Source organism: Dermacentor variabilis, chromosome 3 (assembly GCF_050947875.1).
Source record: "Dermacentor variabilis isolate Ectoservices chromosome 3, ASM5094787v1, whole genome shotgun sequence".
In the NCBI taxonomy this organism is placed as follows: Eukaryota; Metazoa; Arthropoda; class Arachnida; order Ixodida; family Ixodidae; genus Dermacentor; species Dermacentor variabilis.
In genome coordinates this window covers 41,871,326-41,943,414 of record NC_134570.1, presented here as the reverse complement: position 1 = coordinate 41,943,414, position 72,089 = coordinate 41,871,326, and the positions used below count along the sequence as shown (strand labels likewise).

Sequence of the window (72,089 nt, the reverse complement as noted above, 5' to 3'; positions counted from 1 at the left end):
AGCTGTGAAACAATTTAAGAACGCTGCGTGGTAGGTCTGCTCAGGGAGTAGCAAGTTTTATAACTTAACAAACATTACACGAATTTTTCTTCAGCTAAAATAGAATAGCAATTCCATACGCAGCAGCTAACAGAAATTTTCTTCCTGAGCGACCTCCTTTCTATAGCATTTTCCAAGTGGCCAGAATATGCAATGTTTCCTCATGCGAAAAGAATAAATCTGTTAAAAAAGCGATTCTAATCTGTAATCACTCTCTGTAACCATTGTATTCAGTCTCATAAAACACAACGTGATTTAAACCCGCTGCCAGTGAGACTAGGCAAAAACGCGACATTTAAAAAATAATCAAGAGTTCTGCATAAAGCAAATACCAACAGTTCCCCATTCCGGAAGCCACGCTTAAAATAAATCAAAGAACATATACTGCTTGACAGCTGGTGCGACAATTTACGGAGCCGAAAACAAACAACAAAATCAGTGCTTGCAAACCTTAACAGCTTCACCCCACAACAAGGCAAAGAGCGGCAAGCGGCAGAAGGGGCAAATGGATTTCAGAACCCCTGCGAAACGCCTTTGAGCCGTGTGCTGGCGCCCATACAGAAGTAAAACATAAGTCACGTCGTGATCAAATTCATCGCTCATCTGTGTAGACGTCATCGAGTGCAACAAACACCGAGGTGTCAGAAAGAAACCGCGGGAACAAATATCGCACCGAACGGCGCGAACCATTGCTGCTCAAGCCTCACGTGCTCACGTGCTCAAGCACGTGAGGCCTCAGGGAAATTAGTGCAACCGTGTCGCCGTCAGGTTTTGTAAGCACTCGAGCACACCACCATAAGATAATTGTCCTTCCACATGCTTCGAATCTTCAGCCACCTCACAGATACGTTAGGTGCTGCTTGTTTCACTCCAGAAACGTATATAGAGGGGCACGAGCAGCGACGCAGAAATTCACGGGGGATGGCTTCATCCTTACCTATCGCACTTAGCGCGACCGCAACCTGCAGTGAATCCGTCGACGCGTTTCACGCGTATAATGCGCTGGCGATTGAGGAGGACGAGGATAGTAAATGGCAAGTTAAACCATGGCGTATGTGGGAAAGCGGAGCGAGAGAGACAGAGAGGGTGTGTTAAGGTACCGAAGGTAAAAGCTAGTGTGCTTTGATGCGCTTGCATGGGAAAATGCTAACGACGTACCGCAATTCAGGAACAACGTTATAGGCGCGCTCCTCAGTTACAACGGTGGCCGCATCCGCCATATCTGGGTCATCAGGACGCCGTCTTGACCAGGCAACGAGCAACAATTTTGTCCAACTCGTCCAAACGCTGGGGCGCAATATCCAGAGGGTGGAAACGGCCGGCCGAACGCAACGTCACCGTCCGCTCCAGGGACGTCCGTACCGTCCCCAAGATAGAATCCATCAGGCTCCTGGGCACGACCATCTAGTCCCGCGGAACCAACACGCAAACGGTACAGAAGCTCACAACCAAGAAGGAGAATGTCATACGACTCGTACGAAATGTGGCTAACTGTCACCATGGCCTCAAAGAAGACAACCTGCTACGTCTCGAACACGCGTTTGTTCTCTGCCACATTTCCTACGTCGCTGCCTTGCACAATTGGCTACGCGCTGAGCGCAATAAACTCAATTCCCGCATTCGAAATGTAGTGAAACTGGCCCTCGGCCTTCCGGTTATCAATTCCACACAAAAACCCGTTGACCTCAGCGTTCGCAACGCGTTAGAGGAGATCGCCGAGGTTCAGGAGCGACCACAGGTGACCCTGTTCACGATCACCAAGGCGGGTCACCACACTCTGTGTGAGCTCGGCTTCTTGTCTTCGACTTCCAGAGATCTACCGAAGTTGACGCCTGCTCCCCGCGAGATCCGAGACTGCATCACGATCGCTCCTATTCCGCGAGGCGTACGTCCTGACCACAAGAGAGGCAGGCTCTTCGCCCGGGCGACCGCCCTTCTCCAGCGCATGGACATGAAAGCGGACGATCTCACCTTCGTGGACGCCGCCGCCTACCGCAAAAAGCGAGCCTTCGCCGCGGTCGCGGTCTATCTACGCAGCGTACCCTCAACTCCGCTACGGCACTCACCCGAGACCCCGAGGTGGCGGAGCAAGTAGCCAGAGCCCTGGCCGTGTTCGACGGCAAACGGGAAGTGATCTACAGCGACTCCAGACCGGCCATCAAAGCCTTCCAACGTGGCGTCGTCTCCGACAAGGGGTTACGCATCCTCTGTAGCGCGGATCTGAGCACCCTCAAGCACTACAGTTTCATCTGGTTCTCCGCCAGTCTCGTTCAGGTGCCGGGCGCCCCACCCAACCTCAACGAAATCGCCCACGACGCAGCGTACGCGCTTACCGACCGTGCTGTCCTCGGGCAACCCTATCTCGTCGAGTTAGAGCTATCGTGTCGAGCTATCCCGACACGTACCCCATCGACACGTGCCTTTCATGCGGAGACAAGGCGACACTCGCACGCATGCTCTGGGAGTGTAGAAACGCTCTTCCCGGATCCAGCTTGGAGAAGTGGGCCCGGAGAAGCCCCTCAGAAGTTCACTACTCGGCGACCAGCAAGAGGGCCATCCAGCAGGCCCGAACAGTTTTGCGAAAGCTTAATGCTAATAGCGCAAATCCAGCACAATGTTCATGCATATGTAACACACTAATTGTAGCAAGTGTTTCGATGTAGAGGCGGCGTCCATATATGTGTGCCACATAATTACTAATTATCATGATAAGATGCGACAAACGTGTCGTTCTTTCGCACTGAACATCACTTTTATTGACGAATACACGGTTTATTGACCTCGAGCGTCGTTTGCAATGTCAGTAGCCACGTTTACATGAATGCGGCAGCAGAGTATAGCATTTCCTAGAGCATCACAGTTATACTGTGCGATGCCGTTTACATGTTGCAAATCCCGCCTTGTGCAAAACAAGCCCTAACCTGTTTGCGCCTGAGTGCGTCTAGCTATGGCGAGTGGAGAAGAGCACACGCCGGAAGCTGTCTCAATTTTCCACGCTCCCTCGACGCGATACGCCAGCGTTTACATGCACCGCGTGAGTCGACTTGTACCCGCACCGATTTACTCTCTCTTGGCGCATTAATTCCTTTCGTGTTTCCTAGCGCAAATACCGCCACACGCATGGACGCGATGCTGCAGAATTGTGACGCGATGCACCACTTCTCGCACTCATGCAAACGCCGCTATTGTGTTCGTATTGGGCGACGCGACTTTAAGAGGAAGCTTTAGCTCGGGCCCAACTCCGACGCGGCCTATTCAAATACATGTAAAACGCAAAAACGTTTTTATGAGATAACCCCTGGACCGATTTTGATGAAATTTGTTGCATTTGAAAGAGAAAGTTAAATTCTAGTGACTGTTGGAAGCGGAATTTCGATTTAGGGCTTGCATTTTCTTAAAACGATTTTCAAATATTTGACCGTTTGAAAAAAATAGAAGCACGAAGTTTACAAATTCATAGCTCTGCATCAAGAACCGATATCGCGGTTCTGTAAACGGCATCCATTAGATAATTCAAAGCGGACAAATTCAATATGTCATTTTACATCTTACGTGGATTTGTTACGTTGGTTACAACGGTTTTGCAAAAGTTGTATTTCTCTATTATTAAATTTTTTTATATTCATGTGTAACATATCAATTTTGTCCGCTTTAGATGTACTATTAGATGCAATTCACAGAATTGTATTATCATTTTTTGTGGTTAAGTTACAGAGTTGTAAACTTGATAGTTTCGTTTTTTGAAAATTTTCGATTTTTGCCAATTTTTAACAAAAAATTGACAATCTAACTCAAAAATTCGAAACCAACAGTCACTAGATTTTAAGTTTCTCTTTTAAATGCAACAAACCTCGTCAAATTTGGTGCAGGGGTTGCCGACAAAAACGAATTCTCCTTTTACATGTATTTAGATAGGAGCACTTGAGCTAAAGCTTCCTCTTAAACTACAGTGCAATTTGATTCCATTGCACGGCGGGCATCGTGTAGTGTCGAATTCCTAAATTTCTTGCTGCTGGCTGCTACACTTCTTGGTTCTTCTTGTCCTTGTCTAATCGGGTAAATACCAAGTGGCACAAGTTATATATTCGAGCACCATACTTATAGACTGACATCCAGCGTTGTATAATTCCACGACAGCAGGCAGTACCCGAAAAGTGAGACGGAAGACACAAAGAAATGTTCGCTTAAAGGAAAAAAAAAGAATGTACGAATGTAAGAATGTAGAAAGAAGAATCGAGAATGCGTGGAAGACAAAGCACATCAAACTAGTCTTCAGTCCTGGAAACAATATTGCGAAGCAACTTCCATTCGTAAATAGGTGCACCAGCTTTTTCTTTCTAAGCATGCCCGAATAGCTGTACATTAACAAAATTTTTCGAACAAACGTAATTCTGGGGAAAATGCACCAGGAGCTTTCCATGAGTATACCTCCTTTGATTCAATTTGCTCGTGCTCAGGCGAGGAACTCCGGAAGCATTCTTTCGAGTCAGGCCAAATTGGGGTGCTTGCTCCGAAAGCACGGACTGAAATGCAGCGTCGTTTGCGCCGGCTGTGCTCTAGTGTGATGTGGAGATTCTTTTTAAACGAGCTCACAAACGTACGCACATTCAAACACACTTACCACGGCGATAACAAAAAGTGCGCCGCTAATCCATCGTCACGCACTTCTCCCGGCAAGTGAACAAGGAGGAACATTTCTGTCCATTGCTTTTCTTTATGCCTTTGTATTTGTCGCGAAACTACGATTGCGTTGTATGTGTCTCTAAGCTGTTCTGAACTACTGCAACGGGGCTTTTATTCCACTGAAATGAGGACGTCTTTCTGCCGGTACGCCAAATTTGTCAGACCGTGCAATCCGTTAACAGATTGACAACCGAGACATTCCGCATCCAAAAATTAGCCGATATTTACATGAGTGCAGCTGCTGCTGGTATCACAATTAATGAATTCGGGCATCTTAGGCAAAATGATGAGCGGAGAGCTTGTGCGATTATAACAATAACAACTGTTCTTGTCCGTAGCCAATAGTGTTCAGAAAGGTAGGCCTCGTGACGAAGCCACACTATCCGTCATGACTTGTTGCAAAAGGTAGCGGACAATTATTTCTGTTAACAGCGAATGGGCAAAAGCTTCGTTTGACGCATACGCGCCAGAAATTCGGAAGCGTCGAACGTTGAATTGTAGGCTACTGCACAACATAAATTCGGCGTGCAGCTCAAATTATATTGCTGGTATTTAGCCGCCTTGTGTCAGCTAAATTTATTATTTAGTACAGCGCTTTGTTGTGTCTGCACAACATACTTGCGTCCCGTTTGCGTCAGCGCTGCTAACGCGAATAAAAAATTGCCACATCCGACTAAACTCGTGTAAAAGCATAACTCAATTCCGCAAGTTCGCTATTGTAGTTTTCAGCCCGCACAAGCTCCCCGAGAATAAACGCGAAGACAGCGAATTAGAAAGACAAGCACTACAATAGCCTTGCTCGGGAGGCTCCGGTGTTTTTCACTATCCTCGGTCATGAAAACCGACAAGCTGCACATAAAAGCTAAAAAGAAGCACATCGTTACCCTGACCCAAAGAGCAAAAGATACAGGCGGAATGGGACGAGGTCATAAAATGCCTCCGCAGAAAGCTGGCTGTACATGCAAACAGCGGGAAGCCGGGAGATCCATTTGCCAGTCGAGCGACCGCACTAATCCCCACGAGAGAATGGCTGACTTCAACGGCAGTTTATATGCTATTTGCGTCGCTCGTGGGAGGGGGGGGGGGGAGAGGAGGACAGGCTGCTCGCTTCGGCGACTCCTCGTACACAGTATAACCGTTCTGATCCACCCATTCCCAAACCCATTGACCACAACCCAACGTCGACCTTGTGCCCTTCTGTGTCCGAGACGCAGCTTGAGCGCGGTTTGGATAGGAGATAGGCCCGCTCGAACGTCGGAGCACCGTCACAAAGACAACGTCATAGAAAAAGACAAAGTCCAAGAAGATAGTAAATGTGCGCGCACCCGGATCGAAGAGGAATGATTTGGCTACGGACCGCGGAAACATATCGGTCGGAGCAAATGGCCATTCAGTGCAACAGTTGGTTCGGCGTACTTCAGGCATCAAACCTCCAATACCCTACCTAACCTGCCCCTACCTCCCCAACCTTTTTCAATCCTCGACTGGCTCTATGCAGGAATACGCGTGTACCCTCACAAATTAGTGTACACAGCATAGAATCATTAAATCCAACCACATTGCAAGCGCCAGTTAATCTGCGACTTTTTCTTGCTTTTATGTGATAGCAATCATATGGACACTTCGGGATGCATTTGTACCGTCGGCACCGACGTCGCCGTCAGGTTCTGCATAAACTCCAAGGGCGATAAAATCGTCGCCACGCACCGTATGCTGGTATGTGCGAGTGAAAGCGTACGAATGTGAGCCGGCGATCGCAGCTCAATCTCGCGCAAGCAACGGAGGTAAGCGGGGAGGAAGCGCGTCCTCCGGAAGCGTTCTACTCCGGGTGGCCCGAACGGCCGTGCGTGCCCGGCCGGGCCGCTGTATCTTCAAAGCCATCCGCGACGAGTACAGAGTCTGCGCTGTGCTTTCGCGATTTACCTCGCGTTTCCGCGGGCGGCTGCACGAAGGTCAATTCACTCACTGCTGCTGCCGCGTTTCCTCGCTGCAACGTCTTGACAGGGAGTTTCCGCGGTCATCGAGTGAGATGTGTTCATGTTTGCTTGTGCACGCGTGACACCATACTTGCTTAATTAGTTAGTATGCCTACGTTCACAAGTTTACACCGCCGATAAAACTGCTATCCTGACTTCGTGTAGCCAGCTGTCCAATAATTTGTTATTTCAATTGATGCTTCGCTTTTGGGGCGAAACTGCGACTTTTCTTTCTATTTCTCTCTCTTTCTCTTTACACAGTGTCACAACGTACAAGCTGCATTTTCGATCGACGCATATGTGGGGAGTAGTGTTATGAGTTTTCGTAATGAAAGTACAAAAGCGGCTGACATCTCTTGCCGCTCGCAGTCGTCAAGCATTCTCTAACAACGGCAAGTAGTAAGCGTGATTGGCCGTTCCTTCGTTCTTTCTTTTATTAGCCCCTTTCTTTCAATTTTTTATTATGTTTTAGCTTTCTCAAGGAAAACACTGTGACAGCTTTGCAGCCTGCAACCGCCAAATTGGCGACGCTTTCCAACCGCGTTTCGATTGTGTACATATTTGGAGTTGTCTCGCCCTGTATCGGAGCCTTCCTATGTTTGGGAAGACCGGTGCTCTATGTCCGGCGAACCCTTCCAGTTTTTACTTTCGTCGCCCTATGGGCCTCGCAGATCAACTGCTGGCCGATTTCGTTTACCATGTAAGCTTTCCTTCCTTTCATCTGTGTGTTTGTAGGTGGTTGGCACTCAAAGCACCAACATAAGTGAGCAGGCACTGTTTACTTCCTCGTTTCTTGTTATCTATGGCTAGCAGAGACACAATCTTTGCACGCTTATCGCGACTTTGCAGCAAATCTATTCGGCTCAACGAAGGGGATGTTGGACTGCTTGTATGTCGCGACGGTTTCCCCAAATAGCTAGGTGAAAGAGGTAGAAACGAAAAGAAACATATTAGGGGGGAAAGAACAGTACAAGACAAGGTAAAGATTTATACGATGTCGTTCTCTTACCGTTTGATCTATCCCGATGGTCGGTACCGGCATCACGACAGGAGTGGGATTTTCGCTTCGACTTCGTGGACGCGGGCTTCGGCACCGTATCTCCAGTGGCGTAACGACCGCGCCGAAGGAATGTGGCGATTTTCCCCCGTGAACCTGGCGGACATAACGCTGCTAGGCTGCGTAAATCCTGCTACATGCGTGCTTTACCGTATGTTCCACGCTTGTGCGGAACAGATCCGAATCGACTTTTCGCTTTGGGCACAGTTACACATCGATGCCATGTCTGTTTTGCATGGCCTCACACACCGGATGACGCGTTGCCGCTTTCGCTTTCTTTTCTTTCGCTACTGCTGCAGGAGTCTAGAGCTACTCGAAAGTAAGGTTTGCTTTGTCCGCACATCCGGTTACGCCACCGCCGCCATTGTCGTCATTGTCAAGTGGTCGTCAGGTCACACACGTCGTCCTTCTCATTTTCATTTTCGCCGTGAAACAAAATTTCGCTCAATACCTGTCAGCGTGACCGGAACTCAAAAGACGGCTGCAGCGTGTAAAATAGATGATGTCTAATATATGGTGACAATGATGCGTTTCAGGCCTCCACACTTGCCTCCGGCGCATGCAGCCTGCGATAACACAGCCCTCGAGATCCGCTTCCGTTTTCCAGAGTGGAGTCATCGATGGGGCGTGGACACCCCCTGTTGGAAACTGGACGCGATAGCCAATACACTTTTGCCAGACTTTGGCACTCGGGCAAATTGCGCAGTGTTTCGTGCCCGATGGCACAGCATCTTAAAGTCGTGATGTGGTTGGGTGCATTTCGGAGCCCACAAAAAGCAGTACCGTTACCGTTGAGGAACCGGACGCCGTTCCGTGCATCGCAAAAAGAAAAAAAAAAGTAGTTATTGATACCGGCATTGAACTCCAAGGCCTTACATGTATTTCCGCTGTGCTTTCCACGTAGCTTATGTACATGTATTTCCACTGTGCAGTAAACCTATTCCAGTAAAGAAGTTCTGAGCGTGTGAAGTCCTGCAGCTTTTCTTTTACAGCGAAGCTATATATGGCTCAGATCCCGGGTTTCGTGGTGTCTGCGAGCAGAAATGATGATCATCATCAATGACTCGAGCATCGTCAGGACTGCAGTCTGGTTTGGCACCTTCTCCTAAATGTTGTTCCTGCAATGGACCCGAAACTATGGATCATTTCTTTATAGAGTGTCGTAGGTTCAACGTGCATAGAAAACGACTTCTAGAAGGTCCCTTCCGCCAACTTGGATTAGCCATTACGCTACCTATTATTCTGTCTCTGGGGGCGTCGGCACTAGGACACTGTAATAGGAACGTATGTGATGCCATATATAATTTTATAATGGAAACAAGGAGACTTCCATGCTAACTTTACTGTTTTATTTTCCAAAACAAGAAACCAAAATATTAACTTCTAACTTTAAGAAACTATAGCATGAAAATTATTATTAACTATTAGAATTCATTTAATATCGCATTTTCCGTAAAAAAATCCTATTTAGGTATTTATTCTTTTTGAACCCACTGCCGCCCGATTCATGGCCAATCCCCCGTAGTGAGTTGTGCTATAACTACAGGCAGAAAACCAAACCAAACCAAACTGCGGAAGAACAGCGCGCGTATGAAAAGCGACGGAGTGTCATCGACGCGAGTGTCATCGTCGACGGCGTGTGGACGCTAATGCGTCGGCCGACGAGCGTGCACCCGAGAGGGAAAGTAAGCGACTTGCGAAAACCGACGAAGCATACTGTGAGTAAGAGAATGGCGCGAAGCGCCGGGGTCCACGTGGATGAGTTCAAGGGTACGAACGCGAGCTTCGAAAGAGACCTTATTGAGCGGCATTTCGGCTCCACCTGCAATGTCTGTGACAGGCTATGGTTCGACAACGACCATCGTCGTAATGGCGAGGCCGCGCTTACGGGGGTATGGGCGTCTTAAGTGGGTATGAGATATTCATTGTCTTACGTGATGGACACATCCAATAACAGAGGCGATACGCGAATGCGTGTGTGCACCTATATATCGTCACGTCGACCACATATCAGGACAAGAAATATGTTCGTACCTTTATTTAAAATCCTGTGTCACCTCTGTCATCATCATCATCAGCCTGGTTGTGCTCACTGCAGGGCAAAGGCCTCTCCCATGCTTCTCCAACAACCCCGGTCATGTAATAATTGTGGCCATGCCGTCCCTGCAAACTTCTTAATCTCATCCGCCCACCTAACTTTCTGCCGCCCCCTGCTACGCTTCCCTTCCCTTGGGATCCAGTCCGTAACCCTTAATGACCATCGGTTATCTTCCCTCCTCATTACATGTCCGGCCCATGCCCATTTCTTTTTCTTGATTTCAACTAAGATGTCATTAACTCGCGTTTGTTTCCTCACCCAATCTGCTCTGTTCTTATCCCTTAACGTTACACCTATCATTCTTCTTTCCATAGCTCGTTGTGTCGTCCTCAATTTGAGTAGAACCCTTTTCGTAAGCCTCCAGGTTTCTGCCCCGTAGGTTAGTACTGGTAAGACACACATATTATATACTTTTCTCTTGAGGGATAATGGCAACCTGCTGTTCATGATTTGGGAATGCCTGCCAAACGCACCCCAGCCCATTCTTATTCTTCTGATTATTTCCGTCTCATGATCCGGATCCGCCGTCACTACCTGCCCTAAGTAGATGTGTTCCCTTACGACTTTCAGTGCCTCGCTGCCTATTGTAAATTGCTGTTCTCTCCCGAGACTGTTAAGCATTACTTTAGTTTTCTGCAGATTAATTTTTAGACCCACTCTTCTGCTTTGCCTCTCCAGGTCAGTGAGCATGCATTGCAATTGGTCCCCAGAGTTACTAAGCAAGGCAATATCATCAGCGAATCGCAAGTTACTAAGGTATTCTCCATTAACTTTTATCCCCAATTCTTCCCAATCCAGGTCTCTGAATACCTCCTGTAAACACGCTGTGAATAGCATTGGAGATATCGTATCTCCCTGCCTGACGCCTTTCTTTATTGGGATTTTGTTGCTTGCTTTATAGAGGACTACGGTGGCTGTGGAGCCGGTATAGATATCGTTCAGTATTTTTACATACGGCTGCTCTATACCCTGAATCCGCAATGCCTCCATGACTGCTGAGGTTTCGACTGAATCAAACGCTTTCTCGTAATCAATGAAAGCTAAATATAAGGGTTGGTTATATTCCGCACATTTCTCTATCACTTGATTGATAGTGTGAATATGGTCTATTGTTGAGTAGCCTTTACGGAGTCCTCAACAATAGACCATATTCACACTATCAATCAAGTGATAGAGAATGCAGCGGTGGCGTAGAGGTAGAACACCCGCCTCGCGTGCAAGAGGTCCGTGGTTCGAATCCCGGTGCCGGCAATTTTCCACCGGATTAAAAAAAAAAATCCGCGTGTTCATAAAATTGCACAAACAGGCCTGGAGTGTGGCCTGATCCCGGTGACCAGAACCGGTAACGCACTCCCTCACCAGAGCAGGATTGGCCACCCTGGTGCAGTACTTGGCCACAACCTCCTATGAACACAACAGTCACCTCTGTGTCGTGCGCTGAATAGCTTGGCTGGTCATCCACCTTCACGAGCTGCAACGGATCATGATTTTTTTTTTTGTTACATGCCAACACGCTTCGCCTTTTGCGAGGCGCTCGATATTATGATACGAAAGCGTCAAATGTCCTGATAACCGAAAAAGCCGGATCCGGTCCTTTGTAGCAGCGAAACGGGACCTAAACTCGCATTTCCATTGGCTGCGATGCCATGTCACGAGCTGCGCTTCGACGGAGCAGAGCGGGTATTAGGGCCGCCTTAGCGCGCCAGGTCATGCTTGAGGGTATCGCGCCATGCCACGTTACCATCGTTCTCGGAAGTCTGTGTTATCCGAGCATTCCTTGTCCGCACGAGCTCTCACCTGCGTTCTAACTACGCCTCGGTAAAACCAAATCAAAACGCGCCAAACGTCTCGAGGCGCTTGCTTGCCCGCGAGGAATTAGTAACGCGATGGACCGCTCAGTGGCGTTCAATTGGACACTAATGCTTTCGCATTCACAACCCATAAGAAGTGATTAGGTGTGGTCGGATTCTTTTTTCTGACAGAACTCTTAAGGCCTTTCATGCGCTAACGTCTGCTGACAATTTTGCAGGAAAGTGAGAAATCAGAGTCCGTGAAATGAGCATATTCTTCGATGGGCTGGCCTCTCGACGAAGCCACACTATCCGTCGTTGTGCATATCGTCATTTGGATGTCGCAAGAACTAGTGGACAATTATTTCTGCTAAGTGTCAATCAGCAAATACTTATTTCGATGCAGAAGTGCAAGAAATGCGGGAGCGTAGAACGTTGAATTCTACTGCACAACATAAATTACGTCTGTAGCTTAAAACATATCTCCGGTATTTACTGCGTTGAGCGCACAGAGATACTTCTCCACCTCAGTTAATGATAGCGTACTCTGCCATAATCAATCATGCCTCCTGTGCTAAAATGAAAATGGCGTGCTCACGCCTGAATACACTGGGCAGGAAGGATAGCTTTGCTGGTGTTGGTTGCAAACAAAATTCTCACAGCTCGTCTGCAAACAAACTTTTGCAACGTCGGTTAAGTGCACGCCCATACGCGGTCTTATTGCAGCAGGCCGCTTCAAACACGTACGAGAGATGAGAGTGGGCGCGCGTTAGTTTTGATGCATCAGGCCGTCAGAAAGAATTTGAAGCCACTCCATTCACTCTTGTGGCTGCCGTCATCGCTTGCTGAGGCACTTTTTGATCGATCACTTCCCGGATTGCTTGGACGGGGGCACTTTCACAGCCATCGATTAGCAAGCTGTACAACTGAGTCCTTCATATTCAGCCATGCCTGATAATTTGTTGTGTCGTTCGAGGCGTACGGACGCGTCCAACGCCCCGCTGTCGCCCTAGCAAATCGGTTTGGATTGAGACAACAAAATTACTCATTTGTTATGCACTCTAAGCACAGAGGGAGTGCTGGTCACACCTCATGCCGAAGTAAGTGCACGTGGCATTTACATGTTCATATTTGTTTAATTCGAACGCATTCTTGCAACAGATAACGCTTGTTCCGTATTTTCACCTGGATCTTTGGAAGACGCGCAGGTCACCTGATAGAGAAATGATAATGTCTAAGAAGGTTATTAAAGTTATCTACTGATTATGTTTTCAGTTATTCCATTAGGGCCCATTTCGCAATTGCAAAACGCAAGATGAGCAATAGTGTTGTCATGTCTACTTAGTAGAAGTTCTGTCTACACCGTAGACATAGTTTTCTGTATATTCATACGTAACGTGCAGCGCGATGTATACTGGTTTTCTATTCAAGGTCTTTCCGAACTCCTAGATGAGCGTTTTGTGAAACTGCTGAATAGAACCCCATTTGACATGAAATTTTTGTATAAGCTGCCTGGACATTGAGATTGCTCAATTAACCAGGCATTCTCCCTTAAAAAAGAAAAGAAGCACACGAAACGTACATTGAAACTCCGTTTTCAATGAAAGTCACTTTTCATTCTTTCCTGCTTGTACTTTGCATTCACTCGCACCTCACCAAACGTTCGCAAAGCCTCGCATACTTTGCCAACAACGTCACAGTTCATCAAAAGACTTACAGTGCAGGTGTCACCATATACGTGTTCGCGCTTAGTCATCGGTGACTGGTACGCAGTGCCCGCACGTTTTCTAATCCCCTCGACAACTAGTCCGTTCCGACCGCTTCATTTTTAACGACACCACGCTGCAGTAGGTTGTGGCACATACCATACAAGACTTTATACCTAGGTTGTAACAATCGTGTGTCGTTCCTATGTGACGCCTAGAGTGTCCAGCTGCCAAGCGAGTTTTTGAGATGCATGCCCGAACGGATAAAACGGGCGGGTCTCACTTTGCGTGTCCATTTACTTTCCTGCAACCTACCTGACGCTGGCAAGTCGGCAATATCGCCGCTTTCCGGCATAGCCGCGCGGGTATATGGTTTCTGGATCGTTGCAGGGGAATGCGACGTGCGAAAAGCGTAATTTTGGTTCAGGCGCGGACGCCCGCCCCCTCGTTTTCAGCTTTTTTGTACATTGCCTGCGGATAATGCTCGGTTTCGTCGCTTCAACATCGTAACACGCAAGGCTCTTCAGTCAATTACGCTTGCCAAATTTCTTTTCGCCGCGTTCGTTACAACAAATGTTGCTTTCTTTATTTGAAATACCGTGCCCTCATTTTCTAGCGCCCGCATAGTTGGAGAAAGAAATGTCAAAATATCGGTAATTCTGAATCGCTGAGAAGCGCAATCGTGCAATGGTAACATGACGTTACATACGTATTTAACACTGTACTCCCGATTGTCGTGGCAGTGTTGTTAATGCGGTTGTGTGCAGCTTGTATTTACGCAATCAAGTGTTGGCAGAGAAGTCATACGTCTGTGTACTTATGTGTGAAGGCACGATCAGGCACGGCGCAGTTACTGGACCGCCCAAAGGTGTCGCTCATAGGCACACTGGCGAAAGGCTAAGAGGTCAGCGTTAGCTCTTCAGAACGCGCGAAAGCAGCTGTCAGCAAGAAATTGTTCACATATATGAACAACATAGGTACGCATAATTTTGCTGCCTTCTGTAACACCCATATTTCTCCTAGAAAATATTATGAGACAGTATAAATCTCTGCGATATATATATATATATATATATATATATATATATATATATATATCATCATCAGCCTGGTTACGCCCACTGCAGGGCAAAGGCCTCTCCCATACTTCTCCAACAACCCCGGTCATGTACTAATTGTGGCCATGCCGTCCCTGCAAACTTCTTAATCTCGTCCGCCCACCTGACTTTCTGCCGCCCCCTGCTACGCTTCCCTTCCCTTGGAATCCAGTCAGTAACCCTTAATGACCATCGGTTATCTTCCCTCCTCATTACATGTCCTGCCCATGCCCATTTCTTTTTCTCGATATATATATATATCACAGCGTGTACATTAGGTTGCAACAATAAATGAGATAGCAACCTGTTAGAATATTACACCAAGTGTAAGACTCGTAGCTCTAGTGGCAGTGTGAAATGAAGTAAACGTAATCTGCCTAAGTAAAAACGAGCTGCTGTGTTAGGGTTCCTTTGTTTGAATCTTGCCATCGAAGAGTTTCATTTATGTTTATTAATTACAGGCTACGTCTTTATCAGCGACTTTACCACCACTTCTGTGTATCAGGTATGTTTCAAACCGCTTCCTTAGGCCGATCATGGAGGTAGTGCACAGCCGGGCAAATAAATTTACATCATTTTCAGGTGTGAGCTCTCTTGTTGCGCAATTCTAAAATGTTAAATATGACAAGTTTTAAGCTAAAAGGAATGCGCTGTCGCTGTTTTGTTTCATGACCTTCGTTTATGGCCTGCCATTCTCGAAATTCTGAGAAATAAGTTTGTCAAGAGTGTAAGACATGGTATAAGCAACCTTAGTGATAGAAAGATGTAGCAGTATATTTATCTTTATTTATTCACTAAATAGCGCAGGCCTAAATGTAGCCGTTGCAAGACGTCCATACACGATAACATACAGAAGAGGCAAAAGAAGCAAAATAACTACATTAGAAAAACAGCGGACACCGTAAAACTAGATCTGTATGCCTATACATCAACATAATGAGAAATATGGCCACAATTATGCGGTAGATATGATGTGGAAAGGAAATTCCATTCGCAAATGGTGCGTGTAAAGAAGCAAAACTTGTACTTGTCTGTCCCAGCATACTAATGTATTATTGAATCGAGCGATGGTGGCGTGTATGTCGTGCGGACAGAGGGCATACATATAGTTAAGCGTCCAGGGCTAGTCTGTGGTGAACTACGAGATGTAGACAGCCGAGGCGGAATTTCTGTTTTCTTAGTTCAAGAGATACAATGTTGATAGCCACAATCAATTCTGATGAGAGTCAGAACATTTGTAGTTTGAATAAATAAAACGTACAGCCTTTCTCTGGATTCTCTCAGGAGTTTTAATGTTGAGTTTATTGTGTGGGTCCCATGTAACGCAAGCATATCCTAGTTTTGACCGGATAAGGGTTACGTAACTGCGTAGTATAATATCTGAAGGATAGTTTATAATTTTGTCTTGCAGGAAACCTAATTTGCGGAAGATAGAAGAATATATGTCGTCAATGTGCGGGTTCTAAGAAACGCTCTTAGTGAATGCTGCAGGTGCAAAGGTACTTATAACGGTCTGGTTTCTTTAGTGGTATTGACTCCCTTTTTACACATACTCCAGAGGATTCTTTTTGTGTGTTATGCCAAGGCAAACAGTTTTATCTGTGTTGACAGCCATGCCCCATTCTTCGCACCGAAGAAAATGTCTTATTCAAGCTTAAATCTGGTTCTCTCTGATCTTCAACAAAAGTAATTGCACAAAATACAACGCAGTCATCTGCGAACGATCTAATTTCTATTCCAGGCGTGACAACAGTAGGAATCTCATCAATATGTAAAAGAAAGAGCAGTAGCCCCAGGACACTGCTCTGGGGAACATCTGATGTAACTGGTAGAGAGCTCGAATTTCCCATCGACTAAAACATACTGTTCACCGTTAGCCAGCCAGTCCGCAATCAAAGAATTTATGATATCTGGAAGAATAACGTTTCTTAACTTTATAATAAGCTTTTGTTGTAATTACCCTATCGAACACTTTGCTGAAGTCCAAAAAAAGAGCATCTCTTCGACCATTACGATCCGAAGTTTTGGTAAATGTATCAACAACTGTAATTAATTCTGGGACAGTCGAACAACCTTCCTGAAGCCATGTTGGCAACTTGATGGCATTGAATATTAACGCGATAGCGTTAAGGACCTCATGTCGCGGCAAATTCCGTGTTCCCGTCGGCGTCCGCCGTCAGCGGCGTTGTCCGCCAGAAAAAAAATAATCCCGAATCTCAACCACAAAGGCCTCGGCCACGGCGGCCGCATTTCGATGGGGGCGAAATGCGAAAACACCCGTGTACTTAGATTTGGGCGCTCGTTAAAGCACCCCAGGTGGTCCAAGTTTCCGGAGTCCCCCACTACAGCATGCCTCATAATCAAATCATGGTTTTGGCACGTAAATCCCCCTACCCCCCCTCCGAAAAAAAAAAGAACACGCTGGCCTTTTTCGTGGCGCTGAGACGTTACTGAACTGATTGGATTTCTCGAAGTGAAATGCGTCAGAAGATTCGTAAAAGCCGACTTGCACACAACCTACAGACGTGATAGAGTCGAAGTGTAACTTCAATACACGAAAAAACATTTTAACCAAACAAGAAAACATTATTTTATTACGCGGGAACTCGAACATAAGCACAAACACATTTTTCCTTGCTTATGGGGTACGAGATTTTGCTCTAGCTGCCCGGCACGGCCGCCGGGATCGGCCCACCATTGTATTCTATCAAACCCCGTGTCACGGAATATGCGGTGTAGGCGTCGGCGTCACTGAGGTCCGCCAACGCTATCGCTTAAGCTTCCTCCAAGTTTTTTTCTATGAATTCATTCATGCGAGTTGCAGCTCGGCTCTCTCGGAGTCTCGCCACAGCGGATCACGTAGCATGTCGTCACACCTGCCACGCGCTCCGGCGGCTCAAAGCCATTGCGACGCGATGAATGACCTTGCGAGACATGGAGTGGTAGACCTTTCGCTCTAACACACGACTTGATTATGAGGCGCGCCGTAAAGGGGGATTCCGAATTTATTTTCACCACCAGGGAATCTTTAACATGTCCCCAACGCACAGGAGACAGGCCTTCTTGCATTTCACCCCCGTCGAAATTCGGCCATCGAGGCCAGCACTCGATGCCGCGACCTTGTGCTTAGCAGTGCAACACCATAGCCGCTAAGCCGCCACGGTGGGTGTTTAGAAAAGCGTGACTAATGAGGGGTTGAATCCCTCTCTTCCAGCACACCAGCCCAACGCTCTAACCATTACTCCACAGTCGCACGCTTCCACCAACTTGGCCATGCATATACCTACCCTGAATATACGCGTGTCATATACCATCGCATGCCATATAGTACACATATCAATCAGGCACGTACGCAGGATTCTTTTTCGGGGGGAAGGGGGGGGGGCACCCAAGGTCACTTTTCTATGCAAATGAGGGGGGAAGGTACTTTTTCTAGTACATGTGCGAATAACGCCCACAATTTGCCATAAAGACACGTAAACCCGCAAGAGAGAATTGAAATAACGTGTATCTCACAGGTACGCCTGTGAGACACACCTCTTCTTTACTTGGCAATCACTTGGCACTTTACTTGGCAATCACTTTACTTGGCTTCTTTACTTGGCAACGTGGTTGCGTGACACAATGGACGCTCCAAAAGTTGAGTAGCGTGGTGTGGTGAGGTTTTTGACAGATGAACATGTTTCCCAAAAAGAAATTAGTCGCCGTATGGCTGCCGTTTGCGCTGAACATTGCGTTTCATTGGCCACTGTGAATTGTAGCAAACGGTTCGAAGAAGGACGTGAAAGTTGCAAAGACGATCAATGACCGGGCCAAGGCCACCGTGCAATTACCCCCAACACAATCGCGAAGACTGATTAGACAAGAACGGAGGATAAGCATCGATATGAATTGGCAGGGCGTGTGAACATCAGTCACGGTTCGGGTCACACCATAATTCATGAACATCTCGGTTATCGGCTCTTGTGTGGGCAATGAATGCCCAAGATTTTGAGCCATCGCCAGAACACGGAGAAGTTTGGCGCTACCTTGACTCATCATATCCCGTATCACGATGAGGGTGACGACTTTCTTGTCTGCAGTTGTGACCGATGACGGATCGTGGTTCCGCTCCTACTAGCGTGAAGCACTACGGCAAAGCTTACAGTGGAAACATTTGAATTCACCACCCTCAAGGAAAGGAAAGGCCGTCATTTCTGCCAGAAAGGTGTTGTGAACATCTTTTTTTTCGATCGTCAAGGGGAATTATTGGTCGAATTTGCTTAACCTGGAGAGACTATCAATAGTTTCCTATATTGTGAAACGTCGGATCGGCTGCGCATCGCAGTAAAGAACAAGCGACGTGGAAAATTGAGCGATGGGATCATCTTGCTCCACAACATTGACCGTCGCCACGTCGCTCATGTGGTTAATACAAAATTGGCAAAGTTCAAGGGGGGAACGCCGCAACATCCGCCATACAGCCCAGACCTGTCGCCTTGCATCTTCCAAAGTTGAGCGCGTTTGAAAAAACTGCTCAAGGGAACCAGATTCGTGTCGGACGATGACGTAGAGTCAGTTACAGATTTTTGAATCAACAACACAAGGAGTTTTATGAGACGGGAATTACGCGACTCGTTAGTCAGTGGGACAAATGTCTAAATGCTCATGGAGACTACTTTTACATAAAGTACCCCGTTTGTCACATATTCGCATTGGCTCACTTTCATTTGACTGGCCTTCTTATATTTAGTAGAACTCCTGTTTTTTATACGTGCTCTCTGTTTTGCCTATAGTTTCAGTGCAATTACTCACAATACATTACCGATGACAGCTGCTGCTGCGCAATACATTGGAACAAAGGACAGCGTCATTGCGATTTTTCCCTGGCTGTTGCACATATACAAAAAATTTAGACAAGGTTCTTGAATGACATAGAGAGAGAGAGAGAGAGATGCAAATGAGAGAAATGCTGGGAGGCTAACAAATTTTCATCAAAATATTTGCCCTCAACTTGTACATTTCATGGTCTTTACATTTTTCATATCAGCGGCATGCACTGCTTTGCTGGTTTCAAACTGATATATTTCTAAAGTTCGTCTGACATTTGCTTTTCTTATTAAATATACAGAAAACATGATATAAAATATTTCGGGCATAATTTTGAGACGTACGAGTATATTCTTTTATGAAAAAATACAAATTTTACTTGTCTTGACAGTGCGTAGCATTCAAGAATTCGTTTGCAGCATCTTTGGCAATGGCAACGCAGTTATTATTAATGTTTAATGTATTTGATCCATCGACTCTTTCTATAAGGAGGAGGCCGAGCTGCAAAGTGAGCCCCCCCCGCCCCCCCCGAACGAAATTTCTGGCTACGCCACTGGTCAGCACGTTTCATCCTTTCAAATTATTCCCGCACAGCTAACGTTTCTTTTATGAAGTCGAACCTTGGCCTTATTAATTTGCAGCTTTGACGAAAGACAGGGTAGGCAGGGAAGTCCATGTCGTTACCGACTCGCAACAGGCCTGCCGTAACTTTACCAATGGACGAACACCGCGGCTGGCGGCTCAGATTCTAGGCCTGAGGCTGCAAGAATACCATCAAATCACGTGGACGCCGGGCCACGCGGGTCTGGAGGGGAACGAAGGGGCGAACGCCCTAGCTCGAGCGCTAATCAACCGAGCGGGGCAAGACGAATCGTCTCATCAATCCCCCCCCCCCCTTTACCTTCATGCCCGTGCCGTCCAATTACTGCGACCGACTCGAGATCCAGCGACTCAACCGCAGGATTTATCCTCCGCCTCACAGAAAGCTCAGTACTGAAGATGCCGTAGCTCTCCGACTTATTCAGACAAACACATTTCCAAACCTACACAGATACAGTAAAATGTTCCCACATACATATCGCGGCATCTGCCCCTGGTGCGGCGACACACGCCCTACACTCTTTCACATATCGTGGGGGTGCGGGGGCAAACCTCAACGCTTAACGACGCCTAGCACGTCATTTGAGCGGTGGGAGGTACAGCGGCCCGGCGATACCCTGGCGCGACAAGAAGCTCTCGTCCAGCAAGTACGTCGAGCAGCCATGGCCAGTGGAGTCCTGGAATGAGGACACCACCCACTCGACCTCAAGAGCAACCACCTCGGTGGTTCGAATAAATGTTTTCTCTCTCTCTCTCTCTCTCTCGTCTCAGCCTTCTTCGAAAAATCTTTTACCAGAATAACTCACTTAAACAAGACTCCATTTCAGAGCCTTCGTACATGCAGTCGCGTCTTGGGCATCGGTTTAAAGTGTTCATTCCTTTCTGTCGCACAAATGTTTTCTCTGTTTCATTTCTGCCAAAAACGAATGCCAAGTGGAACCGCCTTCTGCCCTCCATCGCCTGCATCGAGGAGACATCATCTTTCAAGATCGCAATAACTGATTATGTTTTGAGTTTATCACCTAAATACTAATAATTGTTTGAACGTGTTGTATTTCCTTTATTATTGCACCCACCCCCTCTGTAACGCCCTTGTAGGCCCTGAGGGTACTGTAAATAAATAAATAAATAAATAAATAAATAAATAAATAAATAAATAAATAAATAAATAAATAAATATCGCGGATATATGATTCCGGGAATCTACCAGTGTCGCGGCAAGCCGTCACTCGAGGAAATAATGAAGCAAAAGGAAAAGTTAAACGCAACTGGCGTTTTCTCCGGCCACAACTCGTTCCACGACCATACAGACCAGACGACTATGAACCGAATCCCTTTCCTTGTTCCTGGATCAGTCTAAACAAAGAAGGTTGAACTAACGAAGCAACAGCGATGCGCCTGATCGTTGAATAGATGGTGACATAAGAATTTGAGCATGATAAATAGAATAAAATATTATAATTAAAACAATAAACTACACCCTGCCAGCTGCAATAGACGGTGACAACTGAATTCATCTTGAGTTAATCGCTTGGGCACCGAATCGATGAGAAAACTGGCCTCCACACCCCCGGAGATGCCGATAACTACCGCCATCCAAAAGGAGCGAAAAACTGCGCAACCATTCCACTCTGTGAAGATGGAATAGCAACGAAAGCTGACGACAGTCAAAGCTCTCAAACGAAAAGCAGTGTTTCGCCTCCGCTACGGATCGGCCTGAAGATAGTGTAACGCCGGGCGATCCGCGGCAAAGGTGAAGCAGGCGTTAATCGCTCCCCATATGTGGGTCCATCCCGAAGGTAGTGCAATACCGGGCCCACCAACGGTGGAGGTCAAGCAGGCGTTAAGAACTCCCCATACGTAGGCCGATCCCGAAGATATTGCAATACCGGGCCAACCCGCGGTGGAAGTGAAGGAGGCATTAATATTGTATAATAATTATTATTAGTATTAATTAATATTATTAATATTAATATAACATTAATATAACGTGGGTCCATACCGAAGGTAGTGCAATGCCGGGCCAACCCGCCGTGGCGGTGAAGCAGGCGTTAAGCGCTGCCATACGTGGGTCCATCCCGAAGGCAGTGCAATGCCAGGCTGACTCGCGGTGGAGGTGAAGCAGGCGTTAAGCACTCCTCATACGTGGGCCCATCCCGGAGATTCCCAATGACATGTTATAGGTTCCCGAGTCCACAGGGGTATGTGTCATTGAACTAGGCCCCTTTTTGCACTATCACCAGTATTGGGCTACATGATGATTTTTTCTGTTAACGAACGCCGAAAAAAACTACGGAAGTTAGTCATACACTGCTTTCGCTGCAAAAGGCAGCGAATTGTTGAGCGCCGAGTATATTGATTTGTCGGCCCTTTCGGGATTTTTGTGTGTGAGGAGTGGTGGCGTGGGCGAACAGAAGGGGGGGGGGGGGCACCTGGGTACGTGCCTGGCCTAAATACATACGGATCCTCATGGTCACGCCGACGGCAACTATTCGCTTTTAATGTGTCCATATAATTGCTATCATCACATTGCAAAAGAGGCGCTTTCAGCAACAATATCGTCCGAGTTCGGAGCCAACCCTTCGAGCAGGGCTATGCGATGCCATTTTGTATAGCCTAAACAGTTTCGCAGCTGGCCTACGTATGGTATTTTCCAATATTTCTTTAAATCCTAGTATGTTGCAAAAAATGCAGACGTGGTGCAATGCACTTGTGCACCTAGCATAAGCCTTTTATCTAATTTACGATAGAAAAAAAACCTAACACAACATAAACAAATATTAAGGTCAGCCAGCAGCTACCGGCATCCACCGTCAAACCATTACGTTTTAGCATTTAAGGCGAAAGCTTTAGATATCTGTTAGTTGGCGTTGTGAGGTACAGAAAATATCCCTTGACTCAAATAAGGCCAGAAGCAAACAAAGCATGTCTAGCCGTATATAAATAATACATGATTAATGATTAGCAAAGTTAATTAATGATTGATTACTGATTTGGATAAGGTGTATTAAGTTAGGTAAAGGTGGATTACAGTAGGCTTCACAAGGCTTTCGCCTTCAGTCTGTGAGGCGATAGCCAAGGACACCTGGGAATTTTAAAGCGAAAGCTTTACTTTCTTTATTTCGCCGTGGCGGTGCTCCAAGGAGGCACATGACGTCACAACGCGTGCCTCGCCGCGGATATTTCTCTCTCTCTCGCTCCCTAGGCACTACTGCGCATGCGCCACTAGTAGCACCGAACCACAGGTGTTCCGCCGCCGCCGTTTGGTATGACGTCACACGCTTTCCTCGTCGTCGCGCTCGCCTGCGCTCGCTTCGCCAGCTGCGTCACATGCCTGATAACATGTCGGAGGATTGAAAAGGAGAGCTCGCGTGCGCCGCAACCACAGTTGAGGCGGCAGTATGGATGACGACAATTCTGATAAGCAGGAGGAGGCCTGGAATCGACATCGGAACGAGATGGAGAGGAAACGGATCGCCCAGGAAACAGACGAACGGTGCAGGACTGGCTAAACGCCGCAACATAGCTAGACAACCAGACTAACCTGGACTTCCAGTCAAGATTAACCAAGGTTAACCACGCTATGCCTTAGCTTTCGCTACATATATCATGGCATAACCGAGCTAGGACACTGCCAGCCTTTTGCATTAGGTTGTATAAAGCGCTTATTTTTTTTTTTGTTGATTTGGTCACTTTGCTGTATACATCAGACGAAATATGTGGGCCAGCTTAGTAGGCAGACCAGTTCAACACAGGGTCTTAATGTGGGCCGATCCGGAATGTTTTTCAGTCTAACACAGCGTCTGAAAGAGAAAGCTGTCACGATGAAAAAATGCGATAAAGAGGCCCGTGACGCAGACCCCAGGCATTTCCACGTGCAACTTGGGCATGAGAAAAGCACGCGTGCGTTTGCGCGCTAATGGTTAGAGCATACATTTGACGGCCGTGCTGGAAGGGACATGTTCGATCCCACCATCGATCATGCATTACTTTAAACAAAATTGGCAGACTCCTTCGAGTTTAGAAATATGGAACTCCAGCCGTGTTGAGCGTACGCGAGCGCGTGACAACCTGCACGAAATCGCAAACTGGCTACAGATAGGAGGTACAGAGACGCTGCTTTTCTAATTAAGAGTGCAAGGACTTCTGTGAGGCGCACGTTTGCTGATGTTGTGACGTCACAGTCATCACATTTAGAGTATGTGGTCGCATACTTCGAAAATCAGCGTCGCTAAGCTGTGGAGTCTAGAAAAGTATACTTTTATAGATATGTATTTTAACAATTTTACTATTATTGCTACAGCAAGGAGCAATTATAGGGATACTCCACGTACATTCGCGCAAGGGCCACTGTCGTCGTGCTGTCCTATTGTATCGACGGTTCATGCGGGGCACAGGCGTCGAGGTTAGAAAGGTGGGTGTTTGGGCGAGCTGGTACTGCATTTCTGAATGAACATCAGCGCAAAACAGAGATCGCCAGAACACATCCGCTGTGTTAGGCGCATGTGTTCTGTCCTTTTGTTGTTTTGCGTTGATGATTACTCACGGAGGCTGGAAGGAGTGATGAATGAAGTACGCGAACATGAATGCAGTGACATGAGGAAAGAGAAAAAAGAAATTACCGTCCGAGCACTCCGTACAGATGGTTAACCAGCGGAGCTGAAACATGAGGCCCCCGTGCTTACCACTGTATTAATCCCGACAGTTCATTAAACGACGGCTGCACGTGCCTGTTCTTGTGCCCAGGCTGCAGCATCGGCACGGTGGATTGAGCCGCGTTCGCTGGCTCACCCTCGCCCGCTTTCACTCACGCATATAGCACACGGCGCGCGGCGACGGCTTTACAGACCTTGGACTTCACACGGAACCCCACGGCGACGCCGACGGCACAAATGCGCCTGGAGCGTCCATAGAGCTGCTGTCGCAGTAAAAAGCACAAGGAATGCGCCACGAACGCCGTCACCCGTCGGAGCCAACGCGTCCCACTCTGGACAGGTAGCGCCGTTCGGGCCAGCGGAGCGGCGGAAACGACACTACGGCGGTCACGCTCGCTCCCATTGCAGCTCGCCTGACGCGGCAGGCCGGAACTTTTTACGGCGAAGCTCTTTATGGTTAGGGTTCCATGTATTTTTGTTCTGCGTCGAAAAAACCGTGGGCCGATACCGGAGATGATGCAATACCGGCCCACCGGCGGCGGAGGTGAAGCAGGCTTCAAGCACTCCGCCAACTTGGAAAAAAAGAAAAAAAAGTTGCGTTCAATGTCTAGGATCCAAATAGAACCCGTATCAGATATTAAGCTGATAAGAACAGATAATACTGTTTGACCCGTGTCGGCCATGTGTACGTTCGCACCGCCCACTCTTTGTGGGCGTTCGAAGTGCTTGCGTATTTCCTTTCCTTCCAATCTCCGGTGGTCGCCGTCCCATCCAAATATCACGCGTGTCTTGTCTCCTCTGGCTCCTCGAGGTGGAGGACCCATTGTCCACGCGAGTGTGTATAAATATCACGGTAAATGAGCTCGTACCTTTGTTCAAAATTCTGTTCCACCTCTGTATCTTGTGCTAAGCAGTTTCGCCGGTCCTCCCCCTTCACAGTGGAAGACTTCATGATTTTTTTTGTCTAGTGGTCGTGGCAACGGTAGCATCGTGGGACGCTGACTATGACGAGTAATGCTCTCGGCACAGCTGGCACCGGCCAGCGCTGGATCTGGGACCGCGACTTCCAACGTAATCTTGACGCGGCGATCCCCAAGCTTCAACGCATCCTTTTGCAGCGTGTCATGACAGCGTAGTAGCCGCGTCATAGATGTGTTCTCCGTGGCTATAGATGGAAGGGTACTCTGTGGTAAGAGCCGTTCGACAATTTAAAAAACGTGTCTGTGTAGCAGTGTGAAATGAACAGGTTGACACCGGAGGACGTACTCCACGTAAAAAGCACTGAAGAATTGTGCTTGCCAGTCGGTGCTCTAGCTCCTCTGAGGCAGCTCTAGGCGGTTCGCGTTGCAACTAAAGCAGAACCCCCCCTACCACCCCCCCCCCCCCCCCCACCACAAGATAAAAGGAAGAACTTGAAGTAAAGTTTAGGCGATTTAGTAAGAGCTTTGCCAACTTTCGCGAGACGAGAAAATGCTATCACAGTTATTCAGCTACAGACATGTACAGCGAGATGGTTTAATATTTCAACATTGGGCTCACATTACCTGGCCGCTTCGTATACGCTATGCTAGCAGCGATGTTCATCTCCTTGACAGCTATTTCGCCGTTTCTACATTTGCTTTACCAATGCGCCCCTGGACGAACGGGACCTGTACAAGGATTTTCTTACGAACCGCTCGTGAATGAGCAGCCACCTGCGGCCTCTGATTAAAATCGCACCTGCGTTCATCTGAGCAACAACTAAGCGAACTCTGCGCGTTGGTCTAGTAGTGCTGCGGAGAATGCCGGCCAGCACACGTAACGGCGATTATCCCGTTTTCGGATGCGGAGCGGAGAAACTCATTAACTCATCCGCGTTTTCAGGCTCGTACACGTTGACATCCCTCCTCTTTCAGTATAAGCGTGTATCCATCCACGCGTAAGAGGGAAAAGGTGGGGGCGGCGGTAGTGAGGATATGCGCCAGCGCGGTCTTCTTATCGGGACAGAAGGGCGCTCACATTAACGAGAACCAGGAAGAGAGGAGCTCTAATCAGACCCTGCTAAGTGAATGGGGCCGGCAAACCTCATCGCTTAAACGCGGCTGCGGGCCGCTTGATTAACCGGCACGACGTCGCGGCACTGCTCGCCTAGTTTGTCGCCCTCCATGGATGCCGATGAGGTGAAAAGGGATGAGGGAGGGGCAGGATGTAGGGCTTCTGCGATGAGCTGAGGAAGGAGAAATGCGTTTCGTTTCGAGAATGTTGTCATTCGAAAGGCAATCAAAGTCCAAAGAAAGCCGCCCCATAGAAGCACAAAATGAGCGCCCGAACTCACCGCAGATCCATACAACTGAAACGTGGGAGGCCAAGCTTTCCTCCGATGACCGGGACGACCAACGCAGTCTCGTCGCCCGGGCCAAAGAGGCAGCCCAAGCCAGAGGGTTCTTGGAATGAGGAGTCCTCCCACCTAGGGTGAACCGGGTTCTGACTCGGTTTACCGTTTCGGAAAATAAAAGTTTAGTTCTCTCTCTCGAGCATTGTTGGAAAGAGGTGGGAGCGGCAATCGCTTTCACCCGCATATATACGGTTCAAGGCCTCATGAGAACTGAGGTGCGCGATGACAGCGGCTCGAATAAAAGAGTTCCAAAATCAGTGACAAATTCAATGGCTAGTTACCCTTACAAAAATTTATACGAACTGCAATTCAGTTTCTGTTGATTTTTATCCAACGACTGTAAAAGAATACCAAGTTGTCAAAACTATTCCGGAGTCCACCACTACGGCGCGCCTCGTAATCATATCGTGGTTTTTTGCACGTAAAACGGCATACTTTTTTGATCATAGACTTTGTTATGTTTGAAACAGATCTTTATGGATTTTGTTTCTCACTTTCTTAAACAGATTGGTGTTTTACCTAAAAATCTATTCGGTAATTTCAATTGAATGTCTACTGAGTCAGTCAGAAAAACCTTGTTGGCTAGCCCCACTATGAAAAAAGAGTGAAGTGACACATGGGCTATTTGAGAGAAGCTGCGATGTCTCGTATGTTCTTATTCTTCTTTCCATCTACTTTTTCTTCCTCAAGCATTCTCTGTGTACCTTGTAACGCTATACCTATGCAACTGCTACATAGCGTACTACCTGGTACAGTAATATGCAACTGCAATGCAAAGTACGCACCTATCGAAGCTACGCGGTGCGCATCTCACATCACGTAACTAGTGGCATGAAACGATGCTAGTGACGATAATGTGCAGGATTTACTGGCATCCCCTTTAAAACTGGGCGATGACAAGGTCACTTAACCAGCTTGATTTATTTAGGTATACATGGTTTTGATTCGAGAATTTTCGCGAACGTCTCCTTAATCTTCTTATACTTCCATACACGTTCTCTATCTACTTTGTACCACCAACTATGACAGGTGGATGGATGCTATCAGCGTCTCCTTTGAAACGGGATGGTGTTTTGCGTCACCAAGTGCTTGTTCTTGTTTTCCCGAATGTCCTACTTGTATTTTTGAGACAATTCCCGGCATAAAACCTTTCGAACCTTTACTGAGAACTTTGTTTTTGTGCGCCTCCGTTGTTTGTGGCCTTCTTACTTGTCTGCCGACAAAACTCCAATCACCTCTTATTGATCTCTATAGCGGACGTGTCTACTGTCTCCCTGCTATGCCTGAACCCAAGAGCTTCAATGAGGCCAGATGAGCTTAAGCCGGCAGCTAGATGGATATCTTCACATTCTAATAAAACATGTTCCATCGTTTCCCTCGTTTTCCCGCAAAAAGCACATGCATCTTCGCCCGTGGTGTACCTCGCTTTTCAACTGCGCGTCGAAAAGTAAGGAGCTTCCCTTTGAGTTCTCATAAATTGTTTCTGTTCTGATTTTTTTCCTTTGAGGTATATACCCATAGCAGGTTTCTTTTCTATTGCCACCACCCATGAGATTGTCTGTCTCTTTCACTTTGCGTTTGATGTTCTTTGCTCCCATGTTGCTCACCATACAGGCCGCATACTTGCTGGTAAGATTCCTAGTTCCTTTCCTCCACCGTGGGGCAATGTTTTCCCTGTACAAATATATGCACACTCTCGCAGCCCATTTACTTTCTACTATATTCGTCAGTTGTGTTTCAATATCAATTTTACTTTGAGCTTGCCTCATTTCAAAACTTGTCCAGGACTCTGCACAGCTTCATCAGTAGTGTTCCTGTGAACGCCCAACGCCAGGCAGCTCACTGACCTTTGGTTGCCATCGAGTCTTGATTAAACCACTGACTTCAAGCAATTGACCGCACTTCCTAATGCAAGTCCTGGAACGATTACACCTACACATATTCCAGAGCACCTCGTACCTATTGTATCCCCACAGCACTCTGTGTTTCATTATGGCCGCACTTGTCTTCCATTTTGCTATTATTGCTTTTTTCCTGTGTCTCCACATATATATCGCCTTCGTTTAGCCTTACACCAGGGTATTTGTACTCTTTTACCCGAGGCATTTCCTGGCCCTGTAACTGCTACATGCCGTGCCTTGGTGCAATAATAAGCAACTGCAATGCAAGGTGTGCATGTATCGACGCTACGCGGCGCGAATCTCACATCGCGTGTCTCCTCACGTGTTAGGACGCATGTTGGTTTCCGCTGCAAGCTTGCAAGCGTTGACGTGGTTCACTGGAAGAGTAGCTGACTCCCGTGCAGTGGGCCCGGCTTCGATCGCGGTGGGAACTGGGTGTTCTTTTTCTCATTCCTGGCGATAGCTGCGACGTACACCGACGGCGGCGAACAACATCGCCGGCTGAAACGGCTATTGGAATGAGCCCATAACAGCTTACGCTGCAGAGAGAACGAAACAACTACGATGCAGATTCACCGAGGAAGGCGTGACAAATATGTCGAAAGGGAGCACCAAAGGTTTGCGGGCTCATTTTCCTAGCAGCAAGCCTCTGCGAAAAAAAAAAAAACAAGTCAATAATCGTCCTCGCAGCAGCCACGCTTCTTTTACTGCTTCCGAATCGACGTTGCAACTTGCTTTTCGACTCGGAAAGCGCTCGACACGTTTCCTCGGAAGCGCGACGCGCTACGTGCACTTTGCTAGATCAATATTTTGGCATTAGGCGCTATGAGCGGAGATGTGATTGGTTCGTATTCGAATACTTCTTTTTTCTTTGTTGGACGTGTACGTGGCGCTCTACAGTTTCCGAGTGTCGACGCGTGCGGTAAATATGTCGTGAACGCTTTCTAATTGCACTATGACACGATGTTCTGCGTACGCTATATGTACGTCCAGTATCGCAAGGGGCTGGTGCTTTTCTGGAAATCGTTGTCGATGCACTCGTTTCCGCCGGTATCTTATTCAGCATTCCGGGTGAAATTGTCTCATAGCAAAGACGCCAGTTCGAGGCAGTACTCCTCCGTAAACTTGCACCGCTCCTTCCTATACTGCGCCGTGTGCCACATCTTCTACTTAATAAGAAAAAACGCCATTATCGGAAAGCAAAGTTAACTAATAACCACAGAGCTTGGGATAGGTACGAACTAAGCGTCAAAAAATACATCAAGGAATTGAAAGCTTCCAAAAACAAATTTTTTTCAACTGACCTCTTATCAATCCTTCAGTCGAACCCTCGTAAATTCTTTCAGGTTATCTCCCCGCCTAAGCGCCAAACTCAGCTGCAACTATCAGACGACGACAATGTACTAATTGACACTGAAAAATGTGCTACAGCCCTTAACAATTTCTTCACGTCAGTATTTTCTCCTGCTATAAACTTCAGTTCTGACGAATTAGCATGCCACTCGCTGTCCACAATGCCCGATATCCAGATTAACACTGATGGAATAGCTGGGCTAATACAGGCTCTAAAATTATCCTCCTCGGCTGGTTGCGATCAAATCAGCAGCAAATTACTTAAAAACACCAGTTCCCTGTCAAGCGCAATACTTAGCTTACTTTTCCAACAATCAATCAGTACTGGTGAAGTTCCCCACGATTGGAAAAAGGCTCAAATCATTCCCGTCCATAAATCTGGTGATCAAACAAAAGCATGTAACTATCGTCCAATTTCTCTAACCAGTATCCCCTCTAAACTGCTGGAACATATCATAGCAACCAATCTAATGCACTACCTTGAATCAATTAACTTCTTCTATTCATATCAGCACGGTTTTAGAAAACAATTATCCTGCGAAACTCAGCTCTCTGAATTCACCGATGAAACCTTCCAACACATGGACAATCACCTACAAATTGACGCCATCTTCTTAGACTTTTCGAAGGCCTTCGACCGCGTCCCTCACAATCACCTACTTGCCAAATTATCTACTCTTGGAATCCCCCCATCACTGATTACTTGGATCGAACATTTCTTAAAAGGACGCGTACAATACACCTCCGCTAACTCTCATGACTCGCACCTTTCTGATGTTACATCCGGTGTCCCCCAGGGAGCAGGCTTATCCCCACTGTTATTTTTAATCTATGTCAATGACCTGCCATGTAACACAAAAACTAGACTGCGTCTTTTTGCTGATGACTGCGTCATCTACAACGCCATCCATAACCCTGGTGATTCCATTGACCTACAAGAAGACATAGACACTATCGTTTCATGGTGTGAAAAATGGTTCATGCCTCTTAACCTTAATAAGTGCCAATTTATGTCCTTTTCACGTAAGCGCAGTGCTACAAATTACGCGTACCACATAAGCTCAACTACAATACCACGAACAGACTGCTATAAGTATCTAGGTGTTCACTTGACATCATCATTGTCATGGGTTACTCACATTGAAACAATATGCGCAAAAGCCTCGCGCACACTTGGTTTCTTGCGTCGCAATCTGAAATCTGCATCACCCGCTATAAAAAAACTTGCATATCAGACATACGTTCGGCCGAAACTGGAGTACGCATCATCTATCTGGCACCCCTCGCAAGCATATCTCACCTACGAATTAGAAGCCATTCAGAATCGTGCTGCACGCTTTATCATGTCAAACTACTCAAGTAAAACCAGCATAACTGAACTAAAACGCACACTCGATCTTCCCAGTCTCCAATCACGTCGTATCATATCGCGTCTATGCATGCTTCACTCTTACTACTATCACCCAATAGCCAGACACCCTCGACTACAACCCCCGCCTAGAATCTCTCCCCGCCTCAACCACAGCTGTCCAATCGCTCACATTCAGTGCCGTACGTCTTCGATGAGGGATTCTTTTTTTCCAAATGCAATAGCGCTGTGGAACACTCTGCCCGACAGTATTGTTTCTTCCGCCGACCACACGACTTTCCGTGAGAAACTAACAATCCACTACACCTAGAATGGTTCGTCTCAAATGCATTCGCTTATTGACCCCTTCTAAGTAATTAATTGATAGTGATTCGTTCTCACATATAATATGTTTTAATAGTATTTATGTACTATATATTTTGTTGTATATTATGGTTTCTTTACAGTGATTTTGATGATCTACTGCTTGCTCGGTTCCCTCCTGAGCGTTGTTTCCTTTTCTATTCTTCGTCTATCTTTTCTTCCTCTTTTCCCTCTTTAGCGTGATGAAGAGTACCTGATACTTTGTTTGCCCCCGCCTTATGTAATGCCTCCGGGCCTTTAAGGCTTCAATAAATGAAATGAAATGAAAACATCGAGGCTAGCACTTAGGACGAGTATGTTTTTATTTGTCTAAGGTTTTCGTTTAAATGGGGTGAGAGTGTTTCATTAGCGACCGTCACCCATTTTAATGAATATGGATTGGTAGACTACGTAATGGTATTGCCCAAATATGGCTCTGCTACGCTGCCAAATAAAGGCATTTAAAGGTAAAAAACTCGAGCTGAATGAGCAGCCTTTTCGACAATCCTTTTTTAACAAATCCTTCTGACTGATAGTACCAAACGGGACTGATTTCTATTCAGCCTCTCTCGGCTTTTCCTCCTTACCCTTTTGATTGGTAGGCAGCTGCACGAGTTAGCATATTCGCGAAATTAACGAACAGGATGATGATCTCAAGGAAAACCAAAATCAATGCGTGAGGTACCACATAAGACACACGTATAGAACGAACAACACAAGTGTAAAGGCTGACCCAAACAGCGCTGCACGTGATAACACACAGGAAGGCAGGCACAGTGCAACGTGAGCGCGCAAGTGCAACTTGATAGATGACAATGCACACAAGCTCAAAGTTCCAATACAGAAAACAGCGCACCCAGAATACGTACTGCAGACGACAGGATACTATAGTCAAGGAAATCAGGACACCAGAGAAGATGGCGATGCACGCGACAGGAACGCAGAAAATAAAAATGTCATCAAGCAGGTTAAGACAAAAAGCGAAAAAGGCAGCCAACACGACGCGAGGTGTATTTTGCTAGAAGAGCAGCTTGGACTTGCTGGTTTTCCATCCTGGTGTCAGCAGCGCAGAACGAAGATAGGTACACGAGGTGAGAAGATGACACCCCAAGCGCTCGTGGTGTCCTTTTCTCGTCTCCTGTCCTCATCTACGTTCTGCGCTGTTAACACCAGGCCAGACGAGAAGATACAGCAAGCGTTTACGGCGTTCTCGGAGGCTCCCTCAGCAGACGAGTCACAAATTACACCCCCGCAGTAGGGGACGTACGGCTCTCGCTATGCGGGATTGTCATCTTTAAATTTTACGCAATTTTTTTTTAAATCGCCCCTTGCAGATAACATAATTTAGTGTTTGAGCTATGTTGTGCAGGGAGGCGGACATTGCTTGCAAGTCAAATCGAAACAAACAATGAACTGGTTAAAAGAAATGACCAATTTTCTTTTTGATTAGTTACTTTACAGAACGTATTGCAATTAACGAATTGTAGTCAGCATGTTTGCGAGGCGTATCTCTCTGCATCGCGTATCCACTTGCAATGAATCTCCAGGATTACACCAGTTTCGAGATATATGCCATCAAACACCCCGTAAAATGCAACTGTTGTTCCACTTACGTTTTGAGAAAAACACTCTTTTATGCATTGATGCACAAAAGGTACCGGAACGCCCATGTATTTTGCCCCAAACTTAGCGAAATATCACTCGCCATACTGGTCCTACGAAAGTTAGATGTCCAGCGAAGCTGTAGGAAACCGCCACTACGACCACTGAAGGTGGTATTCTTTATAAATACGAAGTCATGATATGACCTATGAAGCGAAAAATCCGGCGTTAACATCCGATACTAGAAAAACTCATTCGACCATACGGTGACGTATGTTTGAGATGATGACGAAACGTGATTACCTCATCATCTCAAAGTCGGGTGCTCCCGTCACCACACCAAAGGTCGCGTGATCACATCATCACGTCGAACGTTACGTGACGTGATAACGGAATCGTCGCGTAAAGATATTGCCTGATGACATCATGTGACGACGTGACGACACGCGAGGACGTCAGCTTCAAGTGATGATGTGACCTAATGACGTCATGGGATGCCTCTTGGAGAAGCAGCACACCGTTCGTTTCCCGCTTGTTCGCTCTGGGACTGGGATCGGGTCACATTTATCTATGAGCAAAAGCCACGCACGCAGAAACGAAGAATCCCGACGAATTAGAGGCTAACAAACAGCGTCTCTGTAATATTGCCTCCAAACTGGCATCATCCTAGAGATTGATTTTAAGTGGACACATCTCGCAAGTTCACCAGCTACAATTCTTAAATTGCGATATGTACCGTAAAGTAAGGTATTAAGAGCTTAATTGGCGAGTTTTCGTTAATTATTTGACTATGTGTTTGAATTTCTCGCGCTTGTAATGTCCGCCTTTTGCGAATAATCCACTCAATGACAGTAATTGCGCTATCTGTGACAGGCAATTTTTTTAAATTCCGAAAAGCTTAAAAAAGATCATTCCGTATAGGGCAGTCTGCCACGGCGGTACTTGTATTTCATTCCTATACAGCTATAGCCACACCATCTAATGCACGGTGTGTCGTCGGCCGCAAGAGATGATCGCAACAGACCCTTGGGTGTAACTCGACCAGAGCTGTTGGTGGGGAATGAGAAGGCGGTTGCGAATGCTTGATTCGGCCTAACCTTCCACCGAGCATCCAGAAACATTCGAATGCCCAGAAGGAGTTATCCAGATGAGTCTCGATTTTGCTGCGCTGGTAACAAATGTATAATCGGCCCGAGCGCCATGCTATCGTTCGCGACCTTGCGATCGGATTCTTCGCTGGATTGAAATAAATGTTTTGTGCCGAGGTGGTAACCCCAGAGCGGCAACGATGTAAAGTGAGCAGTAATATTGGGGTGAAATTTCTTTCAAATGCATTCCCTTGCTTCAGCCTAACAATACCTCCCATTCCCATTCAAGTAATCGTAACATGCTTTTAACAGCGTATAATGTTGCTTATGTCGGAATGGGGGAAAACAACGAACAAGCTTGGGCAAATGCAGCCGCAATATATGTAACTTTCATGTACGATATAGCTTTATATTACACAATCAGCAGCATTAAAAGAAATCTTGGGGTTTTGCGTGCCAAAACCACTTTCTAATTATGACGCAGGTCGTAGTGGGGGACTCCGGAAATTTCGACCAACTGGGGTTTTTTTTACGTGCACCTAAATCTAAGTACACGGGTGTTTTCGCATTTCACCCCCATGGAAATGCGGCCGCCGTGGCCGGGATGCGATCCCGCGACCCCGTGCTCAGCAGCCGAACACCATAGCCACTGAGCAACCACGGCGGGCAGTCTGCAGCATCCCGTCTAAGGCGGGTACGCTTTGTGTATCGAATCAAGTGAAATAAATGCGCCAATGTCGCAAAGTGAGCAGCATTGCGAAAGAACTGCACGAACATGTATATCATTATAACAATTCAGAGACGAGTGCTCCTCTTGCACTCTTTCATTTGCAAACGGCGTTTTGTTCTTTGTGAATAAGGGATCCCAAAAAACAAGCTGTGAATAATGTAGATCTTTCTAACCTAACCCCCTCCACTTTGACGATCCTGAGCAGGCTAGCTAGCGTGGTACGGAAGCGCGCGCCGTAATAACCAAACAAAGACTCTCTGGTTAGTGTCACTGAAGTTGGCGCATTGTATCCATGTTCGTATTAACTAGTCGTCACGTAAGATTTCGACTCATCATTCAGCATGTTCTTGAAGTTGGTGGCATATACCTTGCGTACGTGTGTGGGCGTGCGTGCGCGTGGAGAAGGGGAGGAGGGGCGTGCGTGCAGTAGTTCGATTTGTTCATGTGTATTACTTGAAGAGGCGGACACTACTTGCATGACAGATCACAATGCTCAGTTCACTGCATAACAAATTTCCACCAATCAACCTTTTAGTATTAAACTTATCAATGAGAAATTATATTGAAGTTCATTTCCACGTCTTCCGAAAATGCACCTGAGAAGGCTGAACATTGTTTTCTGCCACAACCTTTATCAATGTCCCTACGTTTATTAACCGCCATTCAGTCAGTATCCGCCACTTCTTAATTCTGAATGGAGCGAAAGGCAAAAAACGCTCATGTCCCGTGAATTGGGGCATGTTAAAAATCCCCTAATGGTCAAAATTACCCGGAGTCCCCCATTACGGCGTGCATCATAGTCAATTCATGGTTGTGATGCGTGAAACCTCAGAATTCAATTCAATTCCACTTCTTAATTGGTAGTGCCCACGCTGAAATCTTGCTGCTGTCCAAATAAAGGCGTTCAAATCATGGAAGAATCACGTGCCTTCTGGCTTTCTTCTTTTGAAAGGGCAAGCAACACCAGAAATTGAAACGTTGTCTTTCAGTGGGGGATCTGAACTTTTTACATGCTAAACTGCGCCTCAGTTGCTGTGAAACTTTTCCTTAAAGGTGAGGACCGTCTCAACACAGCTGTTCTGAACGCTGTTCGATGAGAACGCGACGCGGCTTGATTATAATTATTTTTTTTTGTGGCACGCGTTTGAAGCGACTCGTATACGTCCGTGCTCTTGTCAAGTCAATTGCAGAGCCGACACGTGAAAATAAACACCCAAGCGAATAACGAACCAGAACAGAAAATAATCTGGACAGATGGCACAGACGTAGAAATGCAGGTCTGTCATAGGCTGCATAATACGAGGAGAAGACAAGCTATGAAGTGCGAACCCTTGAACACGACTTGGGCGTTCTCGCGAAAAAAGTTCCTTCTTTCTGGGAAGTGTTGAAAGTTTCGTCAGACCGGAGGCATATCGGTGCATTCGAAAGAAGCGTAACTTTTCTTATGGCTTGGAAAGCGACCAAGAAGCTTCGACGACTGCTTAGGATGTTTGAAAGTTTTCTACCGCGTTGTCGTTACGACGTGTCATCAATGTAAACTGCCTGCCCCGTTATCGGCGGGAACCGGTTCCATGTGCGACAAGCCTGCCGTCATTATGGCTAATCTTGGAGTCCGACATAGAGGTATTCCAGCTCGGAGGCTTTTGTAGCGGGATAGTGCAATTGAAACAACAAAGACGACATAGACAACGACGACGGCAACAACAACGATAGCAACCTACCAGTGTTGATGGCCGTGGTGACGCTATTTGTGTGAATTGTGTTGTATTGTGTATTAACACGGCAAGCTGGGCGAGTTGGTGATTGAGCATATTCCTAGGGGTGGGCAGCGCAACCCGGACGAAAGACAAAGGGAAGTACACGATACGAGCGATACGAGCCTTGTATTGTGTGTAGCCTTTCTTGGTGTTTTCATCTTGCTTCCCTTCCATCTATTCCCCTTTTCCCAACTCCTAGAGTAGGGTAGCAAACCGGGTGCTCGTCTGGTTGACCTCCCTGCCTTTCCTGTCCTTGCTCTCTCTCTCTCTTTCTCTCTTTAATCTTGCTTCAATGTAGTGCAACACCTGTCTGTGCTAGTTAAGGTGTCCATGTGTTGAAGCGACCGAGAACTGATATTTAGGAACATAGCTTTTATAGTGCAACGAAGAGTTCATCCTCAGAAATGTTTATGCCTGCCGCAGTTAGTTCCACAAGCACGTAGAAAATTTTCGAGCAGCAACTCCAATATCAGCGATCTCTAAAAAAAACTAGAAATCTCGATGCCCGCAACACTGAGAAGTCAGAGCGATGCCGAAAGCCGGCCTCGCGAATTGGGAAACCAGAACGATGGGCTGCTTTCGCAGGAGTTAGTACAACTATCGTAAAACCTCCGCGTTCGACCTTTCCAGCCACTTTTGAAAATAAAGAAGGGTTTTGCAATGAATGTACGCTGCTGTACGCACCTTTATGACACAAATACCTGTAAGCCAGCACCTAAGCACGATGTTTCAATGGACAACACCAGCGAAAGTGGCGACTTGGATTTTAGAAGGCCGCCATGACCGCAAGCCTTCCCCCGAAAGCTGTGCCACTTTCCTACTTTCAGTAAACGAAGATTTCCCTGCGCGTTGTAAGTTACTAGAATAACTTTGCTATAAAAAGAATGTATTGCGTTTCAATATTGCAAAAAAGGCCGATGAGCCGCGTACAGTAATATAAAGGTCACGTGATGGGGTATCGTATTTGTTGTCATGTTTTTTGTCGCGTGGGGCGACAACAGCAACACATGTAAGCACTTTATTGATTCGGCCTTAACCACCCAAGTCTTGGCCAGTCCTCCCTAGTGGTTATGAGCGACATCGTCAAAGGCTGACAACAACAATAACTGCGCCCGAAATGTTCTGCGACCGCAGGTACAGGCAGGCTAGTATCGCAGCGTATCCTTACATTGACAGCTTGCTTTACACTATAAACTGCTCCGTATCTACGTTATTCGCGAGCACGAATGGAGACACAAAGCAGCATTTGTTGCTGGTTCACGTAGTTGTGAGCCAGTGGTTTTGTAGTTCAAATACACTGAAGCAGAAATAAACAATCGTCAAAACCAGCAAAATAAAGGAAAACCAACTATAACGTCGCGAGCACCCTACAGCGCCCTGGTTCATAAAAACATCGAAGATGCGTAGTCCTTGCTTATGTACCGCGAAGATGGCGCTATTAGCGTGGTTAGGTATCTAGTAGGTTGCGCCGCGTCCTGTTATTCGTGTGTGGTGTTGTCTGCATGTGGAATTATCTTATCATGAGACGAACCGGGTACGTCCATTCCGCACATAACACCAGTCGCAGCTGCAAGAAGAGGTCAACCGAGCGTTATTATCAGAGTTTGCTATTCACACAATCCCTTTCCACAGGTAGCATACCCAGCGATTGGAAGGTGGGGAAGGTCGTTCCGATCTTGAGCTGACGTAACAAAGAATCACCGCTTAATTACTCCCCATCACTTTGACAAGTGCCCTGGCAAAATTATGGAGCATGTCGTGTATATTCGCGTAATGAATTTTGTTGACTGTATAAATTTATTTCATCCTTCTTAACGCGGATTCCCTAAGAACGATACGTGTGAAGCACGATTAGCTATCTTGATCCATGAATTGCATGTGAACCTTGAGTGTAACCTTCAAACAGACGCAATGTTCCTAGATTTTGCGAAAGCCTTGGACAAGGTTCCTTTCAAACACCTTGCTCATTAAGCAGTGCTGGTTAAACTTACATCCTAACCTATTGCAGTGGATAAAGGAATTTCTGGCTAACCACCACCAATTTGCTCACGTTAATTATCAACCCTCTAGCTCCCTTCCAGTAACACCAGGCCTCTCGCAAGGGACAGAACTTGGTCCCCTCCTATTTTGAATATAAACAACCTACCAACGCATGTCCCCTCTAACATTCGTATTTTTGCCGATGACTGTGTTATCTATCGCACAGTTAATACCTCCTCTGATCACCTAGCTTTCCACAGTGACTTATATTGCGTCCAGTATGCTTGTAACCAATCGCTCATGAAACTAAACCCTAATAAATGCGAACACGTGTCATTTGACCGAAAATGTAATCCTGTCCTTTTAGCTCGCGCGTCACAAACTCGCGCGTCACGACAGCGTTAACGATAGCATTAACGTTGCCAAGCGCATGTCACTAAATTCATATCATCTGCTAATAGAACCCTTCGATTCTTAAAACTTCATCTACGTCACGCTCCACCACATCTAATATCGCTTGCCTACAACTCACTCGTACGCCCTAAGTTGGAATATTCCTTTGTGCCCTGGAGCCTTAACCAAAAATATCTAACAAACCGCCTAAAATCAGTACAAAATCGTGCAACATGATTCATTCATTCATGCTATTCCTATAAACGCCGGTATATCATCGTTAAAAGACGAGTCCGGCCTAACAACCCTGGCTTGACGGCGTCGTGGCCTTATATGTAGATGTTCCATCAGATTTTCTTTTTCTTTACAGCTTACTTCATCATCCACCTTTACATCAGTCCTCCGACACGCATTTCACTCTGCATTGGTTATCCTCTTCAAGTCGCCTGGCCACGTGCGCAAACTACCACTTTTGCCTCTTCATTCTTTCCACGCTCAGCTTCGGACTGGAATGTCCTTCCACACGACATCAACACAACCACCTGCCCATCCACATTTTTGAACTGTATAACTACCGTAGTTTACAGTGAGCAAACGTGTACTTAGACCTTTCTTCCTTGTATATTTAATTTGCTTTATATCTGTTACACAACCCTTATGTAATATCGCAATTGCTGAGTGACCCCAAAGTACTAAAGTGAAGCGAAGATTCAATAAAGCGCGTAGATAGGGATTTTCCCCCTGGCAATGAGAGCTAGCTATTGCGTCGCATTTGATGACCTGGTCTGCTTATTCGTGAAACTGGACTAGCGCATTCGATCTCGTGTTTCTCTTTGCCACATCGTACCGGCGCTGCTTGTTTCTTTTCCTAAATTTGCCAGATTCACCGAAGTAGGTTGCATAACACTCTTTACGAGGAATTTTATAAATAACGCCTGGATGAAGGTCACGCTCGATGGAGTTCTTCTCGCGCACTAGCTAGCCACAAAGCTCTCTGGAGGGATCATGAGCCATACATACCTCATAGTTATCAAAAATCCTGGCCAGTAGCTCACTTTTACCCCACGCAACGCATTTTTTTCTCCTTAGGAGCCTCTTGACGGATAGGTGCGGAGTCCTCACGCTACTGTTGGGTCAGTAGAGTGCGAGGGTAACCCTCACTGCTCAAATCCTGTTTTATACGCATATATTCAGTTCGTGGCGTCGTCTCTTGGGACTAGAACATACACGGAAGGCCCGGTAGAAAAGTACTGAGGCTACTGACCCCCTGTGTCCGATGGGGTGCGTTGACTAGTGGTGGAGGTACATCCCAGTATGCGTGGGCTTACGGTACACGCTTGTGGCAAACTCTTTGTCGGTACGCTCAATAAGAACGTCCAGAAGCGCGATGCGACCATTTTTGCTTTCTCCCGGGGTAGATTGGATACTTGTCTCGATGGAGTTTGAGTGGGCAAAAAAAAGAATATTCGAGCTCAAATATGTACTCCCACTTAAGCGATGTTACCGCTTGTAGACAGGAGAAAATTTAGCGCGAACGTGCCATTGTCGAAGTGTTTCACGTGTCGAAAGTGGGCTACGAAAGAAGAGCTGTTGCCATCGTTGCTGCATCGTCTACCTTCGTCTGTATCGTGGCAAATGGGCATCCTGGAGATATATAAAACTACCGATAGCATGTCATTGTAGTGTACTTTGCACATGCAAATCAGGGCATTTTTGCCGACTAATTACAACATAATTTGGATTTTTTACGGCGTAAATAAAACAAGAAAAGAAGCCGCATGAATTACTTTCACGCACACTCTGATAGTATCGCGTTATCCTACAGGATACTGTGATAAAATTGAATTGACTGAGGTTCAAAAGCGTTGACACTTGGTAGGTTTTGGATTAACAGACTGATTCTAGCCGGTCATCAAGCGCGCTGGTCAATGAAACGTATATGAGCGTATGCTGTAACATAGGTCACGCTAGCAATAAAATAAAGAAAAATGGACGTGCTATACTTCAAATAAGTTCACGGATTTTGCGTACCAAAACCAGGACTTGGATTGTGAGGCACGATATAGTGGGGAACTCGGCGTGAATTTTGCCCACCAGGGGATCATTACGGCGCGCCCGAAGCACGAGACACGGGCGTCTTTGTATTTCGCCCCCATTGGGCGTGCTATAAGTACTTAATTACTATATGTATACTATACGGGCGATACGACGATCCCGTGGCAACAGCTACTTAAATTTGCTTTCTTCTCTGCTGGCCTAGCTACTCCATGGAGACGAGATACTCCCCCGCCCATTGGTTTAAATAACCTGCAGATACCACGTATACCGTGGATCTCGAAGCTTTAAGCGAAGCTGTGGTGTGCCGTCCAAACGAACCGCTGCGTCTCGACGACGGACGCACAGCTGTATTACGCGACGGACGCTTCCCGAAACCGTCAGCCGAAGCTGACGAGAAACGCGACACAGTGCTAGCACCAACCACAGTCTCGTATCTCGATCTTCAGACGCCGCAAAGCTGCCCCACAACTCAAAGGGCGCCGTAATTCGGTAGCCTGAGTGCGCGCGCTTTTCCATAGGCGGAAAAGTGCGGCTGCCGATCACCATAAAAAATGAGTGAAGAGAGAAAGAGAGAGAAGTGGGATACGATGGGCGAGAAGGTTAACTGGAAGGCAAGCATCCACTTCGCTACTCTGCACTGAGAAAAAAGCAAAAGAAAGCAATTCGCTTTAACTGTGTGGCGGTTGAAAATGGGGGATGCAGGGTAGCACTTAACTACCGTCATTTTGAATAATCGAATGAGGCATGAAATTAGTCACAACTTCTTCTACTCACCAACTCGGTCATTGTAGTGGCGAAAAGGCGTCACGCTGCGCATTCTTGATTGCTATCAAGCCCGATCGGGCTCAACTTTCATGGCAGCGATTGGCTCCCTACGGCAGCTTGCGTATATATGATTGCGAGCGGGTTCGATCCTGATCGAAAATGCACGGTATGACAGTAGCATCCTTTTCCGGCTGGGCCGGAGATTCCACAAGGCAGGCTGAAAATACTTGCATTCGTCCCTCATACAATGCAGGCAAACTGTAAAGCTGCTGAAGCAGCTTGGCATATGCGCTATTTGAATGAACACACACCCCGAAAATAAGCTGACGCATTTTGCGCGGGTGATGCAGAGTGAGAGCAGTCGCTCGAAAATGGTAACTATCGATAAAATAAAAAGACCTTTGAAACTTTTAGCTCAGCTACTCTTATGTTATGATGCCACGTTAGGTTATGTAAGGAGAATCCTGGAGCGAAATCGAGAAAATGCAGATGTTTATCATTTCAATTTATGAAATTTTTATATGTGGGAGGGAGCAGTAGTCACTCAAAATTAATATTTTCGTAGCTTGGCGAGACGACTGTTCCCGCTGCAGGAGACTAACGGCCGTCTACGAACAAGTAGTTGCGTACGGACATGTCTTTCCTAGAAATGAAGAAATCAAATACTAGACAAAATCACAGTATAAGAGCCCTTTGCAGGAAAACGAAGTGCCTTGGCGAGCAAGATTCAACCGCTTTTACACAATGTTACGACTCGCATCCGGGATAAACGTTAGTGTCCCGCGGTAAAAATGACTGAGAAAGGAAAAACACCAGAAGGAAGGGTGACGTCGGACACCTAGCCTCGGAAAGCCAACCTCCCCTGAAACGGCCCCTCCCAAACCTTCAAGACCTATGTGAGCGTTGGCTCTTTAGAAGTAAGTCTTTCAAGGTTGCTGGGCCTCTTAAGGCATCGCTTAGGTCGTGGTAACTTTCAGTGACAGACTCGTCTCAAATGCATTCGCCGAAAGAAACATTTCAGAAATTGCGAAAACTGTAAGCGCTTTATTTTGCATTGGATATATGAACAGAGACCACCTGCAACCAGGTTCATGCAATACGTTAAAATAATTCGTCCGTCACCTGCAGAACTGCTGCAAACTCTTGAATAACCTTCACATATGCCTCCTCTATTCTCGGGGAAGATGAAACCTACATGCAGCATGGGATGAGCGAGAAGCGCTCTGTCCGCAGCGCCATCTGTTTGAAAGCCCGGCATGCGATGTACACGCGATGGCAACGGGCGGGCCATACGCAAAGACAATTGAGCTCGCCTTTCACTAGTGATGCATCTCTCTTTTCAGCTTTCTTTATCTTTATATTTATTGCCCAGTTGCTTCACAAGGACGAGAATCCGTCGTAAAGCACGTGTATCGCGATGAGAACGCTGGTGGTTTGAAGGAAGTACAACGTGGCTCTCCGCACTTTGCACGGGCGTCGAGGCCAGCGAGTCTCGAGAAACGCTGTCCGCTTCAAAGCGCTTCGATATGTGCCCGATGGAGAACGCGGCCGGCGTTTATCAGAGACCAATGGCCGCAGCGCAGTGTGGAGCATAAAGCTTATTCTATAAAAAAATCGGCTGCAATGTAAATGACAGGTAGCACATGAAATTCTACAATCATCGTGTTTGGGGGCGTAGTTCGCAATACATTTGATGTATTTTTTTTTGTAATTTCTAAGCGATCGCGCAGTTATCTAGACATAAGACAAAGACACACTAGACACGCGTAAAATAATTGAGAAATGTTCAATCTTTAATGCAGTAAATTGTTGAACTTACAACAAACTCGTTCGATGCTAGAATGTAAAGTTTAGGCAAATCCATGCACCACACGTCGTTCCCGCGATAGATGAACCGCAGTACTTGCAGCTCCAGTATACACGAGCAACAAAATTCTCTCTAGCGATTTTTGAAGGGAACACTTACTGTCGTCAGGATTCTTGGCTTGAAAGCTGCGACATGTTAGTGCGTACTTTTTTTTTGTTCAAGTGCCACGTAAACCGACATTTACACTTGCTCACGAATGCGAACTCAGCGTGCCGCCTGTATGTTTTGAGCACAGCAGTCAAAATCATTAGCCAACCAACGCACACGTCGATCCATTCTGCGCAGCATGGCAATATCCCTGGTGACATTCTTAAACCCGTCAAGCCGGCTGCCATTCTGTACCTTAATATCCACGCACCCCATTCAGCCGCCGCACACTCCTGAAGAATAAACGATCGGCCATTCCTTCTTTTTACGCCTTGACGGTGCAATATCCGCCGCGTCTTCTTGCTCGAGGCGTCGGAAATGGCGCTCTCGAGGCCGATTGAAAAGTTTAAGGGAAAGAATGAGTTCGAACTGTGCTGAACAAAAAGCACATGGCCTCAAAGACGGGCTTCTAGCTAAGGCTTCGAAGGACAATGGGACTTCAAAGGTGAACAAAAAGAAATGTAGACGGAGAAGACTGCGTGAGGCACGTGCAATTAACCGCAACTGTTTGCGAACCAGAAAAAAAAAAGAAATGCGGGCTAGGCTGGAATCCCGAAAAAGGAAATCGCCGTCCGATCCACGAGAGTGCGCGCGAAAATTCCGCTTCACTGATGAACTTAAGGCATGAGCTTCCCATACGCGAGTTAAAGTACTAACCATATTTTTTTTAACGAACATAATTTCCAAAAAAAACATTGGTCGTCCAGAGTTAACGGGTTTCTCAGATTTTAAGCTTTTGCAATCGCGCGCAGCGTGCCTTATGCTCAAATACCTGTGATGAAAGATTTTGCAGTGGCCTGAGTCCACACGACGAAGAATTCCAAACTTTTTCGCCCACTCTTCACAGAGCGTGAGGTCAGTATTCTGCTCTATAATGTTCGAGAAGAGCCACACAAATTTATATGTAACCTATATGCTTTTGTAGCATCTTGGAAGGATAGGTCTTAATGTAGTGGCATTGAAAGCCTTACGATCGTGGATGCCTTCTACGAGAGATCCCACGTGCGGACTTGAACCGTATGCGCACGACTTGTTTGGCACCGGAAGTCTAAATGAGAACAAATTTTGAGAACCAGAATGAAAAGTTCACCTATAAAGATATTGTGCCGTGTCTAGTATTTCTACACGATACTGTTAACTCTTTAGTGGCAAAGAACAGACAGGCTTTCCAAAACGAAGGAATCTTATTACCAGAGAAACATAATATTCTCCTTAACAAAGAAATTCTTTATAGGCCCAACTTGTTCACAAATACGCATCGAAACATTCAAATGACAAGGGTAGCGGCGAGCTCAGTCGTCGGTCATCCTATCATAAATTCGCGGCTCGCCGTCAGTTTAAGATTCTGTATGCTCGATAGTATGCATGCGTCACCATAAATGTAAAGTAAATAAACAGAGAGAGAAATAGAGAGGGGAAAGCGCCATATTTATCTTACCTAAGCCATTGATGAGTTAGTCGCACTCCGAAAGGCCTGTCCTCACTTCCTGGTACAATCACCGCCGAATTTTCCCGATCTACTGCGACATTGTTGTGCTGCCTCTAGCTCTAGACATAGAGAGCGCGGGGGGGGGGGGGAGGCAAAGGGGATGGCTAGGGGCACTTATAGGCTTACACCTTCCACCCTAGAATGGGTGACATTCCAACTATTACGAACAACATTTGTTCACTATTAGGCTGGAAAAATTGCAAATGCGGCAACCTAGCTGTGTAACCAATCGGATAGCTCGCCCGACTTACGTCGCGCGCCCCAGCCGCGTAGATTGCAACGAGGTGGTTGACAACTCAGGGGAGCGGCGCCGCTGCGTTCGACAGGAATGCACATTTTTAAAACCATATCACAAATTACACACATTTCGCGGAGCGCTAAACTTTGTCACATAACGATCAGAAGGACCTACCCTAACGAATCAGTACTTCTGTACAAAATCGTCAGAATCATTTTAGGACCCCTTGAAACCGGCTAGACTTTAAACGAAGCTCATGCGCAGGTCTATGGCCGTACGCCTGTCTGGCGCAGAAGGCAACGAGGGCATTACTGCAGTACACCAAGTCCACAGGTCTCTGCGAACGTATACAGAGACTTGCTGCGCATACGAGTGCGCGCAACTAGTGCTCTTTCGCTCTTCTTTCCCCTTGATATCCCTTTCCCAGTACAGGGGCACAAATTGGGCATGCATCTAGTTAACCTTGCTGCCTCTCCTCTCTTTCTCTCTCTCTCTCTCTCTGGAAACTCAGAACTGAAGTGTAGCGGTTTCGCGGAATCCCTGTTGAACCGCCGGGGATATCTCTCGGTAATCCATACGATGGATTGGCACAATGAGCTCAGTGAATGTTATTGTCCTTGCTCTGACAAGTGAGAGCCATACGAATGACTATGATACGACGCGAAGGGTACGAATGAGAACGATGAACATTGTCATCACAGTCGCTACGCACAAGCAGCAGCAATACCTTCATCCGCCACTGTTCGCGTCGCGCCTTTCTTGCTGTGTCACGTTACTCTGTACGCCATGACGCAGTTAACGTGACCATAGAAGACCGCGGTAGGCGGTTCGTCGTGCGTTGGCAGTTGCCCCCGCACGAATGCGCCTGGAATATACGCATAATTGCTAATTGTTGTCGCAATAATACTAAAAAAATTAAGAAACGTATAAAGAAAAGTAGTCCATAACTTAGCGCCGCTAATTTTCGAAGTATTAGACCGCATACTTTGAATGTGACGAATGTGACGTCCCAACATCAACATACGCGCGTGTCACAGGCGACCTTTCGCTCTCAATTATCATTAGTAACGTTTCTGTGCCTCGTATCTTTAGTCGAGTTGCGATTTCGTCCACGTTGTGACGCGCTCGCGTACTCTCCAACACACCGCGAGTTAGATATCTCCAAAATCGGTGACGTCTGCCTATATTGCTACAAACAACGAGTAGGAAGGGGGTTAACCGCGAGGGGCCCGATATTTATTAATAATATCACAAGAAGCCAACGAACAAAAACACCAAGGACAACACAGGGGAAATCGCTTGTACTTACAAATTGAAATAAAGGAATTATAAATTAATGGAAGTGAAAGTGGATGGAAAAACAACTTGCCACACGTGGTGACCGGTCCCACATCTTCGCATTACGCGTGCGATGCTCTACCAATCGAGCTACCACGGCGTTGTTTCCCCGTCCACTTTCCCGTTGTTTTCCCGTCCATTTATGTGCTGCTACTAGAACTAACCCTGAGAGTGTTAGCCAGCGCCACCACTCACAAGCCTTGGCGGCGGAAATGGAACATCTTTCTGCTGCAGGCGTCACGAGTACGCGATAAAAGTTAATTCTAGTAGTAAAACATAACTACCCCAGGAAGTGGATAGGAAAATGGCGCCGAGGTAGCTCAATTGGTAGAGCACCGCACGCCTAATGAGAAGACATGAGATCGTCCCGTCCTCCTGTGGCAAGTTGCTTTTTATCCTCTTTCATTTCCATTAACTTATCATTTGTTTAATTCGATCAGTAAGTACAAGCAATATCCCTTGTGTTGTCCTTGGTGTCTTTGTTTGTTGGCTTCTTATGAAATGATTAGTAAAAATCGGGCCCCTCGGTTAGCCCCCTTTCTTCTCGTTCATTACATAAGGAGAGTCTTGAATCCAGGAACATTTAGGTCTTCAGGTAGCCGGTGTGGGTTTGTTGTCCAATTGCCTTCATCCAAAACCATCACATACTTGTCACGCCTGCGGCAGAAAGGATGTTCCACATACGCCGCGAGAGTTTGCGTGTGGTGGCCATGGGTAACGCTCCCAGGGTTAGTTCTAGTAGCAAAAACGTAAATGCACAAGAAAGTGGATGGGGGGAAACGGCGCCGCGGTAGCTCAATTGGTTAGAGCATCGCAAGCGTAATGCGAAGACGTGGGATCGTTCTCCATCTGCGGTAAGTTGTTTTTCCATACACTTTCATTTGCATTATACTATGATTTCTTTAATTCACTTAATAAGTACAGGCAATTTCCCCTTTGTTGTCCGTATTGTCTTAGTTTGTGGCTTCTTATGATATGATTTGTAATGCTGTAAAGCTATGCATGACCGATCGTAGGACCGAACCTGTCGCTTCCAGCACAGCAGCCAAATGCCCTAACCATTCGCGCAAGATCGCAGGCATGGTTCTCTCGTGCCAAAGTCACACATGGAAAAGCCTCGGGTGTGTGTCACATGTCCGTCTGTCGCATCTTCCATCTTCACAGCTTTATCTTGGAGGTGCTGTGTTAGGTTGCAAAGCCTTCGCTATCGACCCACATTAAGGTGCTGAGTTAGACTGTTCTGCCTGCGAAATTGGTCGACATTTTCGTCCGATGAATTCCTACAAAGTGCGCAATAGATTAAAAAAACAAATAAGCGCTTACTAACGCAAAATTGAAAACGTAGTGGTTCGACAGTGGTTACCGGTAGCGCCTGGGTGACCTTTACTTTAGTTTGTGTTATCGATAGACGATACACGTTCTGTACAGCGAAGATTTTACTCTCTTGGTGGGTGGCATTTTTAGTGTCCGCGTCCGTGAGCAAAAATATATGCCAATCGCGGCGGCAGTGCAGAACAGGAGCAATGGCTCGTACCCCAATAAGGCAGCGGCTTCAAGCAGTCAGCAAAGTGAAGCCAAAAGTGCACACATTCTTTGGAAGCACGCATAAAACATAGAAAACAGCATTCGTTTCAATAAAGCACAAGCACAAAACAAGCATCTGAACCACATAATTGATGATCCGGCACTCCTGAAAACAGTGCGAAGGACGTAGCCCTCGCCGCATACGTTTCCCGGTAAAGATTACTGGTCCCGTATTCTGAAACTTTCGCCTGCCGCGAAACTATCGCCTTGGCCGCGCGTCCGCCAACGGCGACCGCTGATCGGCGGTTTTAGCAAAGCAAAACCGGAAAATAAACAGCGCCATCTAGTAGTTCAGGCCTACGTCATTTTGATGTCATGGTGTCGATAGGTGCTCTCGGTATATATTGAATAAACAAACACGTCGTTTGGCGTTTTTTGGCGTCTTTTGGTGTCTTTTGGCATGGAGGAAGGAAATAATAGGAGGGAACATGCTGCAACGCCATTGAATCCGTTGTGGCGGCCTAACACGCGATAAGAACGTCAGAGCGCGCGGTAGATTTTAGTGCTCCCGGTAGATTTTTTTTTTTTTCGATACACATTCGAAATTATTCGAAACTCTTCAAATAAACAAAAACACGGCTACCACCGCGCCATTTTCGCTTAATGCCGCGCTCAAGTTTCTGGATTGTGGCATCGAACCGCGGTGTAGCTCTATGCGTGTCCGTTCGGCGAGCCGCATCAGAGACGATGGGTCTCAAGCGATACGGAAGTTGAAGGCACATGTTTCAAGCCTCTCCGCAAGGTGCGCGTCTTTGGTATACACTGCGGACTGCTTTTGCGGTAAGCGTGCGCAGCGGTTCGTGTTGCAGTAAATTGCATAGTAATGTCTGTTGTCATTTCAGAAGCTAAGCACACATATCCTTCACTTGCAAAGGGAGACTAAAAACTGCTTTGTAAGCACGTCAGTTCTCGTGTGAGGGATAAAGCAAACTTTAGTTGGAATTGGAGTACCCCTTTCTCTTTTGTTCGCCGATACATGTTATGTTTTACCCGCCGTGGTTGCTTAGTGACTATGCGATTGCGCTGCTAAGCACGAGATCGCGGGATCGAATCCCGACCATGGCGGCCGCATTTCGACGGGGGCGAAATGCGAAAGCACCCGTGTCCTTAGATTTAGGTGCACGTTAAAGAAATCCGGGTGGCCCAAATTATTCCGGAGTCCTCCACTGCGGCGTGCCTCTTAATAAGATAGTAGTATTGGCACGTAAAACTCCATAATGTTTTGTAATAAGTTCGTATGCGTCCGTTGACCTACCACTTGTTCGTGTTCGCAGTACGCAGCGTTCGAAGAAGGGCCAGTGCTTGGGAACATCGCGGAGACCGCATGGCGCGGCCGTATATCGGTCTCAAACACCAAAAGCTGGAACAAGCGATGTTTACAGTTGCTGCTGCTTTTCTTGGGAGCAGATAAATTGCCAACGTACCGCGTTTCATGTGAGAACCGCATAGCACGTACGTAGCATGTGCAACTCACCGTTTCTTGCGGGAGTCGCCGTCATCTGAGGCAATAAGCTCCACCGCGTTTGGCCTGCGAGGATGACTCCGTTCCCGCAATATGATCAATTGCATGCATGCAAATCCTCATGCGTGAGATGCCACTGAACCAGCGACAATTCAAATCAATAATGCTCGCATAACAGGACAAAGCACACACGGGCAAGGCCTCGGCCAAAACTGTGACGAATACATTTCGCTTATTGTTGCTCACAACGGTCTTTTACTTCGGCCGAAGAATATAGCCTGTAGCCTAAATGCGCTAACGTTAGATTGGGAACTTTCCACAACTCGCCCAGAGTGCAGAACACATGCCTTGCAGGAAGCGACCGAATTGAATTGAATTTATTGATAGGAAAGACAGAGAGGTCGACCTGAGCTAGCGCGCTCTAGTCTGCTGCTCTGCACTGGGGAAGAGGGAAGGGGAGTGAAAGTATTGGGATGGATGATGATGATGATGATGATGATGATGATGATGATGATGATGATGATGATGATGATGATGATGATAAGAGAAGTGGTGAGTGCTTAAGCGGCACAAGCATCCTGCGAAAAATGCGACCCGATCGAGATACAGGCACAGAGGCTGAGCAGCAATTAGAAGCCTCCATCTGAGCAGCTAGCAGCTGCCGGCCAAGCGCGTACCGAATAAAAACTACCGGTAACCAAACGTCTCGGCAAATCTCGAATTTGCTCCGTGATCTCGACGCGAGAGGCCGCCACTGTGGCTGCACAGAGCGTTCGCTTGCCAAGGCTGGCTGCGTGACGTAATGCTCCCGCCTCTCTTTTTCCTTCCTCCGTGTTTTTTTGGCATTGGGTTGGTGGTGGAGTGTAGAAGAGATAAGACAGGTGGTAGTTTATAGTAGCCTTCTTGGTGGCGTCTTACACGCGTTGTTTCGCTGCGATATCTGTTGATGCATTTGAAGTAAAACATTTCACACTTCCTTACTCAATTTATTTTACCTAAAGTGGCCGTAACCAATCGTAGTCAGTGCGCAGAACCCGTACTGCAGCAACTACATTCGAAAACAACGCACCCGAGCCGCTCTGCACTCGCACGGTGCGCTCTCTCACGCGATGTGAAGCGTTCGACAGCACTTATTCGTGGTGCACGCTGACGTCACGGATAAGCAATCGCTTGATTTATTGAACGTGACTATCGCCGCGGCGAAACTATCGCGGAAGGCGAACGTTTCAGAACACGGCCTCTATTGCGCAAGTTGCCGCGAAACGACGGCAGCTTGCGACTTGGGGAGTGACGCCTCTAGCAATTCGTATTAAAGTAACAAGCCTAGCAACTGATTCTGTTGCTGTCGTAGCACCGCTATGGGTACACAACGCACAGTTTGGACTCCCGAGGAGGAATGTGAATACGAGGAATGGCAATGGGAAAAGGAAACGGCAATACGACCAGCGGCGGCGGCGTGCCTATATTACCATTACTTCCATTACTACCATTACTCCAAATTGCAATTACTACCATTACGCCAAAGCAATAAAGCCTTGCATACCCCACTCAGCAGTTGTACTGGTGGTTTTCAACAGCTTCGCTGGACATACCGTTTCGCGGGGCCGAGATGGCAAGTCAATTATCTTGAAGCGTAAATTATATAAAAGGCTTGTGCTAGTTGTACCACTACATTGCGGCGGATGAGACATTTTATAAGATATTAAGATACAAAATTTATTTATGAGAAAAAATCTACATAGGCAACTTGAGAAACTATGCAGGGCATACAAAGTGGTGTCTCGTGGCCATGCCGTACAGATCGGCTCCAGTGACATGGAAGTTTCCACATCGCCGTCTTGTCGAAATACTCTACCTAAACACACATAGAACACGCTGTGTGGCTCTCAATTTATGAAAATGTAAGACGAAATGTGTAAGATGTTCAAAGGTATGGTTTGCCCCTATTAGAAAGAAGGTACTTAGCACAGTCTGTATTTTGCGGCCGAGTGTGGTACGTTTGTCACGTTGTACTGCCACAATTACGGGTTACTAGGTCCTTGCAGTCCCATCTTGGTTCCTTCTTCTGGCCGGACAGTATAGAACTGGTCTGTCGCGTGGCGCTTGGGCAACCACGCTCCCTCGGTGGGTTCGCGTTCCCATCCGTGTCTGTAGGTTGCCGGCTGCTTGCTCTGCGATTTCTGCTCCGCCTGTTATAGCGTGATCAGTGTGCCGCGCGTGAACTCGCCTGCTATTTTCTCGGCACGAAAATTTGTTACGTATTACCGGGCATGCACTTAAATCGCGGACAAGTCTGAAAAGCGCCAGCATTTGGCTCTACTGCCGTGGCATTTTAACGCCACATACAACAGGTATGTCCTGATGCAGACGTTCTCGAAAACCGTGTTGTAGATACTACGTCAGCCTTACTGCTTCCTCTAGTTACCCTTAGCGCGCCTCGCACGTACCAATAATGTGTCGTGGGATGCGATAACGGCGTCATTTCTGCCTGGCCACCTACGCGACTTCATGTGACGTCTAGGGTGGCAAGTGCTTCCAACTCGTGACAGGCTCGGGTGGGGGGGGGGGGGAGCTTGTCCCAGCTTCGCTGTGCCCCAATTGCCCCCTTCAATAATCCAATAAATATGCGCTGCTGCAATGCATCGTTGCCAGAATATTTTGGAGGGCCGTGCATACTGGCTTCCGTGGCCTTCAAGTTAAGCGCTTTATTACATCTGGTCGCTGCTTACGTGGCCGCTTTGCGTGACATTTAATTGCTGCGGGGGTCTTTTGTCTATGACGTAACCAGTGCGAGGCAGTTGCTGCGGGGCATCGTAGCTGCGTTGTGTTTGCACTTCTGGGGAGGCTTTACTTTGAGCTATGGTCGTTGCTGTCAGAGGAGTTGTTCTTCCTTGGAGAAGAACAGTTCCTTCGACAGCGGTCATACCGTTTCCTGTCGGTGTCTGATGGACGCGTATGGCTTAATTTTCGACTGGCCTGCTTCTTGTAGACAGTCCATCAGAAGTACTCATTTAATGTACATAGAATATAGGCGCCCGTGATTTTTCGGTGTGTGTGCTCCCGCATGCATGATCATTTTTGTATATACACATCCCATGCACATCATTTCAAAATTGTGTATAGTGTCTCTGTCACATCGTCACTGTAATCATTGTGTGCACCATATAACCATCGTGTACACTCTATACGTAGAACATAATTTTGCACATGTTACAATTAGTTTATGTGCAACTGTACCTTTCCGTGGGTCCATGTCATAATATGTTAATGAGTGAGGACTCGGGCACTTCTTTCAAAACGTGCCATGTATACAGCGCTTTGTACTTCCTGTATGTTATAATCCTAGTGGGATGGTGCCATGACTGTGACTCAGCGTTCGTGTCGTCTCTTGTTGAAGCAAGCTTTTTTCTAAACACAGCATATTATATAAAAATGTACTTCCGAATTACTATACTAAAATTACTATAGTACAAAGAATGTCAATATGGCCCCTGCGCAAGGATGACACGTAGAATCGTGAAGCTTTCCTCATTTTTAGTCACAGAATCATTTTACATAACCATTGTGTACAGTGTATATATTGAACATCATGTTGCATAATCTGACAATTAGTTTATGTGCAACTGTACCTTTCCGTGGGTCCATGTCATAATATGTTAATGAGTGAGGACTCGAACACTTCTTTCAAAACGTGCCATGTATACAGCGCTTTGTACTTCCTGTATGTTATAATCCTAGTGGGATTGTGCCATGACTGTGACTCAGCATTCGTGTCGTCTCTTGTTGAAGCAAGCTTTTTCTAAACACAGCATATTATATAAAAATGTACTTCCGAATTATTATACTAAAATTACTATAGTACAAAGAATGTCAATATGGCCCCTGCGCAAGGATGACACGTAGAATCGTGAAGCTTTCCTCATTTTTAGTCACAGAGTCATTTTACATAACCATTGTGTACAGTGTATATATTGAACATCATGTTGCGTAATCTGACAATTAGTTTATGTGTAACTGCGCGTTTCCGTGGGCCTACCTGGTTATATTTTAGTGAGCCTGGACTCGGACACTTCTTTCAAAACGTGCCATGTATGCAATGCTTCGTACTTTGTATATGTTATCGTCCTGGTGGAACTTTGTCGTAATTGTGACTTAGCGTTCGTATTGTCTTTTGTTGAAATAACCTTTTTCTAAAACAAAATGCATTGTAACTAGCTTTCAACCCATGTATTACTCATATTGGTGTGTGAGTGAAACTGAAAGTAGATATATCACAATAAACATCTCTTTGCTTATAAAGATGTTTTGCCTCGTTATGTACGACGTTTTCCGTGTACAATAAATATTTATTTTGTTTTAACGCGTAAGCATTCTGTGGCGTTTAGCCTAGCAAACACTGACTGGAACGCGGAAAGTTTAACCTCATCTCTGCACGAAAATACGCAATTTGTGAAGTTAAGACATCTAATCGTTATAATGCAAGCCTAAATGATTGGCAGCTTTGTAAGCGATCAGGAACAATTGAAACTAAAGAAGTCTGCCTCCATTCTACCCTGTCAAGGTAGATGTGCAGTGAAGCTGGTGCGGATGTTAGACAAGTACCACCACTCCAACTGACGTCAGACGACGTTATACAAGCACCAGCACCACAGGCGACGTACATCACGCGCCCACGCACGTGTGCAGTAGTGCAGCATACATCTCCATTGTTCTAGGCTGCCGTCCCAGCGCAAATGCCCTATTGAACTAAATGAGCGTTCAAAAGTAAGTTGCGTCAGAAACTACATAAAGTACGACTTACACACGAGCTGAAGACATAACAACTTCGGAATATAATACGAATATACGAGAAAACATAATTATTTTGGTTAGAAAAACTTTATTTCAACAAAAGACGATACGAACATTTTGAGTGGCAATGACGACAGAATTGCATTAGGATGATAACATACAATAAATATGTGGGAATTGATGTAAGCACTGTGGGAATTGATGTAAGCGGAATTTGGTATGCCGTTTGCTTTGATTGACGATAGTTAGCGGTGATGTTGAAGGAGAATGTGTCGTTCATTCAGCGTCTAGTTCACTCCAAGAGTAATGAGTTGATCTTAAACGTTACCTTCGCGGTCTGCACCACGTTTTGCTGCGTAGCGAAGAAGCTCCTGTTCCGCGCGGCGTTTCTTTCGGGCGTCGGTGTCCCCGACGATGTTTGCACGCTTTGGAGCCATTTTGCTGGAGCGCATTTATGTGCTATTTCTGCATACGTAGCCTGCACGGTGTTGAGACACCAGCTCCAAGTGCTCTCTTCAGGCTATGGACGACTGTAATGTTCACACGATCACAGCCCAGCACGCGACCTTCACAGCCCATGACCTGCATTTTTGTCATATAGGAAAGCAAACACAGCACGTTCCATACGCACAAACTGTGAAACGCTGCCGTGGTGGCGCCAGCCGGGTTGGATGGACGGATGGACGGATGGATGGATGGATGAGCATGGATGGATGGATGGATGGATGGATGGATGGATGGATGGATGGATGGATGGATGGATGGATGGATGGATGGATGGATGGATGCATGGATGGATGAGCGTCCCCTATGGAACGGGGCGGTGGGTTGCGCCACCAAGCTCTTTCTATTATACTGCTTAATGTCCTACCTAGATTAAAAAAGAAAAAAAGAAAATACAAGAAGAAAGAACACTATGATGATTTAGGGAGGATTTACGGAAACACGGGATTTACTGAGGCGAGTGCCATCTGGTGGCGTTGCAAGAAACCCAGCGACACGCGTAAGCGAGACCACAGCAGCAGCGCCCAGAAAGTTGGGAGAAGAGCCAAAGAACGCTTTGCTTTCATACGAAGCATTAAATACGCGGCACGTCTTCATGTCGAAGTCCACATGACCTAACTCCCATATAACAACGAGAACCCATGCAGACCCACACTAATGGTCCCATTATATGAAATGTTGAATATGTACAATGTACACAATCGTACAATGGCGTACAATGATAATGTGACAGAGGAACTTTACATAATTTTGGAATGATGCATGATATGTGTGTAAAAAAATTATCAGGCATACTGGATCGCGTACACACAGAAATCCTGGGCACTAACATATTATGTACATTCAATGAATACTCTTGTCGGCCTCGCAACACGAACCAGGTTGGTCGAAAATTAAGCCTACGTGTCCATCAGCCGCTGATAAGAAACGGCATGACCACTGTCGAAGTAACTCTTCTTTACGAAGGAAGAACAAATCCTCTAACAGAAATGGCAGTAGCTCAGAGTAGAGCTTTTGCAGAAGTGGAAACAGAGCGTGACGAAGATGTCTCGGGGCCACTGCCTCGCATCGATTACGCCATAGACAAAAAGTGCCTGCAGCGATTAAAGGCCACGCGAAGCGGCCACGTGAGCAACAAACAGATGTGATAAAGCGCTCGACTCCACGATCACAAAAAAATTGGAGGACGCTTAGGCTTCGCGGGTAAGAGTTGAACGAGATAACATTCAAAGACTCCTGACTGCTTTCCATGCTTCCCGCCAACTGCAGCTTATGTAGCCGTAACGTTTACCGGTAAACACTGGCGGCGAACGCTATGCACGAAGGCGAGCTTTCTGGTAGACACGCGGCCTTTTGCGTGTGTAGATTTCCTGTTATTCTTTCACACTCTCAATATTTCAGTCTGAGAAGAGCTAACGTAAAAGATATACGCTGTAGGCGTTTTTTTTTTCATTACATTTGTTTGCGCGCTGCCGTTCTCAAAACTCCGAGGAATAACATTGTAAAGAATAAAAGACAAGGTATGAGGAACTTTCGTGGAAGAAGAGTGGTTGGGTATGCGTGGTTTCGAATTTCGTTAGAAATTTTTTTTTTTTTTACGATGCGTTGAACAACAGTTGAAACGTTTTCGGCTGAAATAATAAAGTGCATCCAGTCGCGCGATCGGTCCAAGGCGATGCCTTCCGCAATGCATACATGAATACGATTATCGGAACCTGCCAAGTTTCACTAACGACTGACTTCGGACTGCGCCCTCATTCAGGACTTCAAGAACTCTGTACCAAAAACCCGGCCAACCAAGTCAGCAGTCCAGCCTTATGCTGCTCTTTGCCCAGTACAGCTGATGTAAATATGTATACTTCCACCTATGAGTGTTGGAATGGGCTTACTTGAACGTACATATACTGGACGTATGCGATATTCAGCACACGTTCACAGAACGCTCAACAGCAGTGTGCATCTTTAACAACTGAGTTAGACCAGTGCTACGCACGACGCGAAGCGAAAGTTACGCAACACCATCCTTCACATATGTGCACATCTTAATGCCCACAGAGTACCTCGCCATGAACACCTAGAGGGGCACACGGACGAAAACAATCGTTTAGTGTAACAACGAAACATTGTAACGCGCAAACCTCAAGCACGCGATTTATCCTAGTAGGGAATAAATTAATGTGACGTTGCTATCTGAGGCAGCTAAAATTCCTTCATTTTCTTTACTTACATTCCGCATAAAATTGGCACACACTAAGGTGCGTAATAACGTGAGCTTACTGGCGTACGATACTTCAAAATTCAGCAGTTCGGTATCAGCGGCCTACTAAACCACATAAAAACAAACAAATTTCTCATGTGGCTGCGCGTACCGCAATCAACAACCAATGTTATGAATAACTCAGAGGGCGTAATTTACACACCAACACCGATTGCAATGCATATTAGCCACCGATCGTTGCTCGGTCGTTAGGACACTGTGCTGCTGAGAACGACGACACGGATTTCATTCGCGGCCACTGCAGTGGCATTCCGGTGGTGGCTGAATGTAAAGTCACTCACGTGCATGATTTAGAAGAGATTTAAGGAACCCTCGGTTGTACAATCTAAATCGGGAACATCCCACCATGCCAAGTCTCATTTTCCGCGCATTGTAGTTTTAAATGTTGGTAAATTTTGATGAAAGCCGCAGATAAAGCCGATGTTAATCATTAAGCACACAATATTTTGCATTGTGATGTTGACAGAGCTGAAGCCAAACAAGCAAGTGTTTCTTTATTTTTTTTTGCTTCGATACGTTCTTAATGTATACTTGGCGACGATAGCGGCTCGTTCAGGTAGTGAATGATGTCAAAAATGCTTGAATTTTAATTTTTTATTATAAGCATCTGGAAATTATTACGTTTATTATCGTAAAAAATTATTTCCACCCCCGGCAAACACTGCCGCACGCCTTCTCCTTCAAGGCCCACAACCGAAGTCAAAATCACGAGCCTGAAAGAAACAACACTCGCAACTTTTATTCCTGTCTACGACATGCAAAATCTGCGAGCTTGAAGATACCAGGATTTTTGCGCTCGCAACACTTAGGTACAGCGCGCTGCAAACAGCACGAAGCCGACCGGGCAGCAATAGCATCGAAGAAGGCGTTCGTAAAATATGCGCTCAATAAAGGTTCTTGCTGCCTCCGAAAATTACCGAGTCCTAGTTCACCGCCATGTTGAAGGTAAGGCTTGTTTCCAAAAAGAAAAAAAATGTAGGATGCAAACAAACGCTACGAAAAGAACGTTCATTCAGTATTCGGTAATGTTCACGAGTGTTTTCTACGAAGCCAGATATTTTTTTTCTCTGTATTGTTGATATTGTTGTTGTTGTCGTTGTTGTTGTTGTTTTCGGTGTTCGGTTGCGAACGAATAACACACCTCGCCAACTCGCAACGCGCGGTCGCACGCGCATTGACATTAGCGGCGTGGCATTCGTGCCTCTTTCGTTGCTCGGCTTTTTCACCGAGTTGTTTCTTTTAAGCACTGCCTTTCTCATCTCAGCACAGTTTTCTATCACTACGAGAAAAAAAAGTATACAGAAAACCCAAATGTCCGTGCGGGGAGTGCCTGCATACGAAAAGAAACGTATGAAAGATAAAACGAAACGCCTGCGTGGAGCACAAAAGTGTTGCTAGAGGAAGGTACGAAGAGGTAACACGAAAGATGCATGCTAGAACGCTTCGAAGCGAGCGAGTGGAATTCCCATTTAATGAGAACGGCAGCCGCGCCGTCTACCGGAGCCCCAAATCGAGAGAGAGAGAGAGAGAGAGAGAGAGAGAGAAGGGGAGAGTATGTTTGGCCGTGTGCATACGTCAGTGCCGGAGGCGCGCCATGGATGTTCGCAATATGGCCAGTGTGAAGGCGCGAAAACACGTTACGCGTACACTCAGCGTTTCGCGCGAGTCATTCTGGGCACCTCACGCCACCATGCGGTGCTCTTACAAGCCACGTTTTGGGGCTACGACAAATAAGAGGCGGTGCGTGGCATCTAGAAAGAAATATTGGTGCCAGCGCTAACGTTCACACATGCCTTTCTGTGCTTAACGCCGAATATCTGTCGGGGTTGGAAGTTAACCAAAGATGGATAGGCCGGTTGCCTTTGGGAGCCCATGGCAAAACCACAAGTCATGCCCGCCGTGGTTGCTCAGTGGCTATGGTGTTGGGCTGGTGAGCACGACGTTGCGGGATCGAATCCCGGCCGCGCCGGCCGCATTTCGATGGGGGCCAAATGCGAAAACACCCGTGTACTTAGATTTAGGTGCATGTTAAAGAACCCCAGGTGGTCGAAATTTCCGGAGTCTTCCACTACGGCGTGCCTCATAATCAGAAAGTGGTTTCGGCACGTTAAACCCCATAATTCTTTTAAACCACGAGTCGAGCAGTGCAGGCAGGGTGAGATGGCTCGGGCTTCTTCTGAAGTTAGAGAAGCGCAGAGCAATATTAGTTCTGGAGAAAGGCTCAGGAACATGTATCAAAACAAATGGGTGGCTAAATTGCACATATATCTGCACCGCAAAATTGGGGACACCAAAGAGAGGAAGATGACAAGAAATTTGGCAACCTCGTACAGGGCAATTGAAAGTGTGACCACACAACAAGCAGTCATCAAAACGAAAGTGAGAGAAACAGAGACAGCAAAGTTAATGCAAGAGACGAAAACAAAAAAAAAGACATTAGAGTTTCACAAGACTCTGAAGAAAGAGATTAGAAGGGTAAGTCTATACGATAAGACAAATGGCTGTGCCTTGCTAATTGAGATGTGAGCTAGTTGCCTGAGAACAAAAACATACCGGAACAGTATTCGCAACAAGATGAGGCATGTGTATACCGCAGCGAAAATTCGGAGACAAGTCAGCGTATCCTGATGGAATGCGAAGGTATTCAACCAGTGAGACCCGTCTGTAAAATACACTTTCCCGCAGCGCTAGGATTTAAATTGTATGGAAACATCAACCGAGCAGAAGTCAAGGAAGGCAAGATACATTTAGAGTATTGGTGGAAAAAAAGCAGTGAATATATTGATAGGACCCGGTCCGTCGCAGTCATAGGTAACGGTATGAAGTAGATATAAAAATTTTAGGGAGAAAAAAAGGAAATGTAGACAGAATGCTGGACCGTAAAGCACGTGTAACGTCTTTGATTATCTTAATCAGGCTAGCTGACTATTTGTCACCGCTCTGGCTTCAGAGGGTATGCCAATAAATCGTCATCGTCGTCGTCGTCGTCGTCGTCGTCGTCATCATCATCATCATCATCATCATCATCATCATCATCATCATCATCGCCTCTAACACGCAAATGCGCCTGGCTGCATTGTATGTATATGCATTTGTGCCTTGGCGACGACTGGGACGATATCGGTGGTCGTCAACTGCAGGAATTATTCGCCTGCCTGCTCACTGCTTTCCCATTCTTTCTATCCCACTAAGCACCTTTACACTCCTCTACTTGAGGAGATTACGAAAACAAAAAGAGCCTCGTTGTCCGCCCTGCGCAAGGGGGTGGGGCAATAGGGACAGAAGAGAAAACAGAAAATACGCAGTAAATCTGTAGGGTAGCAAACTGGACACAGTATGGTTAACCTCCCTGCCTTTCCTTCTTCTCTTGCCTTCTCTCTCTATAGAGTAAATTCACGCGTCACATAACCGCAAGAGTAAATGTCCACCGCTATCGCGTGTAGTCACTGAGTTTGGTAGTCTTCGAGAAGCGCAGGAGTGGTAAATATTTTGCTCAAGGCGACCCAAGCTGTCAATTTCGAAGTAAATGGTCTGCGCAATAAAAGTTATTGCTTCATTCGGCATGCTGGTTTGACCCATTAACAACACGCTTACCTCGGGAGTTTTACATATAAAAGAATTAGCGTGCACGACAGCAGGCACAAGAAGTACCTCCTAATATTACTTCCCGTCGCCGTCATGTGTTTGCGTGCTTCCTTGTTTTCTGCCCATTGCTACAATGTTGACGCCGCCATCCACATCCAGAGAACGAGCTATTCCGTCTCACCGATGGGAACAACGTCAAGCTTGAGTTTATTGAACGAGTTGCTAACAATTATTGACTCTCCACAAGTTCAAGTAAGACGATGAAAGCTGTTTGCGCGCCAATCGGAAACGCTTGAATGCCTGTAACTGCACATGTTTCTCTCTTCGGCATCCGCACAACAACACAGCGCCCTTTACGAATCCAATCTCGTCGATAAACATGCCGCATTTTCAAGCGCTTCTTGGTCCCCTTAACCTTGCTTTCCCTTACAAGGCGAACGCTACTCTGGCGTCGACACCACGGTTTCCTATCGCCTGCCTTCACGGATCAGTTGCGGCCGAAGGAAAAGACGACGAACACACACCAGGGATGGCGAGCCGTTCGATATCGAGCGCGTGGTACACTGAAACTTCAAACCGTCAAAATGCAGCGCGGCTTGAGATAAATTCCTTAGCGTCGGTGGGAAAAGGCGAAGACGAAGAACGGCGCACTGGGCGCGTCTTCGAAACAATGATCGATAAATATAGGAAGAAGAAGATGACGGGTGAAGGGAACAGTGGAGGAACAGAAAGTAGTGAACCCACCTGAGTGGCTCTAGTCAGCGGATAGCCTGTTCGCTCTGGCCTTTTCGGGCTCCTGGACGAGTTAGCCATTTGGTGGTCATTTGAATGTGGGCGACTAGACTGGCATTGCCACTGCTGAAAAAAAGGGGGGAAATAACGCGTTTGCATCAGCTGAGTGATGGCCTACAATACTTCAAACTACTAGCTTGATGGCCTGATGGCAGGCCGGGCGAACATCTCCAGGGTTCATTAAAGTCCAATAAAGAATGTATCCATGTACAAAACGGCTACACGCATGCTCTCACACATTCACGCATCAATAAAAAATCCACTCCCGTGCTTTCGCTTCTACGTCTCACCTGCAGACAGCTTTCATGATTTTGTGCAAGCACTCTGGCTATGACTTAGTCTACCAGGCGTACGCCGGAAAGGTTGCTGGTGCTGTACTTTCCCTTACTAAGTAGGTATTGACTTTTTGACCGTTAACATTTTCTTTCCTTCTTGTGGCACTTACACTATGGCACAATCACACCGCCGTCTGCTTCGCGATTACACATGATGCTCGAATATGAATACAAGCCTGCAGACTTTCCACTTGTTGCACGGTGCCGTTGAGCTCAGCGAGTTATCCGCAGCAGTTATGCCCGGCTGCTTATGGATGGGCACCATTCAAATCAGCGTCTGTCAGCGTGAAAATTAGAATGGTCTATTAAATTCACTAGTTGATTCCGCCAATCACGCTCTTCCCTTACGAAAAGAGATTGAGATGATCTTGTTATAGTCATCAATAGACCTACAATAAAGGATATTGATAAAAATGGTAAAGCAATACTATAAAAAGTCTATAGAGACTCGATTTAAATTTGTGTACAGGTATTCAATACCTATTGATTGATAAAAAGTGCAAGACCAAAAGTCGTTAGACTGTCGTAGACCAGTCTATAGGATTTGTCTATATACAGTATTTTACAGAATGTGCAAGTTCATAAGTCCTTAGACTGTCTATAGACTAGTAAAAACATTTGCCTACATAACATAAAACCAAATAATTGTTTTTAATTCTTTTCCACTTTGCTGTTGGCGTAAATTTCCGACAGCGCTGCAATCGTGTTGCTGCCAAGAATTCAAACCAGCAGCAAAGTAAAATACACTTGGTTGCTGCAATATTACATGTGTTTGTGTGATTGAGCTCTACGCCACCAGGTGACTGCACTATGCAGGCCATTCACGTTTGCGCCTCCGCATATTCAGTAAAGCGCGCAGTCCTTTGCGTTTATCATAACACCGGGCACGCTAAAACTCTTTATGGGCAAATGGCCGGCTAATGGCAATAAGCACTTACGAACGAAAATTCTTCGGGACGAACACATCGAGCTTATTGTTCGTAAGTGCTCTTCATTCTTTCTCTTTGTCGAGCTCATCCCTGAACAGTCAGACCAGGTTCGCTTCCGTGGAGAAAGCCATATATCTAAAGATTTTTATGGCAAGGACGCTTTGTAAGTGGTTTGCGCAGTGGTTTATGCCTATTTGGCAATCGTGGCTATCGATAGATTGGTAGCACCGCAACATACGAACATCTTAGGCGTGGTGGACGGAAAATACAAAGCGAAAAGTTAATCGCCAAATTAGAGCGTTACTATTTGTCTGAACCACCGTTTCATTTTCGAGCGGCTCGCTGCCTCTTTAGCACCCTTACAAACTTGTCTTTTTCCTTGCTTTTTATCTGTAAGCGCCGAAAATTGGAAATCCTGCGCTCTCGGTGTCCTATAGTGACTAGAAATGCTGGACATTCCTATATTTCAAGTTATACGCGCCGAGGTGTGATCGAGAACTGAGACTCAATTGTAAGCACCTTTCACTAGTAAAACACGAAAATCACAACACATAAGAAAAGCAGTCCTTTTCTGATCTTCCTTGGTTAGCGGTTCACCAACTGAACGGCGAGATTTAATTTATGGGGCAAAGTAGAGTTGCGTTTCCCAAATCTGTTTCTTTTTTTGTAGACCTATGGAATGATATGGGATCTGACATGGATCTGATATGGCATCGGACATTAGGATCTCGTGATGCAGCCATTTTCGAATAGCGAATAAGGAGTGAAAGGAAAACATTGAGGCTTCTATTGGTGGTATACGGCTGTTACTGTTCGCAGCACTATAACATACACTAGAGGGCCGTACGGTAAGTGCAGTAACTGTAGTTTGTTCGAGGCTGCTTTGTGCACTGTATCTACGTGCCACCGAAAGCAACCGCAACAATTTCCCCCACTTCTTCTATATATAGGCGAAAATGGCACAGCAGTGCAATGAAGTATTCCAATTTACATGAGAAAAATACATGCCAGACGTCGAATAACAGCCACTGAAGATACCCGAACAAGCACCTTTTCATTTCTATGCCTGAATAGGCCTATTCTGTAGCAAAAACAGTCGTTACGGTGCGATTGACTTATCGATTCGATGTCAAGTGCATGGCGCTATCCTTAATTTTCACGTTTCGCATTCTTCAATTGGGCGGGCTGCTAACGGACTCGAGACGCTGACAGTCGACCGACCTTGGAGTTCGGAATGACAGAAACCGAAACTAGAGATTTGCTTACGTTCACTCAATGGCCAAGCCCTTGCTCGCAGAAGAAGAAAGAGAAGGAGAAGGTACGAACACTTACGCAGAACCGATCTCACTATGACTGTCGATTGTAATGCGATTGGCATTGAAGCAGTGTAGAGGCCACACCGCATTGCTGAACTCAACTATCCTTAAAATCAGTAGTGCTGATTCTGAGACTTCCGTTGCTCTGTCTATCTGTGACACACACACTGTCTCCGGTATCTGTCCGATTTGGTATGGCACTTACTTGCCAAGGCCACCCGTGAGTGTGACGACATGACGACGGCTGTATGACGACGAAGCCGTGACGATAGAGTGAAAACGAAGAAATGTCGTCGATGGAACGACAAGTGGTATGACGAGGTTGGCTTGATAATATTGCAATGGTTATTCCGAAATGACTATAGTATAACGACGACAGCATGACAACGACGGCATGAAGACAGTGAGATGGCGACGAGTGTAAGACGATAACTAGGTGACGAAGCTGGGATGGTGACGACGGCATGAAAACTAATGCATGAGAGTGACTGTGTGACGACGACGTAATGGCGGTGATTGCATGACAATGCCGGGATAAACATGATTGATGACGGCAGCATGATTTCACTATAATGACGGAGAACCAAAGAAGTGAATGGAACGATGGAGGCGGAATGACGATGATGGCACGAAGACAGAGGTCTGGCGTTTCTGAAGTGATGACGATGGTAAAATAACTGCATGACAACGATAGTATGTCGGAAATGGTTTGACGGCGACTGTGTGACAACAATGGCGTGACGAGGGATAACGAGAGTCGGATGACGAAGTTAGAATGATGACGATTGAACGACCGTGATGACATCATGACGGCGGTGTCCCAGTAAATGTTCGACAACGCAATGTCGATGCAATCAAAGCATGAAAATGTCGTGAAGACAATGGGATGAGAACCAGTGTATGACGACGGTGTCGTAACGACTAGTGCATCAGGATGGCTCTATGACGAGAACGGCTTGATGAGCGTCGGATCGTGAAGCTGGAGTGACGGTGACACAACGACCACGTCGGCATCACATTATCGTCATGCATGACTGCTTGACAATGGCGTGACGACAACGTCACGACGACAGTGCGATGACGAAGTTGGAATGATTAGTATGAAACGACAACATACCAATACGGTATGACAGTGAATGCCTGACGACTCTATGACGACGATGGCATGACAATGATATGATGACAATGGGATGGCAACGAGTGTAAGACGACGATCGCGTGACCCCGACGACATGATGTCGGATGATGAAGCAGCAGTGACGGCGATAAATGACCACCACGGCACCACGAGAGTATGACGACCAATGCCAGTGGCTGTATGACGGCAATGGTGTGACGACGACGGCATGATGAGAGTCGGATGGCAAAGCCTGAATGATGACGATGCAATGACAACAATGGCATCACGGCCTCGAGCACATACCTAGTGGTCCATGCTATTGGGCAATTCGGGCCTCTCGGTCGGCGTAGAATGCGTGAGGACGATGGTATGACGACAGTCAGTTGATGCAGAACGGACGTGACGGACGGACGGACGGATGGATGGATGGATGGATGGATGGATGGATGGATGGATGGATGGATGGACGGATGGATGGATGGATGAGCGGAAGGGCGGGCGGGTGGGCAGGCAGGCTCGAAGGGCTCATGTAGGCAAAGAAAGCTATTTGCAAGGGAATAAAAGTTAGGGAAGTCAACCAGAGGTTCCTCCAGCTTGCTACCCTACATTGGAGGAACCGTTAAAGGGAGGAAGAAAAAGAGAGGAAAAAATATGGAACTTGCAGTGCGCTTACGTAGGCCTGCCTATCGCACCTACAGTCGCTCACCGCAGCAAGCGAATTTCATAAAATGGGCACAACGTCTGCGCGCGTAGCTTCCAACGAGTCTGTGGGACGCGCGAACGCGAAGGCTGCGAGTCTCCCGTAATTAGGCGCGCGACTTGCGTGCCGAGCCGAGCAACCAGCGCCGCAGACCGCTAATATGCGTGCTGTGCGAAAAGCGTTTGTTAATGAGCCTAATGGCCAAGACACGCTCTGATGAACCTCCGCGACGCCCACTTTTTGCGCCTAGCTCGAATCAACGGCGTGCGCAGGCGTGCGTAATGGCGTCGTCGCGTTAAAAAATTAAGTTATGAAACTGAACTTCCGAAAGCAACTGACCTTGCTGCGAGAGAGAAAGAGAGAGATAAAAGGAAGGCAGGGATGCTAACCAGTCAAGAGCCCGGCTGGCTAAGCTGCGCTGGGGGAAGGGAGTAGGCGAATAGAAAGAAAGGAGAGAAAGAGAGTGATGGGGATAGAGAGACGTCCACGAACAGAACTACAGAGTCAGAGGCGCTAGCACAAGCCAGACGTCCTCAGAAAGCACAGAAGAGCCTTTAGTGCCTTCTGAGCCAGTGATCTTTGCGGACAGTGTTCTAGTATTGCCTGTTCACGACTTTCTGCGAAACGCACCCCTTGTGGGGTGGGCTGACAAATGATATTGGTGCCCTGGGTTTTTTTTTTATGTGCAACCATAGCACAGTACACGAACCTTCTTGCAGTCCACTTCCGGCAGAACACCTAACTTGCAGCTGGCAGAAATTCCGGCCGGGAACCGAACCCACAACGTCGTGCTCGATGGCAGAATGCCGCAGCCACTGAGCTACCACCGTGTCGGAGACGCGGCTTCATGGCGATGGCACATTCAAACCTGTGGTCGACTTCATGTATTGCGAGCTTCAAGCGTGTAACTAAATAGAAACCCGATTCGACATCCCGTTCTCCAGCAATGTCGGTGTAAAGCGATTTTATCTACATGAGCCCGCAGCGGTAGCTAAACGCTAGTCATAAAATTTCGCTTCTAGAGCATTTTTGAAACGTTATCTTGTCTTCTTGCATTGCAAAGCTTCGTCGGTAGTTTCCCCAAAGGTTTTTTTTAGCATTTTGTTCGGTCTTGCTTTCCTCATTCCATAAGCTCGAAAGGAAAGCTTCATTTTCTATGTGCACATCCACACCACGCTAGTTGAATTTCTTGCTTTTCTTTCTTAAATTTCGCATTTGTTGTGTGGCTCCTTGTAGACGGTCTCATTGTAAATGCTTTCACGCAGAGAAAGTGCACCTTCGCACATTAAGGCTACCACCAAAAACTCAGCGCAGCTGTGCCAGTCTCCTACAGAGATCAAGGCTGGGCGCGGTGTTTGCGTGTTGTTTTGTACACCTAATACGATACGCCGAGTCTGCAGGCAGTGAGATGGGCTGCTCGTGCGCTTGAGTCTATAAGAAATGGACTGTGTGACCGCCCTCAGCACGTGGAAGAACGACAGAATTTGACTGATGATCTTACCTTCCTCGACTGCCAACCGTTGTCAGAGGACGTTATATTGGGCCCTTGGTGCGAATGTAAATCTGTAGTTTTCATGCAATCCTGACCTTACTTGAATATATTAAGGAAATACGGGTCTGGGCTATAGGCTGTGAGTAGACTTGCCTCTTGTGTCTTTTGCCTTTTCCTTCTGTCGTCATCTTCGCACATCGTGTTCTTTGTTTCCCTATTCCTTTCCTTCTTCCTTTCCATCTTCGTCTTTCGCCAGCGCAGAGTAGCTGGATAGAGGAATGTACAGTAGGCATTTCGTATCATTGAACCTATATTTCTCTCACTCCCTTCACCTTCGTGGTGTTGGATTATGCTAATGAGTTACAGGTTCCGGAATGCGGGAGACCTGCGCAACGTTCGACAGCTAACCATCAATGATAACATTACGCTACGAGAGTAGCCAAACTAAATATATCCGTCAACGTGTCTTTGTTGCTGTGAGAATCTATTTTTCCCCTTTCAAGCGTTCCTCCGGCATCGCCAATGCTTTCTTTTCCGCATGCGTTATAAAGGCGGGGATTTTCTAATGGCCATTACGCAGCTTCTGCCGTATAAAACGCGTGTTTATTGGCTTTGTTTTTGCAAGGAAACTCCCGTATAGCGTGTTGTATGGGGTGTTGCCCCGCTCTAAAAAAAAAAAAAATTACAGGGTCTCGTCAGATCTCTCTTGAGAGGTGAACGGCGGAAGCCTCCTGTTCCTCCTCTTATCATTCGCCTCTTTTGCATTGCCTCTTCTTCTCTTCTTTCTTTTAGTCATTACTGCTCATTACTAAGCATTTTAGTCATTTTTATTCTATTGTGGTCATTACAAGCAATCGTTAGACATGTTAGTCGTATCCTAGTCATTAGTAGTCATTACAAGTCATCTCAGTCATTATTAGTCATTACTGGTCATTACTAAGCATTTTTAGTCCTTTCTAATGAATTGTATTCGTTACAATTCGTCGTTAGACATATTGGTCATTTCGTAGTCATTAGTAGTAATCACGAGTCATTTCAGTCATTATTAGTCATTATTGGTCATTACTAAGCATATTTAGTCTTTTATAATCAATTGTAGTCGTTGCAAGTTGTCCTTAGACATATTGGTCATTTATTGTCATTGCTTGTCATTACAAGTCATTTCAGCCATTATTAGTCATTACTGCTCACAAGTAAGCATTTTTGGTAATTTGTAATCAATTGTGGTCATTATAAGCCATCGTTAGACATAGTGGTCATCTCGTAGTCATTAGTAGTCAGTTTAGTCATTACTACTCATTACTAGACATTTCTAGTCAATTTTGGTCATTACAAGCCGTCGCTAGACATATCGGTCCTTTAGGAGTCATTAGTAGTAATTAAAAGTAATTAGTAGTCATTATTAACCTCTACCAATCTCTATTATAGCGTTATCATTCACTAACTGTCACTATCAATCATTTTTCATTCTTTAATCTGCCTTTAATCTCGCTTCATTTGGCGTGATCACGCTTCGGCAGAAACTCCGGCGGTCAGCTCTGCTGACACAAACCTCACATTGAGCCTAGAAAGGCTTTGGTCTTGAAAGCGGATCCAAAGAACCGGAGAGGAATACCATCTCTTCATTTTCAGCGCATACAGGTGTTGCACACAGTGCTAGCTTCCTACCCAATATGACAGGGTGAGAGCTTGGTTTTACATCGCGTCTCACGTATAACGCTGCAAACAGGCTGCTATTTCGCAAGCATCACGCTAACCTAACTCCCCCAACACCCGCACGTATAGGGGCACAAACTCCAGGGACTCCAGAACCATCGGAGCGTGAGGCGCTTTATTTGAAATGCGATAGACGGAGCAGGCGGGCTCAATCTCTCTATATGCTATTTAAGGCCAACGCCTTAAGTGTCTCGTTGCAATGGCTCATACCCCCTTAAGGCAGCGTTTAGCCGAGTGGTAAAACATTATCATCAGCTACAATGGCTCACACCCCCGTAAGCAAGCACAAATGCAATGCCTCATATATTCATTGAAATCACCCTTACAACAGACACAACAATATACGTTTAAATAAAGAACAATTAAGCTCAAAACAAGCATCCGAACCATCAATATAGCACTGCATACTCCCTCGGAAGTATACGCTGCGGCCGAGGATGCCCGCCAAGCGAGAAACGAAGTGCGATGCACGAAGAGGCGGGAACTAGGCGTTCGACCGCGAGTGCTGCTTAATTTGTGCTGCTGAGAACATGCAACGCAGAGTCGACGAGAAACGTCGTTGGCTCAAGCGTGGTCCCCGCTGTACGAGCCCGCGAAGCCGCGTCGAAAACGTGCCGAATGAAGCCGAACTGCGGAAGCAGCAACGCGACGATGCGAGACGGCAACGTCGAGAGGAGGCCGAAGCCCGAAGACAACGGCTCGCCACGCGTGTACTTTACACTGAGGCTCGGTATGTCTGGCAAGAAGTCTCAGCCCTCAGATCGTATAACTTAATGCCTTACCAAGCGTGTAGCGGGCTTTCGCCTTCACGTGTTACAGGAGTGTGACATGCTAACGAACTTTTACTTTAAAGGCTTCCGTCGTTCCCAATGTCGCGTCCATCTTGGTGTTTTCACGCGTGAGACTAGTAAACTACAAGTGAAAAGAAAAAAAAACAAAGAATTAACTCGAGTTGTGATGTCTAAGAAACACAAGCAAACGCTGCTAAACAAAAAGATGAAGATAAAGAAGGCACTCCAAATTACAAAGAATACTATGCAGGCTCGGTTGCTCATGTAACGAGATTTCATTAGCCTTCTCTCTTCGCACTCGAGGACTCTCCTTAATTGCCACAAGCTGGCCGCCCGCTTGTCTGCATGCTTAATACCGTGCAGCGGAACGGTCTGTCTGGCGTTAACTGCACAGGAAGACTGGAATAACGGGGCCGACTGTAAGCATACGAATACAGTTGTGTTTGACTGGTGTACAGCCTTGATAGCTGACCCATCGCGCGAGCCAACCATGCGACGCAGCCAAGACGTCGGCCAATCAGAACCGGCCAACCAGAACCTCACACTTGTGTATAAACCCACCGAAGACGGGTTGCTTGATACGGGCTCGAGCTCATTCCACAAACAGTGCACCGTTTTTGTGTTGCTGGTGTGTTTGTACGCACGGGTCACAGGCCACGGAAGCAAGCATCGCTGCAGGACTCATTTCCCTCCGAACTCCCTTTCCCGTCACCCCCTCCCAGCCTTTCTTCGCTCCCTGTTTCTGCCTGGCTGCCTCATCTCACATTTTCTTCACCTCCTCTTTACTTTGGAAATACTTCGAGCCTGACCTTTTTCTAATTAAAGGAACCGCCCTAAATGTGCAAAGACGCGAGCGCCATGAAAATATGAGCTGCGAAAAAAGACAGCAATGAGAAATCTGATGCTTTCAGCTGGAATTAAACACAAAATACGTGCACGAAAAAGAAAACGGTGGTTCGTATATATGCATTCGCCGCCACACGAATGTACGCAGACAAATAGAAAAACAAAGTAATAAATAAACGAAAAAAAGACAAGGTAGGAACGAAGAAAGAGGAAAAAAAAAAGAAAATCTTATAGTATCTGGTAATTTTTGTAATAGGAGTAGCTTGTGCTATCTGCTTTATCTTTCTTCGCTTCAAACTTTTATTGTGTCCGCTTAGTGTGAATCATTGAGGTCTTTTCCTTTCTAATATTTTTCTCCCTTTTCCCGCCTCTAGGGAAGCGTTTTACTCCCAGACGGCCATGCGCAATTTCCTTGCTCCTTTTCTTGCAACCTGGCAAATAAACCGGCACGTTAGTAAAAGTTTCGAAGGTCTCTAATCTAAATTGATTTCTCTACTATAATGCCTGCATCTTATCAGAGCATGTGCGATTAGCGGAAAACTACTTG

At 46.5% G+C, this 72,089-nt stretch overlaps 3 non-coding genes across 3 annotated transcripts; 2 read left to right on the top strand and 1 right to left on the bottom strand.

The window, feature by feature from the left end:
* Positions 1-25,001: 25,001 nt before the first annotated feature.
* Positions 25,002-25,197, bottom strand: LOC142576945 (U2 spliceosomal RNA). Its single transcript, XR_012827032.1, has one exon. It is a non-coding gene; the product is annotated as a U2 spliceosomal RNA (small nuclear RNA).
* Positions 25,198-53,781: 28,584 nt separating this feature from the next.
* On the top strand, positions 53,782-53,883 carry LOC142576918 (U6 spliceosomal RNA). Its single transcript, XR_012827025.1, has one exon. It is a non-coding gene; the product is annotated as a U6 spliceosomal RNA (small nuclear RNA).
* A 285-nt stretch (positions 53,884-54,168) lies between these two features.
* On the top strand, positions 54,169-54,274 carry LOC142576919 (U6 spliceosomal RNA). The gene has a single exon (XR_012827026.1). It is a non-coding gene; the product is annotated as a U6 spliceosomal RNA (small nuclear RNA).
* The last annotated feature ends 17,815 nt before the right edge of the window (positions 54,275-72,089 follow it).